Consider the following 64027-nt stretch of genomic DNA (forward strand, 5'->3'; position numbering starts at 1 on the left):
AAATTTTACTTTGAAAGTTGTGAAGTTTACTTCGAAATATTGTTTAATTTATTTCAAAACGTGTAATGTATTCCATTTGTTAGTATTTACTAGAATTCAAGCAAATAATTCACTACAAATTAAAGTAATATACTCTAATTGAATAATGCAATCTCTACCATAGACCTATCCATCGTTCTTGGCAAGGCGTCATAGTAGATATTAGTCATTTCATCAATAATTTTGGGTACAATAGTCATTTCACGAAATATCAAGACATGAAAAGGTTCCTGCCTGCCTGCTGGAACTTATTCCTCCTTTATTCTCATGAAACTACGATGAAGCTGCCTCTTTCTTGTCAGCGTTTTCCTTTATAATATTTTCTTTATTTATTTCATGCACACACGTCCCATGAAAGAAGATAGATATATCATATACACGTTTCTCATGCCATGCATGCAAATCTACATGTACATACATACTCCACATTTATTATCTGGCTCGATAAAAAATTTTACCAGCACGGATCCAGAAGTTATTAGATGCATCCAAAGAAGTTTAATTCGGACCTCACTCAATAAATATAGTATCAAACAGCACATATGTATATATACGCCAGTGAATGAATTATTTCCCTCTCTTAACGACTCAATCTAAAATCACATACAAAGTGAAGTATTTTTTCTTTTATTCATATCATATCCACGACCATCACTGATACAGTGCTTCCTATTTATTATCAAACATTCATGTGACGTCTCACGTATATGCCATTCAATTATGAAAGAATAGATCCTAATCCAGTATATCAACAAAAGGAAAATGTATTTGAGGAACCTTCCCTAACTTTGTGGCATTATTGAAAAATGCTTGACCCATATGCATCACACGAGTAAGTTGATAATTCTGCGAGCAGCCCACGTGTTTCCTCTCCGGCGAACAACTCCGGACTGACTCAACTCGAGAGCATTGCTCTTGTTTAAGTCCTCGTATCAAACAGGATATTTTTTGCCCCCATGTACTTATAGTGAATGATACCGTACCAAAAGAATCAGCGAGATGAATATGTTTATTAATTGCTGAAGTTAACGTTGCAATTGTATAAATGAACATGCATCAAGGGGAGCTAGAGACTGATCATAACATACATTAATGAACAGAGTTTTCCTTCATCTGTTTTGTACAAACTATGAGATATCCCATCTATCAAAAAGAACAAAGGGAAAAAATAAAAATGATGATGAGAAGTAAGAAAGTTTCTCTTAATGAAAAAAATAAAATAATGAGAGATAAACTACTCATGGAAAAGAGGGGGGAGGTGATGATACGGGTAATCATAATGGTGATGATTTTCATGCACTGACTGTTTTCTTTTTTTTCTTTTTTTTTTTTGGCCTTTATTGGGTTGTTGTTTTTGTTGCTGTTGGGTTCTTCTCTTCTATTGTCAGTAGTGTAGAGGGGGAGAGCAGCTTTTCTCATCTTTGTGCTTCTTTCGGTTTCCTTTGAATTTTTCTTTACTTTTTATGGGTCTTTTTTTTTCCCTTTTCCCTTTTCTTGCTTTCCAACATGCACAGGTTTAACAGTTAGTTCGGTTTCAAAGGGCCATCCCATCCCCCCCATGAGCAAGAAACCTAAGATAAACCTCGGTTTCCGGGTCTATGCAGAGGAATGTGATAAAAAAAGAAAACAAAAACAAAAATCTAAAGGAATAAAAGGATAAAAAAAGAGAAGAAAAAAAAACGGAAGTACTACATACTGGTGGGGGGATGTGGAGAAGAAGAAGTGGTCTCTGTCCGGTCGTGAAAAGAACATTTGATGATGTCGACGACAATGATGGTGTCTGTCGCAGTGGGAGTGAGTTTTTTTTTTCTGGTTATTTGGGTGGGTTCATTTTCTTTTGCTTTCCTTTTCTTACGGGGGGGTGCTTTGAATTTTTGGGGTGTGGCTTTGCTTTGCTTCTATCCATGATGATCCGGGTTGTCAGGGTCGGGCCAGAAGGAGGAATACTTCAGCCACTCCGGCTCTTGCGGGTTTGGCATTGATGACTCCTGCTAAAAAGGAAAAAACAAAAAAAGACAAACCCACAAAAAAAACAGACATTTAATACCGGCTAGTACGATGTTTACATCTATTTTTGTGCGTATGTTACGAAATTACTCAAAGATATATATAATGTAATGCCGAAACTAAAGGGAAAAGCATGCGATATTTTGCAAGTGCAATATTTTCTGCCTAATCTGCCAGCTTGTACTATATCTTGCATTATATATGCATGTGGCAACTATACATATGCGCATATGTGCATATACATATACATACACACATATATATATATATATATATCATTATGCCCCAAATATTGAGTACACACATGGAAATAGATACGACAGGACAAACTCATGTCCAAACTCCAAAAGGATCTATAACCTGTGATTTCATTAATGCCACGTAACTCCGTTTGTTTCACATGTTTAGATGTTTGCACAAACTACAACATTCTTAACTATATTAACTATCTTTTCGTAACAAATAGAGGGATATGAAACTAAGAGGGGCTCAACCTTAGTAGCGTGAAAAGAACAATAGTACAAGAGAATAATTCTTTTGAGTACAAGAGAATATTATTCATGAATGGGAGAGGACCAAATACGTAACTACCAAAAGAGTGCCTAATAGAGCCATGCTACCGAGTCGATTATCTGAATCAAGAAGCTCACAACACAAGAAAAAAGTAGAAACTCAGGTTTCCACTATGATGTAATTTTCTCATGCTTAATACATTTAACGACATTAATTAACAGTAGCAAGTACTGTACCACATGAGTGATATGATTGATTTTATCTAGATAGTCACTCAATGTATACGTATAATTTAGTGAGGAAAGAGCGGGGAACATGTGAAGAACGGGGGCTTAGGGAGTATACGGCAAGCTTTTTCCCCGAGAGAACAATGGAGGAAGAAGCTGCATTCTTTGTCCTCTTATAATTGCATTTGTCGGCTGCTGTTGTCTTAATAACGACATAATAAAGCGCAATTATTACTTGGAAAGAGAACTTGCCTAGTCCCATCTATTTTATGTGTTTTTTATTTCCTAGCTTGCTTTTTGTTGTTTGCTACATAATTATAGGATCAAACAGTTAATTTTCCTCTACCCATGTCAAAATTTGTGTGTGCGTATATTATATTAAGAGAGATTTAAGGTTGAGTTTCTCTTTCTTTCTTTTATTGAAAGTAAGAAAGGAAAGGGGAAAAAAGGTAGATATACCATAACAAGAAGAGAAAAAAAAGTAATCAAGAGAGAATGTAGCGCAGTGACACACCTCTCGCCTGATGATTAAGAGGTTCCAGGTCCGATATTCAGTAAGACTATCCGTACCTCTTTATTATATTTAGAATTTCTATTTCAATGTACTAGATTCATGAGTTTCCCTTATAATCAAGAAAAAGAAGAAGAGAAAAAAGTAATTTACCCCCAAAATATAATAATTTATGCCACCAAATAAAAAAAATGACGAATGAAGTAGCTTAATGTATTATCGAATATATTCATAAAATACATATTAATGAGCATTCAAAAATTTCGAGTTATTTTAGAGTGACATAATAAAACAAATACAGTTTATCCCTAAACAAAAATAAATAAGAGCGGATAGTTGTAATACTATTTTTTCTTGCATTTCTTAAAAAGTAAAAATGTTATAGAAGCAAGATTTTAGCAAAGAAGTCAGGATATTTTTTATGTTTTGATAATAAAGCCTTAATAATAAGTAACAATGTAGAACTAATATCCAACACGAGTGTTATATAAAATGAGAAATTTAGAAAACCGAAAAATAACTCGGCCCGAAGTTTCAAATACCAAGAATATCTTTATGCAGGAGCTGTTCAAATCATAACTAACGGGAAAAAAAGTAAAGGGAGAAGGAGATAAAAGAGGGGGTCGAAAAAATAAAGGAAGAGAGCATCTACTTATTTTTATCTTTTTTAGCATAAAATAACAACAAAACAAATCTGTTTCCCTTCCTTTTTTTTGTCCTTATATTTCTTTGACAGTACGTATCTCTTCCTTTCTTCTTTTTTTTTTCCCGAAAGTTTCTTCGGTACGTACGTATTATGAGACGAACCTATCCATGAATAAATAAATAAATAAATATTTAAAAGGGCACATGAAATTCAGAGTCAAAAAGAGAGAAGAGAGAGAGAGGAGAGGATATAATTAAGAACTCACCTCTTTGATATCAGTGGATGAGCAGCCCATTATTAGTTCCTCCAAGCCTGTGGCAGTCCGTCCTCCCATTTTATGATGTTGTTGCTGCTGCTGTTGATGCTGCTGTTGTTGCTATTCGTTTTTTATCATTGAAAACGGATAATTAGGAATAGGTCAGATAAAATGAAAGAGATAATTTAAAATGAATCAAGATTAGTGGGTGACTTGAACATTTTATGTTGCTAAAAAGGAGTGAACCAAAGACAGAAAGAAAGAAGAAAATGTGCTATTATATATCTTGCCTGACTACATGACAGCCATTTTAGCACAAATGCAGCTTTAGGTGAAATTAGACCAAATTAGCAACTTTTGCTTGATAAGAACAAGACCCATCTAATTAAATTTGGTTGATAAAGTTGTATATCTAGTAATTTATGTGACCACCACTAATATTCAACATTGAAACGGTCAACATTGTTGCAATATGTTCCATTGTACCCTTTTTAAACCCTTCTAAATAATTTAGTTACATACTAATTACTCGAAAGGGTAATTTGGAGGAAGTATTCAGCTGCTCTTACGCTGAACAAGAATATATTGATAGTTACTAGTACTCTCAGATCAACTAACTTACCTGAAATTCATTTTGAAGCATCATTCGAGAGACATGGTAAGAATCATGCTCATCAAGGATAATGGAGGTGTGGTGGAGGGGAGGTGGGGCCATGATGGCAGAGATGGGATTCGATGGCCGGCTGATGTGGAAGGCAGCGGTGGCTGTGGCTGCAGCGATATGGGGATGCGGTGGCAAAGGCAATGGCTGCTGTTGGGGTGCCATGGGATGTGATGTTCTCTGGTATGGATCGCTCTCGCATGTCCCCACTGAAGACGGTGCTTCCCTTACTGTTGAAACCTCCCCTATCCCCACCTATTAGAATATAAAATCAACCAGCTGGTGTTTAGCAAAAGATAACAAAATGTAAAGAGAAAACATATAATAGAAAGCTAAAGAGGGGAAATGAGCCTCATGATCTCAGTTGGCAAGATCGGTTCGTCTCATATTCCATTTTGGTTTCTCGCTTTTGTTACTTTATTCCTCTTTACATTCCTTCATTTACTCCCTTTTAACGAAAAACAGCGTGATTTTGTTTCTATAAGAGTATTCTGGATTCGAATTGAATAAGAAGGGTGAGCTATGAATTTCCTTGGATAATTATGATGACAATCACTTTTCCATAATAATCTAAATATATGAAATTGACATATTTCTCGTAATTAATTTAAAAAGTAAGCTCCGATGACTCCAAGAAATTTTATTTCCGTCATGCGGTTATAAATCTTTTATATATTTTCCTGAGAAAACAGGTTATAAGGCTTTTTTTTCTTTTTAATAGCTTGAAAGTAACACATGTAGTTTTCAGAGTGAGGTCCAATAGTCCTCATCAAGTTGCATAAGCAAGCAAAGTGAATGAGAAAACCCACCACACAAAAGCAATTTAAAGACCTTCTTTTGATTTCTAAATCCTAATTCAATTAATTAAGGAACTCCTAGTTACATTGAATATGACCGAATGCCGCCTGGTCAAGATGTGTTCTGAGTTATAACTTTTAATTAAAACTAATCTTAAGTTTTTTAAAAATGCCATTATTGGAATTTTTTTGATAAGTAGACGAAAGTAAAATTCAAATTGATAATCTTGTAATAGGTGTTTTGTGTTGGAAATTCATATATCACTAATTTGTAGAATATGATTTAAAAAATGTCGGTCAAACTTAAATTTACCTCGTCAAAGGTCTTTCTGAACGGGACAAATCCGAAATGTTCCGTCTTGAGCTGCTGAATATCCATGGTGGCCGAACTGAAACCTGAAATATTGGCAGCACTAGCAACGGCAGCGGAAATTTCATCCTGTTGCGGGATGACCTCCTTATTAGAAGCTGAACAGCTCATATGATTAGTCACACTGCTGCTGCTGCTCCCTCTCCGACCAAAATTGTGGTCACTAGCACCACTTACTTCCCCGACCGTACTTGCACTGCCGCTCCTGTCCGACCAATTACATTGCCTCGGTTGTGTCTGATAAAAAATCTTTGAGACCACAAGCTCACCTTCCTTTTCCTCCTCGTGCTGTCCGAGGTGGTACTGGTGCATGACCCAATTGGTTTTCTCGGGTTTCCGGTTCTTCCCAAAGTTGGTGTAAAGCACAAGTATCTTCTTGCACCCCTTTTGTTTCCCATTGACCATAACTGGCCGGGTTTTCCCGGTCTTGTGCCACCTCGTCTCACCTCCCTGGAGGTCGCATTCAGTTTGAATCTTTCTCCTCTTTCGTGTTCCAGTTGTGTAAGCCTTTGAGGGCCGGTGGAAGAAGTGCCTGCTCAACCCATCTCTAGTCACTCCTAAGCAAGGAAAGAAAATTCGTGCAGCACAAGAGATGAGAAAGAAAGAAAAGAAAAATCAAAGTTAGGTTGACTTAGGTGTAACCAACAATGGACAAAATTATGCATATCATTAATGCAAAGTCATAACAAACTAAGAAGGAAGCGAGCACAAGTTAAATTCTCCATTTAATATAACCTTAGAAAGCTTAATTTCTTTAGTGAATGAAGTGAGAGTTTGGAATATTATCTGGAAGACCGACCAAAAGTAAAACCAAACACAAGTTGGGCAATGAGAGAAGCAAACGACCATTATGGAGAGGAGAACGATTAACCATATCGATTGAACGGTAGGACCCGTGATTTGGACATTTGCGTCAGTCGGGTCTCATACATAGTAAAAATTACGTGTTGAGAGAGATGGAGAGGGACCTGGGAGTTTCTCAGGGTGGGTGTAACAGATTCCGTCTTCGCCTTCGATGGTGGGGATGAACTCGTCGATGAGAGGGTGAGATTTCATGTCTTTCGCTTCAACTTTGGCTTCGAGGTGTTCTATCAGCTCTTGGTCCGTTGGGTCAAACTTGACTCCTGCCGGTAGACCTAGCCAATCCTACAAATCAAAATCCCAATATCTCAAATTTGTTCAAAGTTCAAATGGAATTTCCCAAAAAAAAAGGAGAGAGAGAGAGAGAATCAAATACATAAAGGAAAGGAAAAATAAGAGAAGCCAAACAAAAAACCAAAAGAAAAAGCTACGAGTGTTTTTATACAGATATTATTCTTGATTGTTGTAGAAGCAACAAGAAAAAAGAGAAAAACTCAAATTAACAGTTTATCCAGTAATAAACTTCATCCAAAAATAAAAAGGAAAAAAGAAAGGAGAAATCGAAGCATGCTACTTCATTTGAGAAAAATATTAATGGAGGTCGACGAAGTATCCCCATAAGCAATCGTTGAAGAGAAGTGGAGGAAATTAACAATTCCGATTCCGAATATACGTATACTCTACACTCACCGGCTTGCCTTCAAGCTTGTGACCGCAGCTGGGGCACAGCTTCGACCCACAGACCTGGTGCTCCTCTAGCTTTGCATCGATGAGGTCGGAGCTGCTGGCTACGTTCGAGCTCAAGTTGCTGCCCTTGCTGTTATTCATGGCTGGGCTACCTTTTCTTAACTAATAATAATAACTCCTCTAAGTAATCCCGCTTCCCCGGATACTACAAGCACAAGTACGTTCTTCTAGTATCAAACAGCCACTTCTTGTTGTCAGAAACCTTCATCCCCAGCTCGATCGAATCAGCCTCCTAACCCTCCCGATTTGAACTGGCGGACGCCCTTCTGCTGAAATGAATTGAAGCTTGGGGGGGCCAGAAAGGCAAGTTCCTCAGCGAAAACTGTAAGACTATTTATGAAAACCTAGAGCAAAAGGACTAGAGGGGAGAGAAGAGAGAGAGAGGGAGCAAAGAAAGAAACTATGAAGAGAGGGAAAATATGGAGAGAGGGAGGGGGAGGGGAAGGGAAGGGAAGAGAGGAAAAAACACCCAGAATCCACTCTCTACTTTAACTGAAACCCCAAAACCCAAAGGCTAAGAGAGAGAAAAGGAAAAGCGAGATGTATACATACATACATGGCCGCCTTTGCTGGTTTAAGAGGCAGAGAGCTGAGGAGCAGCCAGCATGAACTTGCAGCTTGGAGGCGGTTTATGTTAGAGAGAGAGAGAGAGAGAGAGAGAGAGAGAGAGGGTAAGAAGAAGATGGAAGGAGGAGGGGGGCTTGACTGCTAAAGCAAAAGGCAAGGGGAAACGGCCCTTAAACAGCTGTTCTAAAGCAGACCAAAATCTCTGCCATATTTTCTCCTTTTTCTTCTTTAAATAATAATAATAATAATAATAATATAATATTATTATTATTATTATTATTACTACTCCTACTAATGATAATAACTAGAGAGTTACTGGGGCTTGTTAAGGTGTAAATTCTAAATATAGCATTCCCAATATAAGAGTTTTTCAGCATAAGAAAACATATAAAATTTATTAAATAGAAATTCTAGACATAATTTTTTGATATGTTTTCTTTCAATAGAAATTAATTAAACATACATTAAAAATATACAAGTTCGAGTCTTGTGATTTGAAAAAAAAAATCTAATTAGGAGAGATTTACATTTACCCTTTGGTGGAGCGACTTAACTCGAACAGAATCAATTGGAGCCCGTCATGCTTAAGGTGCACACTAAAAAAAATCGGATTAGTTAATGAAAAAATGTGCTTTTTTTGTTGAAGTTTTTTTTCGTTATGATGAGAAAAAATGTGGTTAAGAAGGAAGAGAAAAGGGGAGAGAGAGAGAGAGAGAGAGAGAGAGAGAGAGAGAGAGAGAGAGAGAGAGAGAGAGAGAGAGAGAGAGAGAGAGGGGAGGAGGGGTAACTCACATGGTACGGAGCTGTGGAGTTCTGATTTTAATGATTCTTTTGGGACAATGAAGATGTTTTTTTGGGAGAGAGAGAGAAGAGAGAGAGAGGAATTAGTTGCTTCAAATGCAAGGCAATTGAGCAGTGTACTTTTTTTTGTTTGGCTGAATTGAGCAGTGTACTTGATGGACCACCATTCTCCCCTCTTGTGCCTAACTGAAAATTAAAAAAAAAACAATTATAAACATTATTATAAATAATTATATGATTACATACATATGTCTGTGTCTATATATTATAGTTAATAATCGTTCAGAAGATAAAATATTGTTTTGTGTAGATAAAATAATCTCTGAGACGTCCACGAGAAGCACTCCCGAGGTAAATTAGGTCATCCGAATTTGATTTTATATGCAAAAACAGTGCAATGCATGGTAATATTAACATTTTCCTTCCAGCAATATTAGTACTTTTTCTTCACCTCTATTTACCTTCTCCTTTGGCAGAGAGTGACACTTATTATATATGTATACATATATATAGTATACGGATAAATATGTCACATTTATCAAAGAGGTGTAGCGGTAGCGCACGCCTCGCTCGGTAAATAAAAGGTTCCGAATTCAAAATTCACTGGGATTACGTATGTCCTCTTATTAGTTATTAGACTTTGTATAAGAATCATGGGTCTCAATTGCAATCGAAATATCTCACATTCTGACCAATAAAGAAATATCTCACATAGTAAAATATATTTATTCACTTCGATGCTTGATGACCACGTTTATCCTCTTTCTTGAGACCTTAAAAGTTTTTTTATGGTGAGCAATTTTCTCTCATGTGTAACTATTTGAAATTCATTGGAAGCAGTTCATACCCAAGCCAAATCAATTCTGAAAAAAGATAGTATTTATCGATAGATTGATAACGATATCTGTTTACCACACACAAATAAAAGAGTAAAAATAATAGTGTGATTCGTGATTATTATATTTTTACCATTAAGACTTTATGTATTTTTAGATTTACTAACTCAATAGATTGACGAAACTATCTTTGACATGACAGACATTAAGCAGAAAGAGGGGAGATTGAAATCGCCTTTTCGAATTTAAGCTGACCAAAATATTATATGCAGAATGCACGAGTTTCACACTTGGTCCCTTGTAACGGTTTAATAAAGATTGAAAGTTTTCGGATCAATTGCCATATGTGAGCATGCGACTGTAAAGGTGGCGTGAGGCGGCATATGGAGCCAATTCCCATTTGAGCTAGAGTGTGCCCGGTACGCTTCATGTGAGGCGTTCTTCATTTTCCATGAGGGAATCGCAACCAAACAATTTTCGAGCTTTAGAGATTTATTTGGTACTCTAACTCAATAAAAGCATATTGTATACGACCAGTTGTGTATTTGTACACCACACATGATTCCGAGCTACGTTATCGCAATACGGAATCGAGTGCATGCATCAATATGTTTAGCTAGGAACGTGGGCTCCCGGCGGGAACCACACTTAATTAAAACATTAATTACCAAATTGAACTTTATGAATTAATTACCACATACGTAACGAAATAGAGTTGGCTCGTAATCAGTCTAAATGTTAGAGCTGCATCATCATCATCATCATCATCATCATCGTCGAAATCAAGAGGGGCTGTCATATTGCCTACGTGGGGCCCGGATGTGCCCTGCGAGGGCCCATCAGACGGGTCCCACATCTTATCAGCGGAACTAAATCCAGGCAAATTAATTAATTATTATTATTATTGTTATTTTAGCCTGAGAGTGAGATTTGCTTAAAGAATTAGTTTGTCACGTAAATAAAGAATAAGGGGATGTGGGCCAAGCTTTTAGGGCTAGGATTGTTAATGGGGGCCCACTTAGAAAATCTTGCCCTGTTGATCATAAAAGTATCTAAAACAGATGATGGGTTTAGGGTTCACGTTTCTCTCGGACTGTCTTCGTGTCTTTCGGGCGGTCAATAGGCAATGATGAAGTGAAGGGACCAGACATATTCGTTTTCTTTTTTTTTCATTGTTGTTTTTTTTTAATGACAACGAGGTGTCTTCAGTCTATCAATTGACATCATTAATTGTTCACGCGTCATATTTGCATTGACCGTAAGGTACTTTTGGTGAATTTTTGAACCATAAATTGATGGTAAAATCCACTCATGTGAAGCGCAATTTGACAATTGCACCGCTTCTTTTTTCCTCCCTCTTGATGTATGTTCTTGGTTTCTTTCATATCACCAAACAATTAGAAAACCATCATGATTGCTGCCGAGAGATATCATTTGCATGTTTTTCTTTTGCTTTCTTGGTTGTGTTTTTGTTAACATGGAATGTAACAAAAAGATGGGCAGGACATATTGGCCGAGGAGAAGAATATGTCCCTAGTTGGAGAAGAAGGGATTTTCATTTTTAGTTGCAAAAATTATGACAATATCATGCTACCTTTTCTTTGGCAGGTAGATCTATTTTTAAGGAATTATGGAATGAAATTTTCTTTAATTATCCAAAAAATTGACTGATCTCACTAATCAATAAAAAAATAAAAATTATTTTTCACGAATTGAAATTCAATTCTAACAAACATTGTATTATTTTTCAAAATAAAGCTAAAAATTTTAATATTTCTCTTGATGCATTTTGAATCATGTCTCTCTTCCTAAAAATTATCCCAGACCAGTGTATATTATCTTCGGAGAACAAATCCAGCCGATCAATAAATTTATGAAACAAAATCATCACATTACCTCCGCTAATGAATCGGATTATTATATGCACCACCACCAACATCATACCCAAATTAGAAAGTATTTTCAATGGTCTTCTATTCTGCCCTTATATTGGTTCCCCTGAAAATGGAAGTATCGCTAAAATAAAGGGAATTAGAAGAAATATAATATAATGGCAGGGGTTCAGTATAATTTTTAATGTAACAATGATGACGTATAATGCCTTCGAGAAAAAATCATTGCGTAGTAAGCATGACAATTTGTTACTTTTCAACGACAGTACAAGCCTAGAGAGTGGTCAACGGGGTGACTCGTAAAAGTAGGTCTCCCTTGAATAAACCAATCGCTACAACAAATCTAAGGAATAAGGACGGCAAAATCAGTCTCTATATCAACCATGGAAACGGAACGGAGATGGATTTTGCACCATTCATAAATTTAGCGTCTCAAATGATTTGAGACGGAAAATTCGGTCTCAATGCATTGAGACGGAGTCCTCCGTCTCTATTCCGTCTCTATGATACGGAATTGGAACAAAATTTTCCATCTATAGTAGACGGATCAAAACCGTCCATATTCCGTCTGCATGTAAATAGCAACTGCATATGGATGAAAACTTTTCGTCTCTTGGAGATGGACCATTAATTTTTTTTCTATCTTAAAAAATACAAATAATTGGGTTAGCCCTCCTGAGGCCAGCATGCAGAAGCACTGTGTGCCCACATCTCCAATTTACGTTGGGGGAGATTCGATCTTAAGCCTCAGGGATGGTACATGCGCACCTTACCACCGTGTTGTGCTCTAGCTTTGGTCAAGGGCGGAGCCAATGTAATACTAGGGGGGACAATTGCCCCCCCTGAACTTTAATTTTTTTATAATTTTGCCCCAAAATTATGTTAATTTATGAATTTTTTTATGTAAAATTTACACTTTACTCCCTTGAAAAAAAAATTATATACTATTTATATCAAGTAATATTTTTGCCTCCCTGAACGAAAATCCTGAATTCGCCCCTCGCTTTGGTGATATTCATGGACAAGCTGATTGCGAGTCGCTCCTTTGAACTTTTGGTGTTGCCATAGGCTTCCTGATCCTAGCATCATAAGTCAAGTCAAAGTTGGAGCCTGACTTGACCACCCGATACTTTAGTCAATTAGTAGATACATACGTGTTTTGCACATTAAAAATTCTTTCATGGAGTTGTAACACGCAACTAAAAATTTTATGAAAAATATAAGTAATATGAATTTAATTAAGAAATATAAATAAATCTAATATTAGTAACATAAATTACTTAATGAATATTGAAAAAAAATTGACAAGACTTTATATTTAAATAAAACACAATCGCAGTTTTCAAAAAACCAAGATAATTATGTTGATTTGCATGAAAATTTGCTCTTATAGAAAAATTACTGAATCATATTACTTGGAAAAAAATCTCTTTAATCATCTGTGCCCAAGAGCCGAGCATAGCATCAACTAAAATTTCAATCGCAGTTTATTAGAGTACCTAAAGTCATATAAAATAAAATTTAAAACTTGCATTCGCATTAAAAAAAAATGATTTCAACGAATAAAATATATTTCGGCAAGAACTCCAAAAATGAAATAATGATACTGATCAAAATACAAATATAATAGAAAGTGCGAAATTGCTTTAAAATCCTGTATTAATTATTTTTCAATGAAAATTATGCTCAATAATTTTCTACCTACTTATTTACTACTCATTAATATAATTCATAGATAAATTGCACATATTCAGTTCAGATTCGTAAATTTCATCTCACATATTTTTCTCGATACGCCGATGTTCGAAATTCTTAATTTCAATTGTTAAATGTTATTTTTTTGATACGAGTATACATCATTCATATAATTAGCGGTTTGTGATAATTTGTTTATATGATTAATTGATTATTTTCGAGTTAAATTCATTCACTGTCCATCTTCTCATTTATTCATTTTATATTATTTCTACAATGATTTTCAGAATATTTCTTGCATCTGTTAATTGCATCTTTCGAAAAATATAGACAATGATATAAAATAGATGATAGATTTACAATTTATATATATTATTCATTTATGGACAAAAATTGTTATTATTCAATTAAAAAAAATTTCCATTAGATATTTTTCCAGTATAACCGTTTGATGTAAGTTTTTTGGCCAACATATTATTCTTTACCTTTTTAATTTATTATTCCAATATATATTCTTCTATTGTAGAGAGAGGTTGCACCTGTAATAGATATTGCTTTTTTACATAAGTTCATTGAATTATAGTGGCTTTAATGTTTTAATTTTGTCTATGAAATAAATTAATATTTTTAAAAATAATATTTTATGACTTTCTCATTTGACAATTTCTGATAAAAATAGTGAATTTCAGATTGGTCTAACACAAGCTGATATTAGGCCTCGTTTAAAATTTGAAATTGATTTTAGAATCGTGATTTTGATTTTAACTCTACCCATTAAACAACAAAAACACACGTTTCCCAAGTCAAATTTATAATACCATCTCATTTGTCTTTTTCCACAATCAAAATCAAAATCAAAATTAAAGTTACTTTAACTCTGAAATCAACGCCCCCTTAGAGCTCCTATCTGTCATCTGAGCCCCTCTACCAACTCTGTAAGTGATATAAGGATAAGCCGGATTTAGCCATTCAGGTAGCTTCCTCCAGCACTAAGAGCTATTGCTAGAAGCTTGTAAAGACCAAGTAGACTTCCTCTTAATTAGATGCCTATACACCCAAGAAGCCCAAGTTGACCCATCTCGAATCGACAACCAAAGATTCTTCAATATACAATCCTTATTCCACACTACTATATCCTTATTCCCCAAACCTCCTTCATTCTTAGGGTAGCATAAATCCTCCCATTTAACTTTTGCTCCCCTAGCACTTCCTATTTCACCCTTCCAAAGAAAGGCACTGCACCTTTATTTCACCAATTTCTTTGGCAACAAGAATTGGAAATGCCAATAGTTTCACCATACTATGGATCACAGAATTAATCAATTGGAGTCTGCCTGCATGAGATAAAGACTGAGATGTCCAACATCTCATCTTATCAATTATCCTATCAGTTAGACTCACACAATCCTTATAGGAAAGCTTACGGGATATTAGAGGCACACCCGAATATCGAATAGGAAAAATCCCTCGCCTAAACCCAGAAGACCAAGAATCTCCATTAAGTCATCCTCAGACATCCCAGGGCTGAATAATTCAGTCTTCTCAGCATTTAATCTCAATCCAGATAGCGAATAAAATCTTTCCAAAACTTCATTCAGACCAGCAATAAACTCAATCGAGCAATGTAAAACCCAACAAGTCATCCGCAAAAACCAAATGAGGAAGACCCGTTCCTTCACATCTAAGATGATGATATTTGAGGACCCCTCTTGCTGCAGCTTCGTCCAATAGTTGAGTAAGAAACTCCACAGTTAATACAAACAAATAGGGGGACAAAGGATGACCCCGCCTCACCCCCTTCCTCCTTGAAAGAAACCTGCCAAGGAACCATTCACTGCAACAGAAAACCAGGCAGAAGTGATACATCCACTAATCCATCTTGTATACTGTCCATGAAACTCCGCAGCCAACAAGTTCAACAAGAAATCCCAATTCAAGGAATCTAAAAGCTTTCATCAAATCGATATTAATTGCACACCTACGCGGAAGACCCTTTCTGTGATAATTATTAACCAGCTCGTGTGCTAATAAAACGTTATCAGATATCCTCCTACCCCATACAAAAGCATCCTGATGCCTACTTATAAGCAGACAATACCAGCTTAATTCGATCAGCCAATATCTTAGAAATGCATTTATAAACTGTATTACAACAAGAAATTGGCATTTAATCCTTCATATTATCTTAGAAATACCAGCTTCATTCAATTATTCTTCATCCCACATAACAGAGGAGATCCTCTCTTTGATACGTCTCCAAGCTGAATCACAGGAGCCCCAACACTGCTAACGGAGCTGCCAAGCAGATTGCTCAAAAAAGAAATGGCAGTCTAATAAGATTTATAATTTTTAGGGTAAATGACAATTAGATTTAGAAATAATTGTACTATTTGGTTTCTAATAAAAATATAAGGGGCAAATAAGATTAGGTGTGGTAGCAATTAAGCCTTTTGCTTAAAATAAAAAACATTTAGCGACAAATTTTATATTGCCTCTACTAATATGTCTCTAAGAATGGCTTGTTAAAGACGAAAGAATTTTATTTGATTCTATTAGTTGTGGTATAAATATATCATTTATAAAATTATTGATTTGAAGTGTATTAGAAACAAACAAACAAAAATCCAAATGATTGGCATATATTGTATTATCTCAAAATAAGAATTTTTTATAGACAAATTTTATAATTGACTCTCATCATTTGCCTCCAAGAAGAAAATTTCTTGTAGTGCTTTTGTACATTCTATAAAAAATTTCCAGTGATTTTCATGATATATAAAGTCAATAGCGCTCCCCAAAATTTAATGGATTCCTCTTTCGTAGATAGTTCTATAATGAAATTGCAAGAAAAACTCTTGTTTTTGGGTGTAATGTGGAAGTTCCTTTGATAACATGACCATTTTACAATAGAACTAGTTATTGATCCCGTGTGTTGCACGGATTTTGTAAAAAAAAAAAACTATTATGAGAAGTTAAATATTAAGATAATAATTAATATCAATTTATAATTTATGTTGATATACATAAAAATTAATTTTATACTACATAAACTTTAATACGGTAAATTTCAAACTTAAGCAAAATAATGTAATTCAAGAGCTCATATGCAAGTAATTCATGTAAAATATGTCACAATCATATAATCTCAATTATCAATTTAAGCTATAAAAAAATTAGAATCTTAAAATTCAAAATTCCTAGATTTAGTTAATGAAATAATGATAATCATAAAATCTATATAATTTTGAAATTAGGTATTTATGTTGTCTTATACTCCCTCATATTTCATAAATTAAGTTTTCCAAGTTTGAATAATTTAAGATGAAATGACCAATGATTTCGTGGAGAGATGTGCTTATTAATTTTTATAAGGCTTACAATGATTGTTAAAATTAATTAAAAAACTATAATTTTAAATCATTCTTAAAATTATGTATATTTATTTAGTAATAAAATAACCATAAGTGGTTGGCATCTTTCTTTATTATTTTTTTACACATTTTTCTTAATTACAATAATAATAATTATTGTTATTTAATTTCTATTCAACATATTAAATTATTAAGACATTTGCTATTCTATTCCTATTTATTAGAATAAGAGCACGACATGATTTGACCATGCTCACCATACATTATTGCTGGGTTAACTTTTACGTGAGCTAGTTCATAGCCCGCCGTCATTGTGAATGGACGTTTCATCTTACTTTAATCGTTATAATCTTTTGAAAGTCTCTTGTCACCCACTAAAACAGATCAATAAAATTAAAACACGGAGCTAAAATTAGATTACAATGGTTAAAAATACACAAATTGCTAGTAAAAATTGTTGTATTGTATTAGCTTAAGATATTTAGATCTTTAAATTGTGTAATATTTTTTGTAACAATTGGCAATAACATTCAAAAAGTTGAAATAATGATAATAATTTGTAATTTAACGGCCTAAATATTCTAAAATATTGAGAATAGATATCTACCAATCTTATAATATTGTAACTATATATATACTTAATCAAATAAATTGAATCAAATTAAAGCTAAAAAATAAATTTCAATAGTTAATATTGAGTAATCAAACACAACTAAGGTTTGAATTATGATTCTTTTGGAAAGAAGTTTCTTGTTATGTATATGGTCCAGTATGTCGTGCTTTATTTGTCCTCTTTTGTTCAATTAGGTCCTTCATTTTTCTACTTTTACAGTTTAGTCCTTTTACAACAGTTACTTGACCCGTGGCAAACGTAAGATCAATGGAGACATGAACGATCAGTATAGATTTGTAGTAAGATAATTATCTTACAATTAGTGGGTCCCCTTGACGATATATATTGGGACAATTATTGTAACAAGACACATATGTAAGCCGCAGCATGCCAGCATCATACTGAGTATCGAAAATCATTGGAATAGAACAAACAAACTGATGATTTTGGAAACTACAATGTATTCCATATAATGGTATAGGTGATTGGTTTTGGAATAATACTTTTGAGTAGAACTTTATCGGCCTATGGTAATGGTCAAATCAACTTGTTCTATTATAAAAAATCCATTAAAAAGAGAAAAAGTTGATCTAACAATTGAAAGAGGTCGCAACTAATCAGATAAAAAAACCAAACTAATACACTTTCTTAAAGATGATCTGATCATCTATCACAAGTTTGTAAAGTTATATGGTGAAATTTTTGTAATTTACTCTGAAAGTTATTAATTTCTTTATTAGTAATTTTCTAAAAATTTAAATAATGTATGACCAATTGAAGTATTAATTTAGTTTGATTATATGGTACAATTATTTTAATATAATTACACCATACACCTTCCCCAACTTAGTATGAATGGTACGAGAATATCAAATTTGCTTTTGTATATATTAATAATTAAAATTAATTCTTAACATATAATAATTCTCAACAAATTGAAATATTGTTTTATTGGTTCGACAATTTCTCCAACCCATTGGACATCCCACGATTAAGGTAATATATCCTTTTTTTTTGGGGGTGGTAGGGTAAGGTATAATTCGAACCAAAAGAGGATATCCTAAAGAGTAAAAGATAATCATAATCATTATAAAATTATCATTCTAAGAATTTGCTGGATCAAAAGGCTCCTCACAATTACAAAAGCAGCGATAGTAGATGGAACCACGAAAAATGACCACAAAGAAGAATAAATATAAGATGAAATAAACAGCCATTGGCAACATAACTTGGTATAATTACAGTTAAGCATAGAGAAAACCTCATATTAAATCAAAGGTCCCCGTGAAGGCTTGGAAATGAGGGTCCTCGTACTCATAAATCATTTCAGGACTAATGCAAATAATATATGATTCAAATTTTCAGTAGGACGACTTCTGCACCAGAATTAACACGAGGACCACGAGGATATATTAATGCCGCAGTCAATCACATTACGCGAATGGATTGATAGGCTCCAGCTCGACTTGAGACCCACGATAGTTAGCATTCAAACATGTCTCCTCAGCTCCCAAAGTGCAAAGCACGTATAGGCGTGTGTCATGAATTTATGCGCCGTAGCAATCTATCTATCTATATGCATGTAAAAATTTATTTGAGGATTCTATGAGTAATAAATGCAGTTAATAAATGTTTTTCTTAATTTAAATATTATCAACATAACAATCGTTCTAAAATTAATTTTTACAAATAATATATTCAGAAAATAAATAAAATTTTAAAAATGATATAAAATAATTTCTATTTAAAGTAGTTAATTAAGCAAATATATGAAATAAAAATTTTAACGTATATCTAAAGTTAAACGGCATATATGTAATATATATGTGCATTACATTGGCCATAAATAAATATGTAAACATATTAATTAAAAATTTATAAGAAAATTTTCACTAGATAATATAAGTTTTGTTGAAAATAATTGAATGTATACAGGTTTTTAGAAGAAATCATCTATAGATACTAATTTTATAAAACTATGCCTACAAATAAAATAGAAGTTGAACATGACAATATAGACATTAAAAATATTATTTTATAAAATGATCACGAAATTATTTAACAAAAGTCCAATTTATTAGAGATTATTCTTCAAAATCTAAAGTTAATAGTTGAAAATTTTTATTGTTCACAAGAAACAAGTTTATCTTTACAAACATTATTCTATATGATACAAACTCCATGCTACGCACTGGATGGAAGAATGGTATAAGTGTTTAATGTAGTTCTCAAAGAACGAAGTTCAAATAGGATCAATTTCAATCAATAAACTAAAAATATCGGTGGTCTCACTGACAAAAAAAAATCCCATAAAACCAAAACATCCAAGAAATCTACTTTGGTTTTTCTTTATTATGAATGAAAATCTACTTTTGGTTCACCTGTCTCCAATATCGATGGCCAAAATTTCTATCTAATTTTTGACTTATGGTCGCGCATTGGAAAATTTTCTTGGAAGGTTAAACTCTTTGGTAAGAAAGACCGTGTTGAACGGATCACTCGATACAGCAGAATCATCTCCTTTCATCTCTTATTATATACATATATATATATACAATGATAGCATGTCCGAAGATTTGCTTTGCTTAATTTGCATAGAAAAGTGGCATGACAACTTAATTACTTTCGAAAATCCAAAAGGATCAATGCAATTGCCGCGGTCGATGATTTCCTATGTACTAATGAATTTTTTAATGCATGAATTTCCATTAGTATTGTGCGCACCCGAATTTCATCTCGTCGGGGCACTTGTGCGTGCGCCTATGCAACGCGGCTTGGGAGTATCCACCTTCCCAGGGACGCGCGACGGACGCATGTGAGAATGAGTCGCCACTTACCATTTTATGATCCGAAGGTCAAGGGCCGGCAAGTTACCCAAGTCTAGGGATACAGGGTACACCTAATTGCTAAGATATATAGTCTGCGAAACCCGAGGTTCCAAATTCGGAGGTTCTGTTACATACGAGCCTATATCTCGCACGCCCTACTCTAGCTTGTCTAGGCTTGCCATTTTAATTTAATTACCGCTTAATTGAGTTTCGCTCATCTTACGCGTTTTGACACCATAAATTCGAAGAAAAACTCTGACCATCCACTCTCCGACCGAGATTCTTACATGAATAAATGTACAACATAAATCCTTACATTGTCCTCTCAAATAAATAAAATACAAATTACAACAACTGAATCCTGGTTGGTTCGCGTTCGGTTATTATTCCACTCGTGCTCACCGTGTGGTTTTGAAAAGACTGGAATTGAAATTAAGATGCACGCTCAGTGTTAGGGGATTGGACCCCGTGATTTATGGTTGAGGCGTTGGACCTCCTATGGATCGTATCCTAAAGGATCGGGCACGATCCACATAACAAACAAATGCAAGAATGTAACAAAACGGGCACAAATAAACAAATAATGAGGTTTTGTTACTGCCGAATTTACGTGAATTAATCGATTATTAATCGAGATATCTTGGCATGCAAATCCTACTCTAACACAAACAAAGTGGGTACAGGGTGTTATTCGATCAAGGATCGCCTCAGGAAGGTATTTCGCATTTGGCATTATTTTCCGAGGACCTGACGTACGTGATGTATGTTGTCAAGTCTTGTGTTTGCGGGTTGCTTTTAGGATTGTTCTATGTTGCGACACTACGGTTGTTACAAGTTATTACCAAACATAGATTTCGCCCGTAAATCCTAGAACCTAGTACCTATCCCGCTATTGCCCGTTTTGTCTTAACCAAGTACACAATTAGTCTGGTATTTGTATTTTGAGCCAATCCACCCGAAATAACTACCCGAAACTATGCTAGAATAACAAAAACTCATCAGTCGGATAGGGCGGGCTATGCAAATGAACCTGCGCCTAGACAGGTAGCCCATCCTTACCTTGATTACCGTAGTGTTTCTCTTATTATAACCCTATGGTTGTCGCTAAGTTACAAATAGACAATTTTGCCCTTGAGGTGAAAATTATTTTCGAAAAAGAGAGATTACGCGGTGCGGGCCATCTCGGTCTGTGACCGGCGCTAACCGATCCCCTGAACCTTCCAGGGTTGTCAAGAACCCTAAAAAGCCAAATGATCGATTAACCTATGCGGAAGTGATCTAAGAAGAACTTCCACGCCCCGACCCGAGTATCTTGAAATCAGGTGAGGCCTCGAGTCAAGACGCGCAAGTTCTTCATAGACGTCCATGTCACATCGAGCCACGTGTCTCGGGTTTTATAAAATTTACAAGTTTTGAGAATGGCACCAACGCATATTTGCAACCCATCGACGCGTGTTACCGGTTTATTACTAATTCGTGCAAAATTATTAGGGCCAAGTGAGTTAATTAATCGCATGAACGTCCCAATTATCCCGTTAGTGGAATTATTGATTAAATTAATTAATATTTTTGCCAAATGCTCTAAATATGCGAGTTTCAGACCGTCAAGCCGATCATTGATGGACCGTCCGAGGCGAATCTTAATTCCCGACCACCTTGGGATTTAAAAATTAATTTTAGGTCGAGTTTGCATGATTAAACCGATTCATATGAGATTTCGATTAAAATGAGAAAATAAAGAGGTTAAAATATGGATCAAGAGCACATTATCACGTCAAGCACGACAAACATACATATTTTACACAATCGGTGCCGCCATGATCATAATAAACACATACAAACATACACAAATATAATATTAACAGAATCGATAAAACGGTACCGACTCATGGAAGCGAAAAATCATGCAAAGAGCACGTATTATCAAGCTGTATACATATAATTACATAAAATAAAATATTTAAACGGGGCACATACGTTGTCGATCAGGGATTCAAGTAGGAAAGGGTCAGGTATCTTTAGAAAATGTCCAATGACTGATTTGAACAATTTTAAAAGAACAGAGACTGATTTAAAAATTCGGTTAAAGTTTCAGGGGACTCATTTGAAATTATGGAAAAATTGGGGACTGTGTAAGAATTACTGAAATTGTCCCAGGACTTGTTTGAGACGAATTTGAAAATTCGGGCTGATCTGAAAAGTAAAAAAAATGCCCCAAGGACTAAACTGAGACAACTTTAAAAGTTTCTGGAACTGGTTTAAAAATCCTGAAAAGTTCAGGGACTGATTGGAACGTACTGAAAAGGGCCGGGACTCGACTGAAACTAATTTTAAAATTCGGGGCAGATCTGAAAAGGGTGGAAAATAGCCCCGGGACTAAACTGAAACAAGTTTGAAAGTTCCATGGAGTGCTTAGAAATTATGAAACATTTAAGGACTGATTAGAAAATGGTAAAAATGGCTGGGACTTAACTGAAACGAATTTTAAAATTCGGAGCAGATCTGAAAAGGGTGGAAGATAGCCCAGGGACTAAAATGAAACAATTTGAAAAGTTCTTTGGAGTGGTTGGAAAATTCTGAAAAATTCAAGGACTGATTGGAAAATGGTAAGAATCGCTAGGACTTGACTGAAAATAATTTTAAAATTCGGGGCAGATCTGAAAAAATAAAAATGCATCCTTAGGACTGAAATGAGACAAAATAGAAAGTTCGTAAAATCGAGTTCGGGACAAATCCGATCACCCACGCAACCCAAGAACGCTCATTTCACATCATATCCATTCAAGCAAACATTAATATTCAGAAATCGAGCCCTAAACATGCCACTAAGTCGGGGATTTACCTAGTTCGGGAAGTTGAGGGGTGATTCTGTAAATAAAAAAAATAAAAAAAGATAAATTGCTGGACGAGTTGGGCCGGGCCGAGATCTGGTAGGGGTGGACTGGGCCTAAATGGGCTGTTGATCTCGGGCCGGACTGCAGGACGCGGGCCGAGCTACTAGATGCGCACGGGCTGGGCGGTTGGGCGGCGTGCCTGTTCAACCCGGAAAGCACGGAGCCCCGGTTAGAAAAAAAAAAGTAGAGAGAAGGAGAAATCGGGGTGAGGAGCCGAGGGAGAATCCGGATCGGGTGAACTGTGGGTGTTGGGGACGAGTCGCGGGGTCGTGGCACAGGGGAGCTGAGGGCCGTGAGTTCGAATGCCCGAAAATTCGAGCTGTCGGCCGGGGTGTGTGCGGGGACGAGCGAGAGAGTCGGAGCCGAGGGCCGTGAGTTCAGCCGAGGGAAAAAAAAAAAAAAAAAAAAAAAAAAAAAAGAGTGGATTCCGAGCTGGGGTTGTCCGGACCGTGGGAGCCGAGGGCGAATGGGAGCTGCGGGCCCAAAAAACTCGAGCTGAGGGTCGTGATTTTTTTGAGAGAAAATGTCGGAGTTGAGGGAAAAATGCCGTGTCTGTCCTTGAAAAATCGAGCTCCCCCGTATTTTTGTGAGCTACGGTTTTTTTCGAAAAGAACCGAGAGAGAGAGAGAGAGTTGGCGTGCACGGGAGCTGTCGTCAGGAGCCGGTCCAGCAGAGGTCGCGTGTGCAGAGGACGGGCTCGGTTCCGTCTTGGCAGGGAATGAGAAGAAGAAAAGGAAAAAGAAAAAGAAAAAGAAAAGAAAAGGGAAGAGAAGAAGAAGAAGGAACAGATGGAATGGGCGGGAGAAGGGAAAAGTCATGGTCAGAAGTCAACAGTCTGACATGTGACCGGTTTTAAATTTTTTTTTTTTCAAATTCGACGAGCGTCTAAATTAAAAATTCTGTCTTCTTAGTCTTGGTCGGACATCGAAAAAATAATTCAAGACAGCTATCATGCTCAGAAAAATTCATTGATCAATATTATGCGATAAAATTATTTTTAATCTCGAATTTTGTCCCAAAATTGACGTCGATATACGCGAAAATTCTTTGAAAAAAATAATATTCACGACTTTCTAAAATTCTTTGTAGTTGTTCAGTTAAACACATAAGCTTAGAGACTGACTAACCAAATACCCATATGTTTCAGAAGCTCAGCAATTAATCTCCTTGCCAGTTCAATTATATCGGATTTGCTTAGCTCCCATCCGATCCCGCTTTTGAATCCTATCTTAGCTTGACGATCAAAAGCATATCAGAGACAAAAATCACCGATATAACTTTTCGACATGCATGAGATGATGTTTTAGCCACCTAGGGTGGAATTCCTAATTGTGTCATATCATGTCTGAACCAGATCAATCCCCAGAAGCCATTCTACCAAATTATATTGGAATTCCGAATACCGCACTTTGAGGAAATACATTTATGCAAATCATCAGAACACATAAAATCAAACAGAGAGACAGCCCGTCGCCCTCAAAGTTCTTCTGTATGTGCAACGCATCGTCGAAGATAAGTTCACAAAAATGATGAAATACGAGAAAACCTCATCAAAGAACTGTTAATTTTTCGATTTAATGGAAAGTATAATGCCTTTCCAACCTACAGTAGATCTGAACAGAACAAAGCATACACAAACAAAAAAATCTAACTAGAGAGTTCTGCTTCTCGGATCACTGATTTATTAATTTGGAAAGATATACTCCAAATCAAATGGCTGAGAGCAAGGAGCGAGCATAAAGATTTCCATGCACCAACCCGGAGATAAAGATAGTAACAGATCAGGTACTGCCCCAGTTAAGCTTATTGCAGCTTATTTCATTTTTTCTGGAACTTGCTGCTGACAGAATCATAGCTCGGGACATAAATAACTGCAAATCAAGGAGGGAATAAAAACAATTAAATACAGAAAAGCAATCACCAGGATGGGAGATCAGAACACAAGGAATAAGTTTACATATGATGGAATAAACTATACCGTCTCCATATGATGCCATTGTCAATGGAGAGGACAGAAGCTTCTGAGCAATAGACGCGATGTCCTTTGGTGTCACTTCATCAATTGTTTTCAAGAAATGTTCAACAGGTTTCCTACGGAAAACAGCGAACAGATCAGAAGGATGATGGCTAATTTCTCCATCTATCGAAACAAAGGATAAGGCAAAAAAGACTTTCATGCAGAGACACCAAATCACTTTAACCATGAAAAGTTGAGTGCTCAGGGATAACATACCTCTCACCATACGTCAAAATTTGCCTGGCGGCATCTTCTGCAGCAACCATCTGCAGCATCCAACTCGAAAGTGAGCGACTAAACACAACTTTCTTATTTCGGCAGACGATTAAACATGACTAAAGCTCCAGGAATCAGAAGTTTATAATTTGGCACTTGAAAGTTTCAGGGGAAAAAGATGGTCCATACTCTGGATTCCAAGTTCATCAAAATTGCGGATTTTGTAGACTGTTTCGCACGATCCAGCTGCACTTGATCAACTGTCAAAAGAACAAAAGGAAGCCTCGGTCACAAAAAATTCTAATCTTTGCAACAAGCTTCTGAACTAGATGATGGCGATCAAGCAACTAACCTTCTCCGGGGGTTGCGACGGCAATGAGCTCCCTAGCAGCTATATCGATGGCTTGTGGTACAAAATCAGATCCCTGATTTCAAAAACAAGAAGATTTTTCAATAAACATGATCACCTGCAATACTCGAATAATAGGGAAAGAACACCGGCAAAGACAATAAAAAGTAATAATTCCTGCATCTCACCGAAGACCCACTTTTTTATCATAAAAGAATAGAGAAAAGTACTAAAAAAATATTAAACATGTCACCATGTTATTCCCTGAATGCTCAAAATTTGGCAAGTCAACTAACTGCATGAAAAACTATTACTGAAAACTGGCGTCGAAGTCTGGGAGCTTTTCAAACATGTGCTTCACAAAAGCTGAGAGGTCTCTGAGGCTATATACAGAGACACAATCAAGTATAAACTACATCAGATAAATGAATTCTATTAGTTCCAAGAGATGGCTTACCGTGGTAGCTTGGATGCCGAAGAGGCCAGTTCTATTGTAGATGTTGCTGAATGCTGAAAATGACTGAACTTGGGGATATTCATTTAATACACGAAGATCTGCTCCAGACAGGTAGGAAAAATTAGCAAGCTAGTCATAGCAGTTCTCAGAGATGCCCATTCAGGGTTTAAGAGCACTACTGCCACTGCAAATACCTAAAGCCATATCAGCCCAATGAGATCAATGAACTTACATAGCCTGGAATACATTCCTTTCCCTGGACCACCAGCAGAGAATGATCCACCACCTCCCATTAACATCTGTCCAAATGTTAATTGAAAAGCAATTAAATTGTAAGTAAACAATCTCTCTGGTAGAAAGTTACAAAAGGGGACCTTTCCGTTTGTCCACCTAATAACAAATTTAAGAAGCAGCTAAGTGTCCAAAATAAAGACGTAAACAGTTAGAAGGTAGTTATCAAGAATGTTGTTAAACAAAAAGACAAGCACAATAACCTGAAGGACGGTCAAAGTCATAGCATCTTTCTCATTATGCCAGCCACCAGGAAGTTCAAATGCAAGAGCGAAATGGGTCCTCTGCCAGGCAAGCAAAATCACAAGCAAAAGTTGAAGCATATCTGATGTACATGGGAGAATTTTCTCGAAAAGAGTATACGCAGTATCTCGAGAAGCATGATACACACCCCTGATTCACCTTGACAGCGGTAGTCACCTCCTGTATACACGGATCTTGGCTCCTCTGGGCGAGGGACACTGGATAAATCAGATAATAAAGGTTCAGCAATTGATAGCAACTCCTCATGCCCAACACCCGTAGCAGCAAGTACCATACGGGGAGCAGTGTAGTTTTCCTGAAATTTTCATAATAAGAGTAGATGAATAATCAGATTAGAAGGCTTTAAAATCGAAGAAAAAAATTCATAAAATAAAAACAGAAAAACTTTGAATAAGTTACAAGTAAATATCGATGTAGGTTTTCCAACATCATATCTCATGTTTTCAATGTTGTAATCATTTTTTATAACCGACATGGGGATTTAAACATGACCCTGATGATTTGCTTAAAACACTCTGGTTAATCTCTAAAAGTAACATCATTACACAAAATATTACAAATAAATAACAAAGCTGAGCAACAGATCAAACAATTAGTTTATATGTCTTCAGATCACTTAATATTGAAATAAACTGAAGATGGTTTACCCCACACTATCAGTTAAAAATGATTCATAAATGTCTGATGTGGTCAAGAGGGCCAACCTAAATTGAAGCTGTTAGCATAGTTGATTAAAGAGTCCAGCTTTTTAAGTGAAGGGGATCACATGGGATGCTGTTAAATGAATACAAAGGATGGCCATGCAAGAAAATATTTCTATCTCTGTAGAATGAGCAAATGCATTTATGATACGCATAAATACTACTTTGGTGCAAGAACATGCAAACAGATTGTGCAACAAATTCCAATCTTTCTTATGTGAACTGATCCCATTACAGACCTCATAAGAAACAGTGCATAGATTTGCATTAGACGGCTAACCTAGCCATACACCCTATATGAATTCATTTAACACAACCACATAAGGGAGTACAATTTCAAAATTTTCATGGCACTTACAGCAACAAATTCTTCCAAAATAGTCCCATTTAGTCTGTTTATTGCAGATTCTGGAGCTAAAAGGGGATTAGCCAATGCACCAGCATAACCAGCAGAATGAATTATCTCCAAAAGGAAGCCGTGGGGGTTATTGGAGATCTCAGCAATCTCTGACTTCACCTTTTTAAGCTGCATGTAATGGCATTATCTCAAAAACAAGCAGGAAGTAAGGGCAAGAGTATTGGTTCAATGCAATCAAGAAGCCAGACATACCTGTTCATTGACTTCCCAATCCAGAAACACAGGGTTCCTTACAGAGTCAATCAGTAATTCTACCATTTCTGGGACATGAGTTTTTAAGGCATCAAAGGAGTACCCCATCTGCTCCCGAGAAGCAGATGCTTGCACGTTTCCTCCAATTGCCTCCACTTCTCGAACAACACGCAAGTGGCTTCTGTTCCTGGTCGTTTTAAAGGCCATGCGTTCCAAGAGATGTGTTGCACCAAAAGATATCGGTGTTTCATAAATTGAGCCACAATCAACATATAAACCTATTGAAGCTGCAGGGTTCTGGTAAAACAAAGGAGGCAATTAGCTGCTTGTTCATCAGAGGACTTTAACGAACTCTGTCCTTTTGAGAGGCACAGGAAAAAGAATCAGACCACATACCGGAGAAGTCTCAGAGGCTATTTTGATGCCATTAGGGAGAGTAGTAATCTTCGTCTTACTCGGCTCAACATAATCAGGCAATGGAGGTGGAAGGGTAACACCTGCTAGAGGGAACTCGAGAGGAGCAGAAGCCTTCGACCCACTCCCAGTGAGCCAGCCAAAGAGGCCACCCGAAGAGGACGTGCTAGTCGCAACAGCAGCGGCACTTGCAAATCTAACCGGTACCCTGCCAGAGGAGCGGCCCTACAAATATTTTGACATAAGAGCATTTAGACATTGTATAGAACCATCCAGTAAGACTTCTTACGGTGATTATTAAACTGCTAAAATCGGCGTGAAGAACCTATATTCACTGCAATTGGATATAATAAAACAATCCAAACAAAAATCTGAACCTCGACGGCCATGGACTGGACCATTCTAGCTTCATAATTGGAAGATTCACATTTCAATAGCTCCGGAAAAATCAACAAGAGCTACAAATAAGCAGTCTCTAATGGTCGAATTGAAAAGCCGCGCATCATCGCTTTCTCACATTTCCTCCAAAACCGAACATCATGCGACACAGTCAACAGCGGAATCACAATGAAACCATGTGGCTATAATCAGATCTAAATATCCTAGAGAATCACTGCACATCGACTCAAGTTATTCACAGAACTACAGCCAGACTATCAGTAATCTAAGCTGCCATCCACGACAGCCAAATCTGGTCGAAGAGAGCTGAGATGAGGAACGCGGCGTCGCATCGACTGACCTTAAGAGCCCTGAGCCTCGAAGCCGCAGCTCTATACATGGCGATTCAGGGGATTGATCGGTCGGTCGCCGGAGATAGGACTGAGCGGAGGGTTTGGTTGCACGAAGATGGGAACGTTTGGTCTGTTTCCGATTCCACACTCGGAACTCAGCGGGGAGGCTATCGGGGGTTGATTGGCTGGAAGGTTGTCGCGTGAGAGATCTGCTGTGACGACCCCCCACTGGAAGAGCCTGCACCGTCTGATTGTTGATGTCTAATTGCATATCAGCTAAGGCCATCTGATTGACCATGTCATTTGCCTTTTTATTTGGACTAATTGAAAAAACAAATTAGCTTTAATATTTTCATCAAAATATGACTTAACTTCGTTACCAAACGCTATGAAAAATTTTTATTCACATAGTTGATAGATAGTAACGGATGGGGTTATGTTATTGAAAATTTTGTATATTTTCTCTTTTCATAGTAAAGTGTTTATTTTTGTATAAATGGGATTATAGCATTTGTTTAAAATGTTTGTGCAAGTCCTTAGAAATTCTTCAGTAGTTTAAAATTTTAATTTCAGAATTTTTTTTTAAAAAAGGCTGAAAATATTTAAGAGAAAAATACCTCATGGTCTCCAAACTTTGAGATTACAAAATTTTTACCTCCTAAACTATTTTCCCTAAACATTTACACCCACTCAACCGTCCATGAGGGAAAATGCCCCCCACCATTACTTTTTCCAATAATTAAACCGAGAATAAAAATTCTAAAAACATAAAAAAGAATAAGGGAAGTGTTTGTGCCTTTTACGATCCACATCAACCACAACTGCCACGATAACAATGTCGATTAGCTCTAATACTACCAATGACCTTACTCGATGCACTGGTGGGTGACAACATGCCACCACAGCTGCAATGAGAGAGATCTCTCTCGGCCGAAGAGAGAAACAGAGAGACATCTCACAGTTGTGGTGGTTCGTCAACACCGGCCACCACAACCATGGGTGAGGTCACCATTAGTCTTAAAGGTCATCGACAACTTCGATTGTGATTGTACTGGCTGACATTGTGCCACCATAGATATAATATCTCTCTCTATAGCTAATTGATGATCCTCTCTCTCCTTGTGTTTGTTGTGGCTCGATGCCAGACACCATTGCCATGGGCAACGTCACCCATGGCAATGGTGATAGCTAGCATCAAGCCACCAGAGCCACGGGGGATCTCTCTCTCTCTCTCTCTCTCTCTCTCTCTCTCTCGATTGAGAAATGCTCCTCTCCCTTCCCATGGTTGTAGAGCCCAATGCAGGCCACCATAGCCACGGGATCTTATTTTCTTGTCTTCGGCTAAAAGTGTCCCTCTTTCCTCACAGTAGTAGTTGCTTGTCGCCAGCCACCACCGCCACCGACTATGTCATCCGAGGGCATCAGAGCCCATAAACAACATGTCCATGGCAGTTGTGGCTGGCGTGGGTCAAAGGAGGTGGTCTTTAGGCCTTGAGCACACCCCTATCCTTTTGAAAAATAAAATCATTCATTGTCCTTTTTTTATATAATTTTCTTATGTTTTATTCTAATTTGGATGGAAAAAGTAACCGTAGAGGGAACATTTTTCCTCGAGGAAAGTCAAGGGGGCAAGTATTCAGAAAAAAATAGTTTAGGGGGTGAAAATTCCTTGTTTGATAGTTTAGGGGGCAAAACCGAGAGTTCTCAAAAATTTAAAAATAATTTTAAAAAGTAAAAGCGAAGTGATTAGAGATTATTGTCCTTTTCTGAAATAATAAAATGCATTAAGGATATGCCTTGTTAGTAGGGTTGTGCACAGGTTCCGACCGTACCGGGTATACTCGGAACCGGTCGGAACCTACCCGTTAGGGTAAGGTCCGGGTAGTTCGTATTGAAAATAGGGTAGGGTACGGGTATCAAAATAAAGAACCGATGACATCCGGTTCCGGTTCCGGTTCCAACCTACTGGGTATCCAGAACCGAAACCGGAACCGGCATCCGAAACCGGATGGTAATTACTAAAAAAAATGGGGGTAAAGTTAATCTCACTCATTAGTCTCATTATCTAAAGCAGGCTGCAAGAGTCGGGAGAAGTGGAGAACGCAGGATTCATCTGACTGTCGCTTCCGACTTTCGATGACCGCAGCTGCAGCTCCTCTCCGTCGCTCTCGTCTCCGACTCTCCCGGTGAGATTCTCCTCTGGACTCTCCATCGAATAGGCTCTGTTAATCTATTTTTCAAAACCCAAAATCGGCTTTGTAATCCTTTGCAGCTCCTCTCCGTCGATTACCTCTCGTCTTCGACTCTCCTTGAAGCTCCCTTTCCTGGTGAGATTCTGCCTCCTCTGTTGTCTCCAACTCTCTCCCGGCTCCGACTCTGTTGGTGCTGCAATCCTCTGTTGTCTCCGAATCTCCGGCTTTTATGGTTTCTTTTGGCTGTAATGACAGAGGAGCCTGCCTTCCCCCTCCCCCCTCGACTTAGTAGGTTCCACCACTTGTGGAAAAACTTTGGCCATTCGACTGAGATCAACAATGTATAGAACCCATTTAGACAAAGTATTAATCTCTTTTGTGAAAATTATTTATCTTTAAAATTAGTATTTGATTGGAAATTTTAGTGAGATTTATCTCTTTAATTTTAAAGATTTAAGTTTTTGTATGGATTATGTGGATAAATTCTCTTAACTTAAAGAGTTATTCAGATCATATGCTGTGGTTCAGATAAATGGTTGTTGCTTGAGTCCTTCCAGTTTGGATGTGAAGTCCGTACTATCAGTTAACAAGATTGAGGGTGAGTTAGAGGTATATATTGAAGGCCATCTATAAAAAGAACCAATTGTAAGGTGATGAATTTTTCATTTCCCAAGTGGAAGCAATGGCAACACAGCCATTCTAATTTTGGTAGCGTCATTTGGCTTGCAGTGCTCTGCTTGATTGTGCTTTGATGACTCTATTAATATTGGGTTAAGTTGAAGGCTCTAGCTGTGAGTGCCACTCAGTGAAGTTGCCTTTCCCAACGGATTTTCGCATATTTTCTTAGTGGTGATGAGGAGATTGCCCTATTAATAATGAGTGTTCTAAATGATTTTCCTAAGCATCTTATTTAATTTTCTATGTAAATATTGAAGTGGGTACATGTCTGTTACCTCTATTTCAAGTGATGCTTATTAGCTAAACAACCATACAAAGTGCCCATGCTCTTCATCAAAATTTAATTATGTCTTTTTTCCTTGTCAATCCTACTTGATAGGTATACATGCTGAAGGTAAAAGGGATTGCCTTCCGTTTTTTGCCTGATCCAGTTCAGATAAAGAATGCACTTGAGGTTAGTTATGAACTAAATTTATATGTTTTGTTCTTACTTCTTTTTGGAACATTTTATCTGATTTTTTGGTCTTTATCAAATTTCATAGTCTCAGATGTAGCCAAAATGTCAAGATATCTTAAAGTAATATTAATAATTAAACAGGAAGTCGTGATTACTGATTATGGGTGGAATATTTTCGGTTTTATTTAGCGAAACAAAAAAATTTATAGGTTCCAACAAAGTACTCGGAACCTGTGGTATAATACAGGTTCCGGTTTCAGAATTCAACAGGGTAAGGTCCGGTTCCAAAATCTTAGAACCGGTCCATTACAGGGTAGGGTCTGGGTATCATGAAAAAAACAGGGTACCTGAAACCGATCACCCCTAGTTGTTAGTGTACTATAATTCGTTACAACAGTAAAATGAGGGGCTGTAAGTACTCTCTTTGTTTTTACTTTAGCTTGTCTTTTATGAAATTATAGAGGGCGTATCGTGCATGTGAAATTAGAAAGAGGAGGCAATTTGACAGAATCATTATTTGATATAAATGAGATGGAACTGATTATGGCCCCACGAAATGTGTTTATTGGTTTTTAATAATGGTTAATTCAAGTAATTCGATACTTGTTCCTTTTAAATAAGGTTTGTGTTCGAATTTTATGAATGAAAAAAAAATTATTGAGAAAGTTTTATCTCTTGATGGATCAACCCAGCTCGAAATGTATTGGTCGACTGTCGAACTTTAAGTAAAAATAAAATAAAAAGTGTTTATGGGTTGGCAAGATCGTCGGGTGAGGTAATACAAGCCTAAATTTCGCCATAAACTTGAGTCCGCTGATGGAAAACTTGGGCAGGACGTGCCCTAGAAACTTGCAAGTTTTGGCAAGTTTGGAACGTTCAGTTGAGCTTGGACAAAAAAGTCGGGCCCATTAATACATTATGGGCGGAGCCTTGGCCGAATAGAATCACGCACAAGAGAGATATGTTGTATTTGGTTTCACAGTAGGATTTTAAAATTAGATTTTGATTTTGAAAAATAGTGGTATAAATGGTTATGTATAGAGTCCATATTTTGACTTTGTATGAGTTATTTTGTTTTATTGTAAAAAAAAGAATGGTATATAACCTTTGACTTTATATGAGTTATTTTGTTTTGTTGTGGGTAAAATTAAGTTAAAGTGTGATTTTAAAATCACATTTTGAAACCAAACAAGAATGTTATGCATTTATTTTTTTTCTTTTTCTTTTTTTTTCAAGAGTCAACTTGAAGTGTTAGTGCAAGTGGATAGGACGTATACTTACGGGTGCTGATTATCGATTTTCCATGGGATCCTTTTTTTTCTTGATATTTTTTATATGGACGATAACTAAATTGTAGTGGCCAAAATTGCTTTGGTTTTCTACCTTCCTCTCGTGTTCAATTGAATCTTCAGTAGGCTGTTCAGATTCGACTTCCACAAGAATAATTAGATGTGATTTCAGCTTGATCATGGATCGTAAGCTCGAGTTCTACAATGGAGAAAATATAGCCAAATGATCCAATAAATTCAGTTAGCAATTTCAGTGTGCTAACAAGTTCAGTTATCTCCGGAATTCGTGGTCTAGCAATCGACGCGTGGAATGGAAGCATTCCATCAAAGAAGCATATATTCCACAAGGGAAGGAATAAGAACAGCTTCTATCGATGATGTTGCAATCAGAAATGAATATGTTACTCAGAAGGGGAATATATGAACAAAGAATTAAGTAGAATCGATTATTCCCTCCATGGCAAAAAGAATATATAGTTTATGCATCATGGAGACTTGTACTTTGATTCAGACCTGATTCTCCCGCGGAGTATTTGTCAATAAAAGCAATATTTCAACCATGTCCCTCGGAATCGAAGTTTAACAGACCGCACCGAAATGAACCGTACTTTTAGCGTTTCAGGTACAACATTTTCTATAATTCATATAGTACGAGTCCCTGATGAACCGCCCTTCTAAATTCTGCAGATAGGGGATGCGAACGCATATATTTGCAGTTGCTGCATAGCAGTCACAAGTTTCATTATCGGTTGCGTTGGCAAATAAGATAAGGGGAATAAACCAAGTATTCTTATTTCTTGCCATCTTCCGGGTAATATTCATATACTATCAACTAAGGAATTAGACAAAGATGGAGACCAACAACAAGTACAATTATTCTTGTGACAAATTTCACTTTCAACTTGTCCCGTTTGATTCTATTCCATCGATTCCCTCTTATATATCAACATCACTTGCATTTCCAGAATCTCGTCTTGGGTCCTCCCGGAAGAACTATATATATGCACGTAAATTAGAAACCAGGTTCTTCTGAAAGGGTACAATGGTCTCGCCAGCAGCATCCTTCGCCTTGCATCCATCAGGATATCTTCGTCAGGAAATAAAATTCACAAACTTCGAGATTGCCAGGACAAGCAGATGCATATTACTCGAATCAACAATTGGTAAGTCATATGTGCTAGCATTATACGATTGTCACTTACAATGTTCCACTATCTAGTCCAGTTTAAAGTTGTCAAATGCTCGGTTTGGTCGTGTAGGTTTCCCAAGGAGACAGAGTCTATGGAGCGGTACTTCTTCCAGGGGTAGTGACACACTTCTGGGAAGCAGGAGGATAATAAAGAATGTTTTATCTCAGGAGATCTCGGCCCCAAGCATTGTTGTTGAAGTTCTCGATGCTCGGGAGGATGAATATGATGGAATAGTCATTGATCCTCAGGGATTGCCCACGAGTGCAAATGCTTTCGCTTCTGCCCTAAAGGCTTCTCTATCCAACTGGAAATCGAAGGTCTATACACATGCTTGCAACACACAACTAAAGCATATATATTCCCCATTATACGTTAATTTAATTTTAATTCTATTATAAGCAACAGGGGAACAGAGGAGTGTGGCTGAAACTACTCGAGGAACAAGCCGACCTCATACCAATTGCAATTCAGGTTAATTTCCAAGACAAAATTCTCTATGATGAGTTCAATTACAATGCCAAAGAAAAAGAAACCATAATATCTTATCTGTGTAAGGATTTTTCACAGGAGGGATTCAGCTGCCATCATGCTGAACCAGGATATGTGATGCTGACGTATTGGATTCCCGACGAACCATGCCTTCTCCCAGCCGGTCCTTCGCATCAGATCGGTGTCGGAGGGTTCGTGATCAATGACAAACTTGAGGTTATTATATAACCATATACTCCCCCGCCTATGTATCACTATTCAGTTTTCTACCCTTTAAGCTCCGTGCCAATATCAATATCTAATCGTAATCGACAATTATATATTCTGCAAATTTGCTTGAGTGCTAGGTTCTCGTGGTGAAGGAGAAATGTTCCTGTAACTGCTCTGGTGTATGGAAGCTGCCAACTGGTTATATTAACAAGGTGATGGGAATGGATTAATCAAATGGTATATAACGATTAGTTTTCACGAATTTTTTGCTAATCATCGCAGTATTTTCATGAACTTGGCAGTCTGAGGACTTGTTTGATGGAGCCATACGAGAAGTGAGGGAAGAAACTGGTGTAAGATCACTTCTTCGCGCTTTTATTGCATTCTTTTACAATTCAATAATTCATGATTTGGATCTATAAAATTAACTGAACTAATCTTGTTCTTATCTTCATTTTTTTTAATACGTATATAATATGTGCAGGTTGACACCATTTTCCTCAAAATGGTCGCTTTCAGGTATCTATGCCCTTAATCACCTGTATGAATAGAAGAAGAAAAATGAAATTATTATATCTTAAAACATAAGAGCGAGGAGTTACGAAAATGATGCTGAAATTAGCACGTTTTGGTGCCACTGGAAGTAATTCCCATGAATACGCTGTAACCGATATATAAAACCCAATTGAAATGGCTCAGGAGCACTGTCAAAAAAAAAAGAAAGAGATGAAATAGAGAGTCAGCCTTTGGTTGGCCAATTTTTGCGTTTTGCAATTATTATTGCATACGAATGAAATCTAAATCCGGCATTTCTCTTTCTATTTGGGATGTTTGGAAGGCATGTCCACCTTGTTGGGTTTGAGAAGTCGGATATCTTATTCGTCTGCATGCTCAAGCCCTTGTCTCACAAAATCTCGATCGATGAGAGCGAAATTCAAGCTGCTAAGGTACTTCCTCATCTCGTAAATCCATCGCTTTTCGATATATCAGAAATTTTTAATCTAAACCAAACTCTTTTAGACCGTGTAAAATCTTAATTTCATATCAAATTTCCTATGTAATATGTAACATGGGCTACCTGGACTATGCATGATCAGATTTTCAGCCCATTGGACTCTCATTTCCCGAGTTTATGTAATATATACCTTGTCGAGCGTATCAGCAATGGCATATTAATTGAGTCCAGTCGACTGGTGAATATAATCTGGTTTTTGCATGTGCACAGTGGATGCCATATGATGAACTTATAGCGCAGCCGTACTACGAAGAAGACCACATGTGCAAGAAAGTGATTGAGATATGCATGGCAGCTTACGAAGAACACAACAGCGGATTCATTGCCCATCAGCTTCCCTCCAAATTAGATGGAAAGCTCTCCTACTTGTACTATGATGATGCGTCATTGTCGAAGCCAAACATACTTTGATCTTCTCCGACATAGTAAAGACTTAATAAGGACATAAAGTCAGCAGATTAATGTATCTTATGATTTGGAATACACAATTTAGAACATAATCATTCATGTTCTGTTTTTCCATGCGATTTCCGAGCTATAGAGACAATTATAACTGGCATCTGTGTATGTCTCGGTCAGTCATGCATTTCAGTGGAACCGTACTGCAAAGTCTGGATTGAACAAGGAAGGAAAATTGCTGGATGACTGGCAAGAGATCGAAGGTGAAAAGTTGATATAATTCTTGAATTTAGCGGTGAAAATCGATTTGGCATCGACCTTGGCTTGGACTTCCCCGATTTGGCCTATGAATGAACTTGGGTCCAACTATGACGGACAACTATAGGTTATGTTTGGTTTCATAGTAGAATTTTAAAATAAGTTTTTGATTTTGATTTTGAGTGGTATAAATGAGGCCACCATTTGACTTTGTATGAGTTATGTTATTTTGTTGTGGGAAAAAGTGATATAAATGGGACCCACTTTTTGACTTTGTATGAGTTATTTTGTTTTGTAGTGGGTAGAATTAAGTTAGAATTATGATTCTAAAATATTATCGCGAAACCAAACAGGCCCATATATATAGCACGAGTCTTGTGCAAACTACCACAACTTATTATTATTATTATTATTTAGGTTACAAATGAGGCTCAATGCCTAGTTCAATGAAAGACAAATCTTAACACCCCGTTTGATTTCGCAATCAAGTTTTTAAATTTTTAACTCTAACTTTAATTTTACTCACTGCACAACAAAAATCAACAACATAATTATTAATTTTCCCTTTTTCTTCAATTTTTTTAACCATTCAATTCAATTTTTAATATTAAATTCTCTCAACTCTCCATTACTTTTTCAACGATTCAACAACACAATCATTACTTTTTTTCAACTATTCATTACTTTTTCACACTTTTTCTCATAATTCAACACCACAATCATTACAACCCAATTAAAATCAAAATTCATCTCTACTTAACTCTAAAATTAAACATAGCAAATAATTAATAAAGAGACACATATAATTCCACTAGGTATCGAATCTGCGACCTCTAGATCAGCAGGCGAGTATGCATCACTGCGTTACTCCCTCTTTTACCACATCTTATTATTCGAGGGGCCACACTTATAAGCGCTACATCTAGTTGAAGGAATATAACTTTGCAAATACATATAGACAAATTGAAAGTAAATTTCAAGGCAATGGAATGTTTTACAATTCAAAAGGGTCAAAAGTTTAGATACCAGATATGGGATGGCCAGAAATTTTAATTGGTAAAATATATTCGAAGTTGAGAAAGGAAGTTTATGCAACTGCACCAATCCCTAACTTTAAATTAAAAGGCTCTGGTGTTTCGTACGATTTTATTTCTTTCTTTTTTTCCCTATCCTCTGCTTAGATTAATTGAAGATATGATAAAATGACAAAAATTAAAGTGGAAGATTTTTTTCCTACAGTAAGGTATCTAGGCTATGGCTGATCAATCCCTACGGTCTCTGCGCACGCCTACGATTGTATAAGGACATGTTAAGCCAGCACACATACGGTCATGCAAGTTGGCCTCTTGAGATTCGAACTTGGAATGAGGTGGATTTAAGGTTGAAGAATTGAATGGAGAGTTAGGGAAGCAGCCACATCAGAACAATAATGGTTGTTGAATTAATTATTGGGTGCAAGGGATTTTCATTTTTTACATAAAAGCCAAAAGAGAAGTCCTTATATAGTTAACCAAAAAGGAGGGAAAAGTAGTTACTACTGATCTTCTATTTCTTCAAAATTTGTTGGCCACGTGGGCCCCCGACCCTCACAGAAAATATAATTGAAAGAAAAAGAAAAAAAAGCTAGCCACCAAATTAAAAGACAAAATAGAGGGGCAAAGAAAAAGCAAGAGTTTTGGCTGCCACACATATTTGCCATGGCTCATTTCAACTGGCCCCGATAATTAGAGTATGTATATACGTATGGTCTCAAAATGCCGTCTTTAATTCAAGCTAAGGGGCTATTTGGTTCGTGGAAAAGTCAGGATTTTCCTAAGATTTTGCCAACTTTCTCGGCCATAAAGTTTTTCCAGGAAAATAATAAATGAATTTTTCAATGGATTATTAATTCAACGGGATATGGGAATCACAATCTCTTTAAAATCGATAGTGTTATTATTTTTTCACTGTGGTCCCATCATAGGATTATCTCTTATTTACCCCTTTTCCCTTTCCATCTTCACCTTCGAAACACTACACGTCTCTTGTCAACCCGTCTTCTCCATTGAAGGTTCAAGCTCCCTCCACTTCTAGTTCCCTTCAATCATCTGTCTCCCCATTTACCACTCCACGTATATTACAGTAGATGCTTGTGATTTGTAGCAGTATTTAAGAACAATGATTATTGTATTAGTGATTTAAGTTGTGTTAAGAGCAGATGATTGTACAGTCGACTCTAACTTAGAATTGCGAGACTTCAAATGACTGGCACTCAATTTAGTAGTTGACTGTAATTTGTCTAGGGGAAACTGCAGTTGACTGTATAGGCGACTGTATTTACTTTATTGTGTACTACGCTCATAGGAGCATTAATGCAAAATGACATTCATTTCCTATCAATTTATTATACATACCAAATACAGTACTATTAAATCACTATTCACTTTCCCAATAATCCAATTTTCTTATCAAACATAACAATCTTACATTTCAACCAATGTTTCCAGGAATTTGATAAGCAGGTCAATTTTCTCTGTAATCCTAATATTCCTAGTAATCTAACAATCCACCAATTAAGGCCCTAAGGGGGTAACTGAGCCGACCCGAAACCGGATCAAATATTGGAAATTTTAAGTTTGCCTTAATATGAAAAGGTCGAGTTCGAGCTCCCATGCGAGATTTTATCGAGTACTAATTTCAAGATAATTTCTGGATTTTTATTAATTTATTGTGACGGCATATATATCCTCTACTCCGCTCATTACAAATAAAAAGGACCAAAAATTCTCTCTTTTTTTTTTTGCTTCCTCACTAAGGAGAAGCTGAGAAGAAATACTCTTCTAATCATAAAGGAAAAAGAAAAAAGAAAAAAGAGGCTAATGGTGCGTTTGATTTCAGAGTTAAAGTAACTTTGATTTTGATTTTGATTGTGAAAAAGGACAAGTGAGATGTGATTATAAATTTGATTTGAGAAACGTGTGTTTTTATTGTGTAGTGTGTTGAGTTAAAGTTAAAGTTAAAATTTTTTACTCGGGAAATGTGTATTTTTGTTATGTAGTGGTTGAGTTAAAGTTAAAGTTAAAGTTAAAATTTGTTGTTTGGGAATCCAAACAGGGCAAAATTCCTATGTGGAGCCTGACCGAATTAAATATTAGATATTTAAAGGAAAGAAGAGGAAAGGATTAACACATACTTATTCAAAGTCTAAGTAGTCATTGATAAGATATTCTATAGGACCAATTAATTTTATATGTAACATACATAAATATAGATATCATTGATAGATTAGAGGCGTATGATAACAAATAGTACGCTATTCCCATTAGAGTGAGGGTGCATGAGGTATATGTGTTGTGAACAGTATTGGTCTTTACTCAATTTTGTAGCAAAGATCCATATATGGGGGTTATCCCTTTTTCTTTAATTTCTTGTTTGTTTTGTCTTGTCTAACAAGTTAATGAAAACTCACTAAGCAGTAATTCAAATACGATGTTCCCGAATTATTTTCTTCCTTTTTCGGTTATTTACTCAAGTATCAAAGAGGAAAATCAAAATTACTCTCTTGATTCTCTCTGTCTCCAGTGCAGGTGATCGTGACAGAATAAGGAGCCCATGACAATGTGATTTGAAGTTCGGAGTCCATAGCAACATGGTTCATTCATAGATCAACGATTAGATTCACTTTCTCAATCTATATTCCTCGTACCGGCTATAACAATATGGTTGTTTTGAGTCAGGTACGGAGCATGATTGATTTTCCAACACCACAAGAGAAAGAAAAATTACACATGTAGAAAATAGAAAAGGATGAAATATAGATAGAGTCATAGAGAAAATGGCGAAAGATATTACACTATGATTCACCCCAAAAAAAAGTAGATATTATACTATGTATGAAAGGATAAAAAAGAAACGGCCTGTTTCTTTTTGGTAATAGTAACGGATAATTTTTTCAATGTGAATTGCCTGATATCTCGACACGGATAATATTAAGTTCAAGTTGGATTAATTCGGTAAAGGGTAAATATCTTAAATTTATAGAATTATTGTATTCTCAAGACTCAAATACAAGACATTATTTAGGGAACATACGCCAAATTACCTGGATCAATTCAAGGGGTAGAAATTTGATCAACTCGATTCTAGACCTCTCACAGGCAGTCCATGTTGGGTAAGAGGTTTTGCATGTCGTGAGGGTGTATTGATATCAAATTGAGAAAAGTAAAGCTAATTTTCGTTTGGACATTGAATTTTCTTAATTACTAAATGCTTCCAATAAATTTGAATCTCGTCATTGCTGATAACTACAATTAGCCAGATGGCACATATATCGCGGTTAGACATGCTGCTATTTACCTCCATACATCAAAAGTTTCGAGATATATATATATATAAATCATATATACTCATTTCGATCGGCTCTTCAATTTTCTTTTTCCTCCATGCCTACTTTCTCTTTTTCCAGACTTATAACAATTTCTCCAGTTATCCAGAATGTCATGAATCTCGTGTGCATCTATCCCTCTACCTTCTCTTTTTTGCTTTACCTTTCGTTGAACCCCTCATGATTTTCCCGTATAAGTCCTTCGTCTCTGGAACAATCATCCTCATCATCTTTTCCTATCTGTTTTCTTTTCACTGCACACCAGCTGGTAACCGAAATTTGAATCTAGACTCTAGCCGACTTGATCTACTTAAAGGCAAAGCTCTTCCAATCATGAATTTTATTCGTTCACAAAACTCGAATTCGAGACCTTAATAAAGAATAACATGCTTTGAACTACCCGAACTAACATAGGTTGGTCCTCGTCATCTTTCCCTTGTTATAGCATTTCGGCTTTCACGAAGGAACGAATTATTTTCCACAAAAAGAAGTTCCAGCAAGGACAATATAGAAAAGAAATAGTAATGTGTCATTTGTTCACCTATGCTCAATTGACTCTGAACTGCGAAGCCATATCTGCATACTTCTATTTCCTTTTATGGATGAAACAGTTTTTTTTTCCCCTCCGATATCGATAGTAAATATTCACAGTTTCGCATGTAATTCACTTGTTATCTTGTGGGAAGCTTATATGCGTTTTATCCATAATCATCAGTACGTAGGTGGTCAAGGGTGGTTTAAATGAGCTTGACAAGTAAATGAAAGGAAAAAAAAAATGTTTGATGCACTGACATTGCCCTCGATTCAACGTCAAGAGATCCCAAGAACAATTATATCATCGTTAGGATTAATTCTCGTACCATTTATTTTTCTTTCCATAAATTGCAACATACAACATTTTTTTTCTTTTTCTCTAGAGACAACATAGTTTTACTCTAATTTCACCATATAGTACAAAAATTTTATCACCATTTAGCATAAAGTTAAATTTTCATAAGAAAAATATGATGAAAAGCTGACATGACACCTCACTTGTGCAGCAAGGTGGCAAACTGTGGATGCGACATCTATTGGAGAATTACACCAGATGGCACCTTTTTTAAACTCTTCTTGCAAGTTCTAACACAATTATTAAAAAAAAAAATTGACATCACTTAGTAGGATGATACTTTCCGACTATATAATGGTGACAAAAAAATGGCGCCACATTGGATATTCGCTACATTTTTTGTTCCAAAAATTGGCATTGCATTATACGGGTGGAAAATTTTAAAATTTCAGTATACTATTAGGTGAAGATGAAGTAAAATGTATCAACTCAAAAAAAGTTAAAAAATTGTATTATAGGTGTAAATGTTTTTTCCTTTCATATCCCATGACTTCCCTTTGTTAAAAAAAATTGACGAGTAAACAAGATAAAGAAAATTGTAAACGGATCGAAGAACCCTGGAAGAAACAAAGTGTTCCAATAAAAGAAAAGACCACGAAACGAGAAAACACAGCTGCTTGTGTAATGGCATTAGAATTTCCGTCAAAAGAAGCACAATAATATGATTCAAATTTGATGCGTTGACTTTATTTGGACTTTTCTTCATCGCAAGAATAGTCAGAAATTCCCAATTTCTGGTAATTTTTTAATATTTGGTTCAAAACTGCTCGTATAATTAACTTTATTTCTTGCGGCAAAAGGCAAGATTTTCTCCATTGATTCTTTTTTCTCCATAAATTATGTCTACTATCATATTAATTCAATTTATAATATTTCCCGCCATATATTTGGAAGAAAGACAATACTTCAAACCCTGAGTCATATTTTCTTTGCTCTTTTTTTTTCTTAAGTAAATTGGCCCCAAAAAAATTCATAACGTGACAATGCACTATTTATTGAATCTAATGGCCCCTCCAATAATTTAGTTTCATTTATATATAATTAGATGTCACATCACAATTGTAACTTCTAAAAACGAACATTTGGTTACATTTGGAGCGCCAAAATATTTGCACGGCATGGAAAGCTCGCGCTTCCTCGTGCTGTTCATGCAACCACCTCCGAAACCCGACCCCGAACATAGATTCTCCATCCCGCCAGAGTCAAAACAGCTGCATGGTCATTGTTTGAATTACGTCCAAAGGTCCTCGACGTTAACCAAATTCCACACGGTAATTTTTAGCATTCTCATCATCAAGTCAATTATTAGGAAAGAAGAAGAATAAAGTAATACCAAAAATTCTAGAAGCCACATAGGTGAATTTTTCCAATTCTATTCCAAGCAAAATTTAATCTATGAAATAAATAATCAGTAATATGCTTTTCGTATTTTGAGGATGCCACGAATATGCTTTCTTTGGTCTTCATTGCTCTATGCTTTTTGAAGAAGATTCATCTTTCTGATAATTTTTTTTTATAAATAAAAAAACAACTGCATAAAGCCATAGCAACCGTACCACAAACTTAGCATTTTTAAAGTCAAAATAATAATTGAAATTCATTCTAATCTGTCAGTCAAGCTATTGCAGGTTTTGTTATTAACGTGATATTATTTGTGTCATTTTATTAAATATTTAAGATTTTTATTTTTTTATATTAGGTCTATAGACCTTTCTTGTGATTGAAGAAATAATAATTGAAATTCATTAAATTTCTTGAGTTAAATTCACTTTGCCCCCCGAACTATGGGATGAAAGGGGGTTTGCCCTCTGACCTTCAAAATTAGGCAAATAACCCCCCGACCTAACCAAATAATAAGCAAGGTGCCTCTTGGACTGCATTCCGACCACATTTCTGGCCAAAACATGTCACATGCCGCTCATACACCAATTTAGATAGGGTAAAATTGTCACAAGGGAATAATTTATCAAAAACTGAAATTTTGCAAAAATTAGGGCACTTAATCGTCATTGAAACAAGAGAAGAAAGGAATGCTCGGAAATGTAATTCCATGAATGCTCGACTTTCTCGGACGTTCAATCTTTGCGAAAGCCATTGATGTCGGGTAAGCTAAATGAAGGCGATAATAATTCCATTAGTCCTACAGCATGCCTTTACGGTCTTAGAATGAACCCCTGGACTCATGTTGTTTAATTTGTACTCATACAAGTAGGTGCAACTCTAAAATTGCATTATTCACAACCCGTTCTAAAACAATGGATGTTTGATATTATTATACTATATCATCTAACCTCCCCCTCCCCCTCCCCCTCCCGCAAATCTGGTTGAGAATTATCCTTTTGATGAGATAAGTCATTCTTTTTGTTCCTTTTTTTTTTTTTTCTGTTTTGGTCATTAGTGAACTTACGGTCCCTAGCCTTCTCAATTCTTGATCAGACAATCGGGGTGTTGTGATCTGCGAACATTGGAGTCCCCTGAATGGGCGGGTAATGATGATGGGTGCACTAATTTATGCAAATTTTCAAGTTTAGATAATTTATTCTCTTATGAAGATTTTGCACGTCCAAATTGGCGTGTGAGCAGCATGTGAAATGTTTTGATCGGAAATGTGACCGGAATGTGGTCCAGGAGCCACCTTACTTATTATCAGGTTAAGCCGGGGGTACTCTGCCAAATTTTAAAAGTTGGGGGTAAACTCAATTATATCTCATCTTTTGGGAGACAAAGTACATTTAACTCAAATTTCGTTATGTCACTAAGGAAATAAAAAAGAAACTTTCAAAGGCATAGAAAATTTGGCCTCTGGAAAGCTAAAGCAATTATGATGTAAATAGAAGAATTTACTCGTTGCCTTTAACAAGAGCTTTTCTTGACCTCGATCTACCATAGTTCACACGGTAAGTTGCACCATCAAATGCATAAAACCGTGAAAGTCGAGGTAGCTAGGTCTCCAAAGGGTATAAACATGTGTATATGGAGGGTAAAGAAAGTTTTCCGTCATCTCTTTCGTAATTTGAGTAAAAATCAATTAGATTGCAGTAAATGAGCGGACAGTTAATTATGCGAGTAATATATCATGGTTAGTACCAATCATAGTAACTTTATTGATTTTTTTTTTGGTCACATGCATCATTGTGAAATAAGATCGTTATAATTTTTTTTTCTCCAATGGTGAGGTCGCCCTCTTCTTGTCTTCCGTTGATTATTAAAACAAAATGGACAATTAAACAAATAGTCAGTCCAAAATGAGAAAGCAAACAAAGCTGATACGATCTTACCACAAACCACTTGCTCTTTTTGTTTTTTTCCCATTTAAGGAGTAGTTTTTGTGTTAGGTAATTCTAATATGTCATATACTTTGTATTCAATGATATAATCTCAAATGATTCCATATTCTAAGGATCAATTTGACAAGGAAGTTATCAGCATTCCTCGCGATTGAACAAATCGCGCGATGTTCATTTGCATAATGACCCTTTTATAATTTCTATGCATAAATTTCATAAGATTGATGAACCCAGACAGACGGCATGAAACATCCCATATATCTCGTAATTAAATTTTTCCTCGGTAAGCATAATATTATACTACTACAATTTCTTTTTCTTTTTTTTTTTTGGTTGGATGAAATCTATCAACTATACATCATCAAATACAAGCAAGGCATGAAACAGATAAGCATATATATATATATATATGTATGTATATAAAGCGTGACATATGAATATTAATATTATATTTGACAAATTTAAAAAATGTTAATTACCTTTGATGAGCTGACCAAACTCGAATGGAATTAGTGGGGATTCGTTGAGTTTTTGAATATCAAAATACACACCGAAAAAAAGATTACATAATTATTTTTTCTCGGTGAAATTACAATGTACCTGGAACCAGTTGACTAACAACTCTTATTTGAGTGTCGGTTTGACACTATTCATGAGGTGCTTTTATTGAGATTTCGAATATCCACATTGCAAGGAAAGTTCTCACGTCCATATAAATTATTGTTGTTTTTCCCGTAAAATGACGTGATCACGAGATAATCAGAACGGTTAAAAAAGGTTCAATTTGCCGCGGAAAACGCTCCGGTCGACAGTTACTATTTCTTATTTGACCATTTTATGCTCGCAAATCAGGAAGCAGACATAACCCACGACTGTACGTAGTTTCGCTCTGCAAGAAAAGAAACCAAAAAGGTTTGCCGGTCGGCTTCGTCCTCTGCTTTTCCATTCTCATTTTTTCGGGTTGGATTTGATTTTTCCATTTTGGGGTCAATGGCGTCTCCTATAAAAATGGCTTCCTCCTCTGCCTCCCTCTCTCTTCATCGTCGTCACCATAACCACCACCTCCCCAGCCACCATTGTCTTGTCTCTCTCTCCCCACCATCAATGGACCCAATAAGCTCTCTCCCCCGCCTCTCCTCTTCCATGCCGCCACGTGCCCTCGACCCTATAAATTCTCCCTCTTCCTCCGTTAATTCGGGCACGCATGCCTCCGTCAGCTTCGGCTCTCCCTCCTCCTGCAACGGCTCCATGGGCATCTCCGGCGTCTCCAAGGCCAAGATCGTCAGGGGCGACTGTGGCTACGTCCTCGAGGACGTCCCTCACTTCTCCGACTACATCCGCGACCTCCCCGTACTCTCTCCTTCCCCTCATTGCTCCAAATGATTATGCCTGTTCACTGGGTTGGTTGTTGCTAATAGCCCCCAAGTTCATCTGATTGACGTATGAATCATGATTCATCCGAAACTGTCGATTTTCGTTTCGGTTTGGTTTCTTCTATCGAATTGATCGAGTTTATTTCGAGTATACCTCATGGACGTTCTGCTTATTTTTGGGTGTGTTGCTTGCAGAATTATCCTAATCCATTGCAAGACAACCCTGCATATTCTGTCGTGAAGTAAGTAGGAATTTGCTTCATTCTGATTGCTTCTGCTGCAAAATTCTTCATCACAATATTAATCATTGTTAATGTTCCAAAGTCCTGCACTGAGACATTGTCATGTTTCTCCTTGGCCAGGCAGTATTTTGTCGATTTAGACGACACCGTAGCCCAAAAGGTCCGCCCTTTTTCTTCGTTCTTTCCAGATTAAACTTCCACAGAGATGGCAACTTTGTGAGTATTATGATCTATGGATGATCGGTTCCGGGTACCCTGTATTTTTCATAATATCCGGACCCTACCCTGTAAGGGATAGGTTCCAAGATTTTGGAACCGGACCCTATCCTGTTGAATCATGGAATCGGAACCTATCCGGAACCTGTATTATACCACAAGTTCCGGGTACCCTGTTGGAACCTGTAAATTTTTTCTTTTCGCTAAATAAAATCGAAAATATCACATACATAATCAGTAATTACGCCAAATAGAATATCAACAAAATTTAGATTAATTCACAACAATGAAATAATAATATGTCTCATCAATCCATCGATAAAATTGAACATCCATAATACGATCTCACACAATAAGTGCCTATGTTTTGATTCATTAGAGGAGATAGTAACTTTACTCTTTCCTCTTTTTTTTTTAATAAATAATCGGTTCCGGGTACCTTATAGGCAGGAACCGGAACCGGAATCGATTTTCACAGGTTCCTAATTTTAATACCTGGAACCTACCATATTTTTAATACGAGCTACCCGAACCCTACCCGTTAGGGTAGGTTCCAACCGGTTCCGGATATACCCGGTACCCGTGCACACCCCTATTATGATCTGTGTGACTGACTCTGATTTTGCAGGTTATTGCTCATAAAAACGGCCCCAGAGGTCTCCATTTCCGGCGTGCTGGGCCCCGCCAAAAGGTATAGTTCTTCTCGTTGCTTCCTACATGGAACTTGAGATGCGAACGCTAGACAGCGAGTAATTGACAGAGGCTTCGATGCTTTTTAGGTGTATTTCGAATCAGATGACGTTCATGCATGCATCGTGACATGCGGGGGCCTCTGCCCTGGTCTTAACACAGTCATAAGGGAGATTGTCTGCGGCTTGTACCATATGTACGGTGTAAAGAAAGTCCTCGGAATAGAAGTAAGTATTTTGGTATGCTATTTACTACAATCAAATTTTGTGGTTCCTTTTTCTTTTCTTGAAAAAACACCAAAAAAGGCTGTAAAACTCGTGTTTACTTCATGCAGCACTCGATTATAACAGAATGCATTTGCTGCTCGAGAGAAATTTAAAAAAAGAACTACTTTCTGTGATTGTGCTGACTATGTTGCTGATGTTGATCTTTCAGAGATGTCCAATTAATCAATATTTTCGAATTTTATTGCAGGGTGGGTACAAGGGATTCTATTCTCGGAATACTGTTCTTCTTAATCCAAAGGTTGTAAATGATATCCATAAACGAGGTGGCACAATCCTTGGCACTTCCCGAGGTGGGCACGACACCACAAAGATAGTCGACAGCATTCAGGACCGGGGAATCAATCAGGTCTCTGAAAGGCATTTTCAATTTTATTTGAATTGAATTAGTCATTACTGCATGTGTAGATCAGAATTTAGTAACATGGATATCTGACCTGGTCTGAAAAGATTTCTTTAGCCAGCTTAATCGAAACCGTAATATCTCTTTGGGCTCCCTGATAATCAATGCAGAACCCATAGCAATCATAAATTCTTTGAGAAAAACTTTTTAGAGTGGATATTCATCAGAATCATCACCAGTAATGCATTGCGCATCTCATGGTCTCATGCTGAACTTCTCATCTCAGGTATACATAATAGGGGGTGACGGGACTCAAAAGGGGGCAGCCGTTATATTTGAGGTAAGGAAGTAATCTCTGTTATATAGTATGCAATATTGGTGATTTGCATATTAAGCTGATGCATGGAATTTCAATTCTTCTTGTAGGAAATTAAAAGACGAGGTCTAAAAGTAGCAGTTGCAGGGATTCCAAAGACCATCGACAATGACATTCCAGTAATTTCATTGCTGTATGAATTGTTCAAACATGATTAGATGAAACGGTTAAATTTTTGTTTGATTCATTTCCCGTGTCTGATTTCAGGTTACTGACAGATCCTTTGGATTCGACACAGCTGTAGAGGAGGCCCAACGTGCAATTAATGCTGCTCATGTTGAAGCTGAGAGCGTTGAGAATGGTATCGGCGTTGTGAAATTGATGGGACGCTACAGTGGTGAGCTTCTCGTATTTGCTTTCTCACTTGGTTGCTCAGTAAAAAAATGAGGTTAGGTTTAGTTCTAAAAAACTTGGAAACAACGAAGACTGGGAAAGAAAACATTACTTGCTTTGCACTTCAAAAACAAAATTTATTAGATCATAATAAAATGTGTCAGTTGTAATCCTAAAGAACCAGCATTTTCTTTTGGTTTTTTCTTTTTTTTCCCCTAAAGAAACATATGAAAAACTGAAACTGTTTGGCTGTGAAAGACACTCCAGTTCTTTGTTTTCCATTTCATAGATGCACCAGAATGCAGTATCAATTGTAAGTTTGCATTACCAAGGATGCTTTTGTTGATTTAAAGCATGGAACTGATTTTCATTTCCAGAAAGAACCTGAAGAAATATGGGAAGTTTTCATACAAAAAACAGAAAAGTGGAGATGTTTGCCGAAACCTGAAAGAGTCATCTGATTTGTTCCAAGTTAAATGAAATACAGTGAGGTTTTATGTTAGTCTCAAGTGGATAAGTGGATGCAGGATTTATTGCAATGCACGCTACTCTGGCAAGTAGGGACGTGGATTGTTGCTTGATCCCGGAATCGCCCTTCTATCTTGAAGGTGCCGGTGGACTTTTCGAGTTCATTGAGAAGCGGCTGAAGGAAAACGGGCACATGGTCATTGTGATCGCTGAAGGGGCAGGGCAGGATCTCTTTTCCGAAAGCATCCACTCTGTGGACAAGGATGCTTCTGGAAATAGGCTCCTGCAAGATGTCGGTCTATGGCTATCTCAAAAGATCAAGGTGTGGAATTATACATATAATATATTGCTTTTCAGATTTTCAGAACTGGTAACACTTTTGCTTCTTCTGTATATATCTGTGTGCTCATCGGATACTTGGTTTTGCAGGAGCATTTTGCCAAAAAAAATAAGATGGACATAACCCTCAAGTACATAGGTTCGTGACTTACAATCAGATTGCTTTACTTCTCTTCAGGCCTCCACACAATTGATTGAATCAAATGCTAATTTATTTCTAAATTGGCAGATCCGACATATATGATCCGTGCTGTACCAAGTAATGCCTCCGACAACGTCTACTGCACCCTTCTGGCTCAAAGCGCCGTTCATGGTGCGATGGCTGGTTATACAGGCTTCACGGTGGGGCTTGTAAATGGAAGACATTCTTACATCCCATTCTATGTGAGTACATTCAATCCATAATGCAGTCTTAGTTTCTCTGCATAACAATAGGGAAATATAGGGAAAACAGGATGTTTGGTTGCACTTATATTGAACAACAAGAAGAGAAAAATTGCAAAAAGTATATGCATCAGGAATCCATAGTGTTAATACTTCTCTTATTCGTGGCTTCTATTAACAGAGAATCACCGAGAAGCAGAACAAGGTAGTGATAACCGATCGGATGTGGGCGAGGCTCCTGTCATCGACCAATCAGCCTAGCTTCCTAAGTCCTAAGGACATCATCGAGGACAAGAAAGAAGGATCGTCGCCGGCATTGGTGGATGATCATGATACTGTGGACGGCTACTTGGTCAACAAAGAGATTAACTACTAGAGATCAACTGAACTTGATGTCCGGAGATAAATCTCCCGTTGATTTTGACTGTAATCCATTAATTCTTTTGGGTCTTCTGCAAGCCTCCTATTTAATGGCATTCCACTTCATAGGGTATTAAAATGTTGTATAGTACAATAAAGCAATAAGAGGTGCAAGAATTAGGTCTTCCTTCCCAATCCCTCCTCCCATTATATCATAAGTTTTGGGACGTATTCCCACAAGAAATTCACTAATGATTGTCTTAACAATATCTTAAATAAGGATGATATTTTTTTCCCTTCTCCTGGGTAGTTCGAGCCCAATCGGTCCACTAAGAAATAAATTTTCCATTATGAATTTTCTTCATTTATAAGATACAAACCAATAGACCATATTTAAGAAGAAGAGATGCAAAATCAATGAACTAACCAATGTTAGTAAGGTGCAATTACCTAAGAACGTTCGTGGTATCAGATGAGTGAGAAAAATTGTACCGTGATATTCGCTCGGCGATGCTATAATCACAAGCACGGTACCGAAGAAGTTGACAAAGGGTCATCCATTATTCTACATAACCACATACATACTTAATTTTCCAGGAAAGAAATCCATGCTGAAGATTGAGGCTGAAGTGGTACGGGTTTGCGATCGAGGGTCTGACTCTTTGGTTGGCCCGCAAGGGAGCTGAAATTTATCCAGACTAGTAACTGATAAGATCACCAAAATATTCTCAATTCTTATCTTAACTCTTGAAGTTTCTGATTTGGATCTAGAGTGCGCGCGGCGTGAAATCGGAGGAATTTGGTGACAAATGCAAGTTAAATGGATAGCCCCCATGGTCCTTCAAGATGACAGGAGCAATGGAAAAGGAAAGCGTAATCTCGACAAGAACAAGAATGGACGATACTCTTTCATTCACAGCACATAAACCCTCGGTCTAGATGATAAGAGCAATATCTTTCACACATAAAATTGGTCATCATATATCTACGATTCTCCCTTATTTTATATTACCATGTTATTCGGTCCAAATATTTGTAGATAATCACATATGTGGAGGAAATATCTAATTAGATTAGTCGGCTATCACCTATAACTGATAGATCCTGACCGATCTTTTCGCTTATTCAAGTTGGCTAGGATCTCATTTGGTCGGGCTTAAATATCCTACAATAACATAGACCGCCTTTGCCAGTTCATATTAAAGACCTTCAAAACTGTGCTATTACATAATTCACATATTTTATATTCAAAGTTATCTACTTAGCTAACTAACATTATTTTATTTATATTTAATGATGGAGTAAATGCTTCCCAAAAATTACATAAATTAAATATTGAAAAATATTGTTGCGGAAAAACACAAATATATATATATATATATATATGGACTTAGTAGAGGATTTTTTTATAGACAAAATACAGTTTAGCTTTGCAATTTACAAATGGGAAAATACACTTTTGGATTTTGATACTTAATCTTTAGCGTTTTCATCGTTTTTCTCCTAAACCTCTTTTATGGTCATTCTCATCCCCAACCTTTTGCATTTTTCTACTTTCCGTTAATGGAGGTGACGTGGCATTTTTAAAAAAATTAAAAAAATAATTTTATGAAAATTTAAAATTAAAAAAAAAAACCCAACGCTCCCACCTCTCCCATTTCCCCTGATTTCAGAGAATTGAATTTTCCCCGATCTCTCAAATCGGAGGGGTGGACGCATCCCCACTAGCTACCAGCCCTTCAATGGAGGTCACTGGTGGGGTCCGACCCTGCCGGCGACCTCCGTTACCCGGTAGGGGGCACATTCCCCCAACTCTTGTTCCTTTTTTTTTTTCATTTTCATTTTTTTATTTCAGTTTTTTATAATTTTTGCATGTTTTAGAAATTTCAAAAATTATAATTGTTCTAAAAATTAGTTTTTGGATGGAAAAAGGGTTGTTTAACATAAAAGTAGACGGTAGGACTAAAGTGGCAAAAAAAAGCTGAACGTTGAGGATGAGAATGAAAAAAATTGGTTTAAGATAATAACGTGGAAGGTTGATGATCAAAAGTGTATTTTTCCCTTTACAAATTTGATGCAAATCAACCTGCCAAAACCATGAATTGTATAGTCAAATGCTTGGATAAAATTTTAAATTGTTTCTAGTAATAAATAATACTAGGCTCTAACCATATGTACCGCGATGTAACAATAATTATATTGATCTATTACATTCATGGGAATTGATTTAAAAGAAAAAACATTAATGGTGAGAATAATAAAAAGTAAGAATTGGAGATAAAATTTGAAAAAGAAATACAGATAATGTGATAGAATGTGAGATCAGGAGGTTGAGAGAGGAGAGATTAAAATGAGAAGAGATTGATACATGAGAGTAAATAAAGATGAGAGAATGATATTAAATGGATAGTTTTGTCCATCGACTCTTTTATTTTATTTATATTATACGTAAATTGATTTAAAAGAAAAAATATTAATGGTGAGAATAATAAAAAGTAAGAATTAGAGATAAAATTTGAAAAAGAAACAAAGATAATATGATAGAATGTGAGATCATGAGGTTGAGAGAGGAGATATTAAAATAAAAAGAGATTGATACGTGAGACTAAAGAAATATGAGAGTATGATATTAAATGGATAGTTTTGTCCATCGACTCTTTTATTTTATTTATATTATACATAAATTAATAATATGGAATGTTTTCAACTTTTCAACCATTTTATAAATGAGGAGGTAATTACAAAATCGAATTTTCATTTAAATAATAGTATAAGATATATAAGATAAGATAGATGTGATAAGAAGTATAAGAATATGAATATGTATTGTGAAAAGTATTATTTTTGTGATCATAGCAACAAGGAAACTCTTCCTTCTTGTGTTTCCCAATTGCATCTCAACCAGGAAAACTCGGGAAAACAGAAACGGAAAATCTGAGTAATTTACTTGTCCGAGAAAAATTTGTGTTTTCCCCCTTCTTGCACGCAGAAGAAACGTCAAACCGTCCTGCCACCCCAAAACGACAGCGTTTCGTATCCGCCATTGCTGCAGACCTCGGCACAGGCCACCGTCGTCAACGACAAGAGCAGCCACCAGCCATCGGATCGGAGGGAGAATCAAAACCAACCACCCCCCCCCCCCCCCCCCTCTCTCTCTCTCTCTCTCTCTGTTTGTCTGTCGGAGTGCAAATGGGGATCCGATTCATACTGATGGTGAACAAGCAGGGCCAAACCCGGCTGGCCCAGTACTACGAGTACCTAACCCTAGAAGAAAGGCGGGCCCTTGAAGGCGAGATCGTCCGCAAATGCCTCGCCCGCACCGAGCAGCAGGTTCTTTTTCTTACTTCCTTTACGCCGCTTAATTCCCATCCACTTGCTGCGTTCGCTCCTTTCCATCAGATTCGATTCAGATCGTATCGTCAAGTATCAATGCTGTCGGTTCCTCTTCCCAATTTGAACTGCGGGAGATTTGATTTCGGACCAATTCTCGGCTGTCATTGCGTGAATTTGGCTCCTTTCATGCAGTTGATGTGTAATTGATCTCCTTGTCGACAAACCGACTTGTCCCGCTGTCTGAGCTTCTGTGCTGCATTTCATGTTGATCTGTGGAGTTGCATTGGTGGGATGAGGGGTTTGGACGATGATTGACTGAACTTCGACTTAATCATGAGTTGTTTGCCGATGATAATTGTTCCACAAAGGGTTTGCTTTGGTTACGAGATATTCTCCGGTGTGCTGTTTCCAACTGCAAAAATCTTGATTAGAATTTACCTCTTCCAGTTCTCCTCAGTGAGAATTGCATGAAGCTTTTGGCTAAGAGCAACCGAGCATTATCCTTTGGCTTGTATCCAATTTTCGAAGTGGGGGAATTATATGATCCCGCGTCTGCTTTAGTTTGTGAATCAGTAGCAATGCTGTGGCTTACAGTTGGCTGTAGAAGGAATAGAAAAAGAATCATCCTCTTCTGCTGGCTGACTTCACAAAGGTGTGATTTTACGAGGGTAGCTGAAGTTTGTAATAAAGTGAGAACGTTTCTGTTGGTTCTATTAACAGTTTGCCAGAGCTTCTCTAGTTTAATAAGCCTATGATTGGGTGATCAATGCTGTCCTACAAAGTAGAGCCAATTCCAAGATGAAAGTGGGAGTTTTGGTGGTGAGGATGGTGCTTTGAAGTTGCAATTTAGATCTTTCCATTGTTGCTGAGTAGTCCGAAAGAACAATTAGCCTTATGGTGACTTGTCAGTGAATCAGTGGCTGTTGTCTGCTACTTAGCCCTTGTAGTGTTATAAGAAAGTCTGCTACTAGTCCTGACATTTCCAAGCTCTCTCTGCATGCCTTGATCAGTGAATCTGCCAGTGTGACTGTTAGCCAAATCAGTCCGGTTAGGTTCTGTTTATCATTTTCTTGAAGGGGTATGCCTATTACCGTCACATTTGATATTTGTCTTGCTTGCCTGTAATAGCACAAGGATCATTTCTTCCTGGTGGAAGAGAATGTTGCAGAAGCTCGCAATATATTTCTATTCTCAAGCTTTATATCCATCTCAGTGGGGACTAACTCTCAATTGCTTTTACACGATGATTACAGTGTTCGTTTGTCGAGCATCGGAACTACAAAATCGTATACAGGCGCTATGCCTCGCTTTTTTTCCTGGTTGGAGTAGACAATGATGAGGTAAACTGCTCTTCGTATTGCTTAAGAATGGATTTAGGCTTTTTAGCTTGAGAGTGAATCCTCGGCGTTTATGTTTAGCTAAGCTTACAAAATTGTATTTTGTATCTTCCTGTCACAGAACGAGCTTGCAATTTTGGAGTTCATACATCTTTTGGTGGAAACAATGGACCGGCATTTTGGTAATGTGGTATGTTCTACGACGTTTCTGTTTGCTGATGGCTCATTGAATAACGACGCATTTAAATTTTTTCCTTCCTCTTTAGGTACCGACCATTTAATGGCTCCATGATTTCACAGGAATTGACTTTTTCCTTTTTCCTTTTCCCATTGCCCCTGCAGTGTGAGCTTGATATAATGTTCCACCTGGAGAAAGCACACTTTATGCTGGAGGAGATGGTCATGAATGGGTGCATCGTGGAGACTAGCAAATCAAACATTTTGATGCCGATACAACTCATGGACAAAACTTCGTGAAATAATGTCATTTACAGTTTCATTTTCCTGTATTGTCTCAAGAAAGCTCAAGCGACTTCGACACTTTGTATGCTAAGTAACATGTTCAACAGCTTGATTCATTGATCTTTATCATTTTGTAAAGCATCATGGGATTTATTCCATTAAAATTTTCTTGTGATACTCGGACTGAAATTACTCGTAAGTGCTTGGGAATGAATTATCTTCAGAACCATAGTTGTGATTCTTCTTTGGTTCTCTCTAGCACACTGCAGCAGGTGCCTGCAGTTTTTTAAGGAGAATTAATCAGATGTTTTTATGATGTTGAACGGTGATCCAACGTTGTCAAGTTTTACGTATTGTTCGCTAGAGTCACTCAACTTTCAACAAACATCTGTATCAAACCAAACCTGCAGCGGTTTTTTTTCGTTTGCAGATCAGGTTCAACTGAACCATATTCGACTAATCTAAAAAGTGGAATCCATTAACGAAAGAAGTTATAAACGTCCAAATAATACTTCATTAACCACATTGATCGATACAAACGTCCAAATAACACTTCGTTAACCACATTGATCGTTCTCCACAAAATTCGAAGTACTAAATACATAAGGAACACATTCTACTGCTATAAATTTGGTGAACCATTTTATATTCACACCATCCAACGGAACCGCTAATGTATATGCACGTTAAAATGCAGACCTTATACTAACTACAAGATGATTATGAGTACTCCCGGGTTTGCCTGCAAATGTTGCAATCAAAATCAAACAGCAGCTGGTCTACCGTCTTTTCTCGGGTCACTGACAGCAGTGAGGGTCCCGTGAAATACTCGAAAATTTTCTGAGTCCTGAATTTTACGGCCAAAAGCAATGTGCTTTTGATCCATGGAATCTCCAAGACTCTGTACCACCAGCTGGACTATAGCTCCAGACGGCCTAGCTTCCAACTTGTGACCCCTCTCCTCTAAGAAGAGCTTTCTCTCCTCAGAAAACTCAATACGGTCTCCATCAATGCAAGTGAAGTTCTCGTACAAGACCACGTTAGGTGTTAGCTGCAAAACAAGTAAATGGGTTTAGACCAAATCATTGATTTTCCTGAGCACTAAATTTATTGAAGGTCGATTGAGGAATCGAAGGGAGGAGGAGGATAAACCCTGTGGTAGATTCTTGGACTCTGAACTGCAGCTAGCGGGTCCATTCCGAGGACAAAGTGGTTCAGGAAGACTTGGGTGACTGCTGGAATTATATTCAGCCCTCCACTTCCACCGATCACTCCAGCCAGTTCATTATCCTGCAAAGTTCCATTAGAATTTATTTCTCCATGGTGGAAAGTTTGCACAAACAATTAATGCCGGCTTCTCATGAAAGTCTTCCTAAGCTTCCACTTGATTAATCTGACATCAAGCTATACTATAGAAAAGGGAATTGAAAATCCATCGAAGGACAGTGCTAGCCTATACCTTGGTGATAATGAGAGGTGTCATCGAAGACAGAGGTCTCTTGTTTGGTTCAATGAAATTTGCCGGGGCTGGGGGAAGGTGATCAGGAGTTATCTCTGTTGGAATCGAGAAGTCTCCCATCTCGTTGTTAAGCACAATTCCAGTCGAAGGAGAGAGCACCCCGCCCCCAAAAGGATAATTAACAGTTGTAGTCATTGAAACAGCATTTCGCTCAGAATCTACAATCCCAAAATGGCTCGTTCCACGATCCCATAACTGGCTCCACCTGCCAATAGAGCATTAGAACACTAAGATTGTTAAGACCATGCTCGGCATGTATTTCGTGTACATGCTATTACAAGCTTAAGTTTTTTCCGGAAAAATCCACCACTTCAAATCACTCATAAAAGCAGAAGCTAGGTTTTTGAATCTCTGTGACCTCAAATTCCTTTTAATTTTCAAATTTATTGTCGTCCACATTATTCCAAGTTCGTCTGCAAATGTCCAGCATCAGTTACATGTGCCAAACCGTACTAAGATTTCAGGAAAGTTGATCAGCTGAAAACATAGTGGTCGGATCTGGAATCTGAAGTGTAAAGGGAGGAGAGCGTACTTGTACATGTAGTACGGCAAAGGGAAGGTTGTGTTATCAAATATCTTCTCCCTTATCTGCTCAGCAAAAGATGGGGAGAGCATCTCGGACACATATTCATCAACGCTTACAAATTTGGGGTCTCCCAAATTCATTCGAACGGCAAACATGTGCTTCAGCGACTCCACCAACCGGTGCAAACCAAGATCCCCTTTTGCAGCATTAGGGCTCCCATAACTATTGAAGATGTTCATAACCTATTGTATTGACATTGAAACATCAAAATTAGCCACAGTAAGAAGAAATATCTTAATTTGATCTTCCCATCATTATCCTGGTGTTGGCCATAAACAAATATAACACAGTCGAAAAAGGATACTCAAATGTTGCAAATAACCACTAACCTCTTGTCTTACTTATGCAAGTCCATATCGTTTCACGAAATATCAAATACTGTCCTGTTTCTTTAGGGCTATGGCATTAAAAACCTCTATAAAGGAAGTTCCAACAATGTCATCAATATTGCAATGTTTCTTTTCCAGAAACTAGTACGGAAAGACATCCATAATATCCTATTGGGAATGAAAGCAGGAGAAAAGAAGTAAAACGAACTTACCAAAGAAAGGCCAGCAGTCCCACTAGAAGGAGGTGGCATCCCAAATATCGTATATCCCATCACCTCTGCAGACATTGCTTCAATGATATCCACTTTATAGTTCCGTAAATCTTCCATCGTTAGAATCCCTCCCACCTCTTTCACATCCTTCACCAACTTCTCGCCAACGGTCCCATTGTAGAATGCCTGTGGCCCATTCTGAGCAATCTCCTCTAAGCTTCGACCCAGCTCTATGTTATAGCATGTTTCACCTGCCCTTAACAACTTCCCCTTTGGTGCAAACACTTTCTTTAGCCCGGGATCACTAGTAATTGTACTTGCCCACTCAGCTATGTTCTTTGCAAGGTAAGGGGCGACCACAAAACCTTCCTTTGCCAGTCTTATTGATGGTTCGAATAACGTTCTCCAAGGCAATCGTCCATACTTCACCCAGGCCTCGTGGAGACCTGCTATCTCACCAGGGACTCCCATGGACAGTGCTCCAAAGTACTTGGCCATCGGATTTTTTGCATACATGTCCTGTTAATTGAGTCCAAAATTATCACTCAAGTTAAGGATGATGATAACTTCAAACCAAGTACTGAATAAGCCCATCTCAAAGATGTTGATGGAAGACAATCCATGGTACTTGACTAAAATGCTGTGGAAATCCTACCAGAAAAAAAAAATGCTGTCTCAATTATCATTTCTACCACATGAAGCAGGCCATGGGAAATTTCTGTTTCACTATTATAGCCATAGGAGAGGAAAGTAAGTTTACCTTCGAGGCAGCGAGAGGAGCAGTTTCCCTCATATCAAAGGCCTCAGCCTTTGAGGTTGAGGGAGATCGGACAATCATGAAGGCTCCCCCACCAATCCCACTAGCCATCGGATTAACAACACCTACACATATTGCCGTAGCTACTGCTGCATCAACAGCATGCCCTCCTCGCCGAAGCACTGATGCCCCAATCTCAGAACAACGGCCATCGTCGGCAGCCACAACTCCCTTCCCGGACTCGACAATTCCAGCATCATTCGCTTGGACTCTTTTATTGTCATAAGTGATTACTCCTCTGAGTACATGGAGCTTTAAATCTCCCGAGACTGAGAGACCTAGAACTGGATATTAAACATAAAGCATTTGTCAGCATTGGATTTGATTAGTTCTTCTTCTATATGAGTGGCAAACTAAAGAAGATCACATTTACAAGAGGTAAATCTTCATGAATACTCGTAATATTAAAAACTGTACAAATATGCAACAGAGACATGCGCTTCGCTAGCAAATGAGTTATATGCCCCATTTTGACTTATCAATCAAATTTGGCATATATTACAAGGGGGAAAAAAGAAGAAACACGAAAATTCATTTCGTAATTTTGTACAAATTCAGTAATGAAAAGGGGTGAATTTTCGTACAACTGGCTTGTACAGGTCAATCAATGATCTACTGACAGACCATGTGATGCCTCATGAACAATACTAATCGTCCATTAATTTCTATCCCGGTTTCTGAATAAGAAGAATCCCATTTCAGAGGATCAATTCCGGAAGCAAATTTGGCTGTCAAATTGGTGACTGTTGACTAGATTCAGCTCAGAAATCACCTTAACAATTTCAAGAGATGACTCCAACATAAGATTCACAATCAACGACGGCAAACATGCAATCAAGAACTAAAAAAGTCAACTCAGAACCAAAACAGAAGAAAACAGCAAATACGCTCTCAATTCGGACATGTCTATTACTATGATCAAAGCACAAAACAAAGCCCATTTCAAAATATTGATTTTTCCTCCAAGTTCAGGTGTCACTCTGTTGCATTGACCGAGGAAATTACCGCAAAAAAGAACAGTCAACAGGAACAGGGGCACAATCAAGACATGAACACTTTGAGCAGCATTCTTGATTGAAACCCAACAAAAAAGCAGAGACAAAATTGGCAGAGAAGAAGAGAAGAAGTCGTCTTACATGTAACAGCAATGAATGCGAGGAAGAAGCAGATGGCTCTCACCCAACTGCTCCTCTTCCTCCTCTTGATCTGAGCATCATTCACCAAACCATCACTGCCCAAGAGTGGAGATTCCATGCTCTGTTGCTCCATTCCCTCCAGAATCTCTCTTTCCCCCCAAGATAAAGGGGGAGAGAGAAACAGAGAGAGGGGGGGTGGGGGGAGTTGGAGGTTGAGACTGTTAGGTTCTAATCACAATGTGAGATGATTGGCGGGGGCTTATTAGGTTGCATTTGATTCAGGCGGGTCACTCTTTTTTTCTATTTATACGCTTTATTAAAATATTAATTCTTAATTACTATATATTAGCATTTGGTGGTAGGTCTGATTTTTATATTTGACTTTTTAATGTCTTGTTTTCCTCTAATTTCGTCCATTTGAAAAATCAATTACTCTTTTTAATTTTCGATGTGCATCTTAGTATTCAAAAAAATAGATCCCGAATAATTCAGTCTAATCTGAATCGACTTATTAAATGGTGAAACTCTTCAAATATAAACTTTTTCTATTCACAAACAATATTAAAATCTTATCTGATACCTTATTTAAGAGAAATAAACGTCGAACCAATTTATCTTGGTAAACCAATTGGTTTTTCCATCTTGAGGGACAAAGGCAGGCAGAGGAGGAATTTGGGAAACTCCGACCCTGAAGCTCAACTACCTTTGGAAATATTAGAAATATCGACAGCGACTTAATTATTATTATTATTATTATTAATTTTCCAGTAAATAACGTGTCTGCGTACGACGATGATGTGGACCACACGTGCTTAAAAAGAGGAGTGGAAGTTGGGGCTGTTTTTCTCTTTAGCCCCTGACAGGAATCTCCTTTTACACCACCATGCGAGCTAATTTTGGAGCTCTTAAACAATTTTCTTATTATTATAAATGGCAATCTGGATTGAAAATTGGTATGGGATATAACAAAAAATTTTAAATGGTCTTGTTTTATAGTTATATGATGAGAAAAATCAATAAGATTATTTCAAATAAGAATAATAATGATAATTATTCGATTAATTAATATTTATTAGGAAGACAGTGGGCTCACCTTAGTGGGCAATGTATACCAAAAAAATTGATGAATCACATTTCACTTTGCATGATAATGTCCCGTTATAGTTCATTGAATATCCTATGTTATATAATGAGAAAGATGTTGCAAGATTTAAGTAATTTATTTCAGTTATTTCGAATTTTTAAAGGAATTCCATTAATAACTGGCCGTTCTGACTCTGAATTCTTATTCCATCTCCTCTAAAGGTGAAGATTCTCCTGACTACATGTCCTTTTTATAAGTTTCAATCAAATAGAATTGTGAAGGAAATTTGAAAATAATATATAAGGAATGTCCAACTATTATATTGTTCCATATTCGATCATTTTATCTATTACCCTCAGAGAAGAAGAGCCGAGCGAGGAAGGGGATAAACCGAAAGAGTAAAAGAATGAAGGATTTCTCCCTGCAACAAATAATCTTTTCCCTAGCCTACATATTGTGTGGACCTATCAATAAATAAATAAATTTGTAATAATTTTTTGGCCAATAAAAATAAATTTTTTGACTGGTAGAATTTGGAAGTTCAATATTGATAACCTCCATCTCTATAATTCTCTCAATTTTTAGAATACGATAGTATAATGAAATTATAACGCTTAATTATTACATTAAATATTAAAAATAAAGATTAATTTTTTCCTTAAAAACTGCAGATATTTATTGATAAACTAAACAAATTTGGCGACAAATGCAAATACATTATACTTTACTAACATCGCCATCTATTTAGGATTAAGAGGTTCTTGGATCAATTCTTTAATCTAATTATTCATACTATTTATTCTCCCTCTCCTATGTGTTCCCTTCCAAGCCCATGAATTTCGTATAATAATAATAAAAAAAGAATTACAAACACCAATTCACGTCATAAGGAATAATAATTTATTTCGCAATGAATGAACCCGTACTTATATGGATAATACAATCTGCCAACATCATATAATATAAAAGTGTAAAAGTTAGAAAGAATTTGAGAATCATTAATCTACATACGCAACTTATCGTCGAATATTTGACAATATCGTGGCCAAGTTCATTATTATCATATGGACAGACCATAAATTCTGATCTTTGAAGAAATTAATCAGGAAAAGTAATTACCCCACGGGAGGAAAATTAGTTCGTCTCAGATTGTGTGGACGTCACTGAATATGGAATACTTTAGAAATTATTTTCCCAAAATTAGAAATTTCGCAATTCCTCGCCCACCCAAAAAGATTCTATCCGGGCAGGTTAGTCCATAAAGTAAAGTTTCGACAATGACAAAGTGCCAAGTGGACTGCCGACGTCATCGATGACCGTACCATATATAAGCGGAAAATCTCATTATTGCCGCATTATATTACGTGAAAACGCCACCGGAATCTTTGACTCTTTAGATAAGAATCAATGAGGAATAAAATCGCGAGGGAATTCGAATTTAGAGGAATTAGAATTGAGATTTTTCTTTTTTCTTTTGTTGGGTGACAGAACAACTTATCCACATGATTTAAGACCGTGTACAAGAAATAAATAAATAAATTATAAAACATAAAAAGGAAGCTGCGATCCGGGGCTCGTAAGGACTAAACTAGTTGCCGGCGGACTACCAAGGGCCTAAGGTGACGGCACATGGAGGCTGCGGATGGTTTGCTTAGTATACTAAATTTTTAAAATGTCACTATGAAAAATTAAGTATATACTTAACAGGTCCTAATATTGTTAATTTAATTCTGTTTTGCTTAGAATTATACGTTTTTGTGAAATTTGTTAAAAGTTATGAATTTGTAAATATTGTGATTTAGTTTTCCAGTGGTCAATTTTCTGAAATTTACCTATACATGACTAGCAAATTTTTGTGTCAATGGATTAAATTCTACAAATTTTGATGTTATAATGCGCATATACA

At 36.9% G+C, this 64027-nt stretch overlaps 6 protein-coding genes across 11 annotated transcripts; 3 read left to right on the forward strand and 3 right to left on the reverse strand.

Annotated features, from left to right (window-relative positions):
- Window positions 1-1019: 1019 nt before the first annotated feature.
- Window positions 1020-8346, reverse strand: LOC116197679 (NAC domain-containing protein 75). Of its 5 annotated transcripts, none has more exons than XM_031527876.1 (7): window positions 8188-8346; window positions 7579-7920; window positions 6996-7173; window positions 5971-6584; window positions 4822-5115; window positions 4209-4319; window positions 2059-4104 (listed from the first exon to the last, which is right to left on the reverse strand). In XM_031527876.1, exons 2-7 carry the CDS (start codon window positions 7714-7716, stop codon window positions 3946-3948), a joined length of 1494 nt encoding a protein of 497 aa, XP_031383736.1. In that variant the 5' UTR covers window positions 7717-7920; window positions 8188-8346; the 3' UTR covers window positions 2059-3945. The 5 variants fall into 5 exon arrangements, with proteins under 5 accessions (XP_031383739.1, XP_031383738.1, XP_031383736.1 ...); XM_031527877.1 differs by having other exon boundaries at window positions 8192-8340; XM_031527879.1 differs by lacking the exon at window positions 2059-4104 and adding an exon at window positions 1020-2027 and having other exon boundaries at window positions 7579-8341.
- Window positions 8347-24577: 16231 nt separating this feature from the next.
- On the reverse strand, window positions 24578-29408 carry LOC116197166 (mitochondrial-processing peptidase subunit alpha-like). The gene is made up of 13 exons (XM_031527218.1): window positions 29191-29408; window positions 28434-28676; window positions 28038-28334; window positions 27786-27953; window positions 26854-27021; window positions 26666-26746; window positions 26404-26470; window positions 26172-26269; window positions 25718-25790; window positions 25555-25625; window positions 25366-25415; window positions 25111-25223; window positions 24578-25003 (listed from the first exon to the last, which is right to left on the reverse strand). Exons 1-13 carry the CDS (start codon window positions 29227-29229, stop codon window positions 24951-24953), a joined length of 1521 nt encoding a protein of 506 aa, XP_031383078.1. The 5' UTR covers window positions 29230-29408; the 3' UTR covers window positions 24578-24950.
- A 5385-nt stretch (window positions 29409-34793) lies between these two features.
- Window positions 34794-37209, forward strand: LOC116195054 (nudix hydrolase 8-like). Of its 2 annotated transcripts, none has more exons than XM_031524020.1 (9): window positions 34794-34961; window positions 35058-35305; window positions 35394-35459; window positions 35544-35693; window positions 35825-35899; window positions 35990-36040; window positions 36172-36206; window positions 36526-36634; window positions 36913-37209. In XM_031524020.1, exons 1-9 carry the CDS (start codon window positions 34841-34843, stop codon window positions 37111-37113), a joined length of 1056 nt encoding a protein of 351 aa, XP_031379880.1. In that variant the 5' UTR covers window positions 34794-34840; the 3' UTR covers window positions 37114-37209. The 2 variants fall into 2 exon arrangements, with proteins under 2 accessions (XP_031379880.1, XP_031379881.1); XM_031524021.1 differs by having other exon boundaries at window positions 34796-34961; window positions 35556-35693.
- A 9594-nt stretch (window positions 37210-46803) lies between these two features.
- LOC116194711 (ATP-dependent 6-phosphofructokinase 3-like) lies at window positions 46804-51501 on the forward strand. Its single transcript, XM_031523595.1, has 13 exons — window positions 46804-47248; window positions 47467-47513; window positions 47634-47673; window positions 48358-48420; window positions 48509-48646; window positions 48894-49052; window positions 49333-49386; window positions 49473-49541; window positions 49630-49759; window positions 50283-50545; window positions 50653-50701; window positions 50792-50946; window positions 51128-51501. The coding sequence occupies exons 1-13, from the start codon at window positions 46889-46891 to the stop codon at window positions 51320-51322; spliced, it is 1722 nt and encodes a 573-aa protein (XP_031379455.1). The 5' UTR covers window positions 46804-46888; the 3' UTR covers window positions 51323-51501.
- A 2742-nt stretch (window positions 51502-54243) lies between these two features.
- LOC116194076 (AP-4 complex subunit sigma) lies at window positions 54244-56667 on the forward strand. Its single transcript, XM_031522791.1, has 4 exons — window positions 54244-54636; window positions 55893-55979; window positions 56098-56166; window positions 56319-56667. The coding sequence occupies exons 1-4, from the start codon at window positions 54496-54498 to the stop codon at window positions 56451-56453; spliced, it is 432 nt and encodes a 143-aa protein (XP_031378651.1). The 5' UTR covers window positions 54244-54495; the 3' UTR covers window positions 56454-56667.
- Window positions 56668-56929: 262 nt separating this feature from the next.
- On the reverse strand, window positions 56930-61278 carry LOC116196877 (glutathione hydrolase 3). The gene is made up of 7 exons (XM_031526801.1): window positions 61038-61278; window positions 59845-60185; window positions 59085-59603; window positions 58490-58725; window positions 57898-58162; window positions 57591-57728; window positions 56930-57489 (listed from the first exon to the last, which is right to left on the reverse strand). Exons 1-7 carry the CDS (start codon window positions 61168-61170, stop codon window positions 57202-57204), a joined length of 1920 nt encoding a protein of 639 aa, XP_031382661.1. The 5' UTR covers window positions 61171-61278; the 3' UTR covers window positions 56930-57201.
- Between the last annotated feature and the right edge of the window lie 2749 nt (window positions 61279-64027).

The sequence above is a fragment of the Punica granatum genome, chromosome 2 (assembly GCF_007655135.1).
Source record: "Punica granatum isolate Tunisia-2019 chromosome 2, ASM765513v2, whole genome shotgun sequence".
In the NCBI taxonomy this organism is placed as follows: domain Eukaryota; kingdom Viridiplantae; phylum Streptophyta; class Magnoliopsida; order Myrtales; family Lythraceae; genus Punica; species Punica granatum.

Bases quoted from the DNA above. Each gene is read 5' to 3' on its own strand.
- LOC116197679 (XM_031527876.1), bottom strand. From the start codon at position 7,716: ATGAATAACAGCAAGGGCAGCAACTTGAGCTCGAACGTAGCCAGCAGC. The intron at 5,116-5,970 runs GTAAATTTAAGT...ATATTCTAATAG, and splicing joins TCAGAAAGACCTTTGACGAG to GTGGGGATAGGGGAGGTTTC. The intron at 4,105-4,208 runs GTGAGTTCTTAA...ATTCATGGATAG, and splicing joins CATCCACTGATATCAAAGAG to GTTCGTCTCATAATACGTAC.
- LOC116197166 (XM_031527218.1), bottom strand. From the start codon at position 29,229: ATGTATAGAGCTGCGGCTTCGAGGCTCAGGGCTCTTAAG. The intron at 25,224-25,365 runs GTATGTTATCCC...TGTTTTCCGTAG, and splicing joins ATTTTGACGTATGGTGAGAG to GAAACCTGTTGAACATTTCT. The intron at 25,004-25,110 runs GTATAGTTTATT...CTTGATTTGCAG, and splicing joins AATGGCATCATATGGAGACG to TTATTTATGTCCCGAGCTAT.
- LOC116195054 (XM_031524020.1), top strand. From the start codon at position 34,841: ATGGTCTCGCCAGCAGCATCCTTCGCCTTGCATCCATCAGGATATCTT. The intron at 35,460-35,543 runs GTTAATTTCCAA...TATCTGTGTAAG, and splicing joins TCATACCAATTGCAATTCAG to GATTTTTCACAGGAGGGATT. The intron at 36,207-36,525 runs GTATCTATGCCC...GATGTTTGGAAG, and splicing joins CTCAAAATGGTCGCTTTCAG to GCATGTCCACCTTGTTGGGT.
- LOC116194711 (XM_031523595.1), top strand. From the start codon at position 46,889: ATGGCGTCTCCTATAAAAATGGCTTCCTCCTCTGCCTCCCTCTCTCTT. The intron at 47,249-47,466 runs GTACTCTCTCCT...TGTTGCTTGCAG, and splicing joins ACTACATCCGCGACCTCCCC to AATTATCCTAATCCATTGCA. The intron at 47,674-48,357 runs GTCCGCCCTTTT...CTGATTTTGCAG, and splicing joins ACGACACCGTAGCCCAAAAG to GTTATTGCTCATAAAAACGG.
- LOC116194076 (XM_031522791.1), top strand. From the start codon at position 54,496: ATGGGGATCCGATTCATACTGATGGTGAACAAGCAGGGCCAAACCCGG. The intron at 55,980-56,097 runs GTAAACTGCTCT...TTCCTGTCACAG, and splicing joins TTGGAGTAGACAATGATGAG to AACGAGCTTGCAATTTTGGA. The intron at 56,167-56,318 runs GTATGTTCTACG...TTGCCCCTGCAG, and splicing joins ACCGGCATTTTGGTAATGTG to TGTGAGCTTGATATAATGTT.
- LOC116196877 (XM_031526801.1), bottom strand. From the start codon at position 61,170: ATGGAGCAACAGAGCATGGAATCTCCACTCTTGGGCAGTGATGGTTTG. The intron at 58,726-59,084 runs GTAAGTTCGTTT...TCAATACAATAG, and splicing joins GGACTGCTGGCCTTTCTTTG to GTTATGAACATCTTCAATAG. The intron at 58,163-58,489 runs GTACGCTCTCCT...CTCTATTGGCAG, and splicing joins TTGCCGTACTACATGTACAA to GTGGAGCCAGTTATGGGATC.